The 72,089-nt window shown below is 43.8% G+C and overlaps 1 pseudogene; it reads left to right on the top strand.

Annotated features, from left to right (window-relative positions):
* Positions 1-43,154: 43,154 nt before the first annotated feature.
* Positions 43,155-54,189, top strand: LOC146829124 (protein FAM43B-like; annotated as a pseudogene).
* Positions 54,190-72,089: the final 17,900 nt, after the last annotated feature.

Below are 72,089 nucleotides of genomic sequence, written 5' to 3'. Positions count from 1 at the left end.
CATAGCCTCAAATCTATGATTGAAATATCTGCAAACATTATCGGATCCAATGAGCACAATTCTCCTGCTGTCTTGTATTGGATGTTTTCAATATTTGAATTTGCCTCTCGAAGAAAATCCAGTAAATCATCCCAAGCATACTCAGCACAGCTTAGGGTAAGGAACCATGTAGGAGTTCCTAAATTCCGTAACATACATTTCAATTCTCCGTGGCGTCGGTACCAATATTCATTAGTTCCACGCTGACAAGCCATCAGATTAATCAATTGAGATTCCAAATGATCATCTCGCTGTTGCACTTTGTTCATAAAATCCTTTGCAGACACATTATTTAGATGTACTCCAGTTTTTAAAATGTGATTTACTGCATAAGATAGTGCAGACAAGTCACTTTCAAATAAAAGATGGAACAAATAAGGAATACTTTGACGAAATCTTGGATCTTCTGCATATAATCTTGTAGTCCGATACTCAGAAGCAGGAATCTGTACTGGACGTTCATCATATCGTCCACCTTTTCCTGTAGGAAACAGCTGGGGAAAACAACGAGCTTCCAAGCTCTCCTCCCATACACTCACGGGAGTTCCTTTTGATTTTTTCATCTGAAACAGATCAATAGTGTTTCCCATAACTTCTTTAGAATGAAGAGGATGTATGCTGGATTGTTCATAAATTTCTTCTTCTTTTGACTTATCCACTTTTTCAATTTGCCCAGTTGGTATTCCTGTGTCTGCTAGTAAAACTTCTTCATCTTCATCCATATAAATTGATTCATAGTACTTATTATTTCTTTTCCAATATGAATTTGCTCTTTGTACTTTTCGTACATCTACTAGCTCCTGCCAAATGTTCTTTTCTTTGTAGGTACACCATTAACCAGAATAACTAATGGTTCAGTTTCCAAACTATCTGCATCAATTGTTTCAATATTTTTTTTCAAATCTAATTGCAAATAGACAACTCATCCTTTTAAACCTCTTTGTAAATCTGAAGGAGGTAATTTACCTGTTTTGGGCTCCATACGAACTATAGTCTGAAACGGATGGACACATTGAATGAGTATAGACTCATACGTATTTAAATCACTAAGTTCTGCAGGAATATCAACCAATTCTAAATTATTATGTACCGCTCTAGCTGGCATTTTATTTTCTTCTAACTTGTTACAACAGTATTTACAAATACGTTGATCTTCACCCAAATCAAAACAATTTTCCAGAAACAAATATGTAGCAAAATCCTTCCACTCATAATTATTTTCTTTTTCACTTTTTTTATAGAGATCAACATTCCTTGTTTGAGTTTTATAATGGCTTCTCCGGCAACAAATACAAGTAATATTTGGTCTTTCATTAGAGATGATAGTAAATTTTGTCATTTGATCTTCAAAATGTTTACTAACAGTGGGTTCTACATTCTCTTCCACATTTTCTTCAATAACTGTGTCATTTCCTGCACTTTCTTGTTCTGGACCAAAGTAACAAAACTAAATATCATCAGTAACCTTCTCTACATCTGATACAGATCAACGCAACAGAGCACTATTCAACTCATTTAACTTTAGTGCTGGACTTTTAGCAAAATACAATCTTCTCACAAACTTTCTCATTTCAGTATGATGTACTGCCAGCATCCTAAAATGGTGAAAAACACTTTGACAAACTTTCCTAGAAAGACAAGCCAGAGAATGTCCTTGCAAACCAGTATTCTTTCTCACTCTGCATGGATCTAGTCTTTGAAGCACCTTAATCTTCTGTTTAACACTTTTTTTTACTATATTCACTTAGAAAGTCACGTAATTTATCAATAGATTCTTGTCGTACAGTACAAATACTACTACAATTCCAAGTGTGCACTGGGGCTTTAGGACGTTTCCCCATAACCTCATCAGCTAACACTTCTTCCTCATTTCTTGGAACCATTTTCTCCTTTTCCATTACACAACCATCTTTAACTTCATAACTTCGACCACTGGTGTCAACTGCATGCAGCAAACTATTACTTTGAAGATAACTCTCTTCATTAAAAAGTGGTTCAGTACTTTAACTCTGCTTCCTTTCTCCTAAGAACACATTACAAAAGTTATTTTTTTTCACTACTCTTTTCCTTTTGCTTTTTGACTTCATTACATTGACTATTTTATCTAATGTACAGATCCTGTTCACAATTAAAATGAATAGTTTTCTTTTTAATTCCAAAGCCTTTGCAACAATTGATTCAATATGTTTCTTTTTCTTATAAAATATTGCTTTCTTCCTATATTTTTTCACATCCTTTAGCAAATTGAACACCACTCTTCTCTGAAACATTTTTTTACGAATGTTTTGAAATTCTGTTTTTCTTTTCAAGTCATTCTTCCTTGCTTCTGATTGTACATTAGCATTTAGTATTTTCTTTCTATTGTCTTGTTGTTTTCTTCTTGAAACACTATTTGCAGTGGATATACTTTGTACATTTTTTCTATGTTTGAGGATATTTTTTTTTAAATCCTTAGTCTGCTTACCAGAAGACTTTTTCTTTTTTCCAACATGAGGTTCTTCAACTAATTTCTGTTGTCCAGTTGTCTTCAAATATAGATGTTTTTGCTGTTCTTTTCTCTTTCTTGATTTTATAGGCATGTTTAATGTATTTCAGTGTTGTTCAGCAATACCTAAAGGAAACTAAAAAAACAAAATACCTTTATGTAATTTAAATATATTACTATATTTTTTTTGAGCTTTTCAAATCCTTTCATATGAGCTGCCCCTTTCCTACGACTGCAAGTCTTACAGAACAAGAGCAACACAAATTAAATCTCTGACAACAATTCCTGTGTGCAGACAGACTCATGGTGTGATTCTAGGCAGAAAACGATATTTGATTGGCAATTTCAAAGCACATTTACTACTGTGGTAGAGCAAGTGATAATTACTGTAACAACCTGACACATTTTCCTTATAGTTTAGAGAGGCAGAAAAGAGCACATGTACTAACAGCTACTTGAGACCATGAGCATGTGGAACCTGGGTGAGTGATTAGACAAGAGCAAAGGAAATGAGCTTTGGTGATGTTGAATGTGTTAGCGTTACAGACTGCTATCTGAAATACCACACAGTGCTGAATAGTAAGCATGGGAGTGCAGGAGAAGCAGCTGCCTGTGTGCTAAGAGTGTGTTTCTGGAGACTGTGTATTGTCAGGTGCAAGAGAGATCTGCATGAACGCTTGCACAACTGCATGAAGACTGCAGAGATGTATGTAAGATAACCTGTGGTAAGGGTTAATTGGAGTTTTGAACATGTAGGAACTACCTCACCCATTGCAGGAGTGGAAGGAAAATCTACCCTGTTGTTTTCAAATGTGTTAGCATTTGCCTCTCATCTGTAAGATAGTGGTTTGTGCTGAATGCTAACCATCACAGTTCAAGAAAACAAGCTGCCCCTTTCCTACGAGTGCAAGTCTTACAGAACAAAAGCAACACAAATTAAATCTCTGACAACAATTCCTGTGTGCAAACAGACTCATGGTGTGATTCTAGGCAGAAAACGATATTTGATTGGCAATTTCAAAGCACATTTACTACTGTGGTAGAGCAAGTGATAATTACTGTAACAGCCTGACACATTTTCCTTATAGTTTAGAGAGGCAGAAAAGAGCACATGTCCTAACAGCTACTTGAGACCATGAGCATGTGGAACCTGGGTGAGTGATTAGACTAGGGCAAAGGAAATGAGCCTTGGTGATGTTGAATGTGTTAGCGTTACACACTGCTATCTGAAATACCACACAGTGCTGAATAGTAAGCATGGGAGTGCAGGAGAAGCAGCTGCCTGTGTGCTAAGAGTGTGTTTCTGGAGACTGTGTATTGTCAGGTGCAAGAGAGATCTGCATGGACGATTGCACAACTGCATGAAGACTGCAGAGATGTATGTAAGATCACCTGTGGTAAGGGTTAATTGGAGTTTTGAACATGTAGGAACTACCTCACCCATTGCAGGAGTGGAAGGAAAATCTACCCTGCTGTTTTCAAATGTATTAGCTTTTGCCTCTCATCTGTGAGATAGTGATTTGTGCTGAATGCTAATCATCACAGTTCAAGAAAACAAGCTGCCCCTTTCCTACGAGTGCAAGTCTTACAGAAAAAGAGCAACACAAATTAAATCTCTGACAACAATTCCTGTGTGCACACAGACTCATGGTGTGATTCTAGGCAAAAAACGATATTTGATTGGCAATTTCAAAGCACATTTACTACTGTGGTAGAGCAAGTGATAATTACTGTAACAGCCTGACACATTTTCCTTATAGTTTAGAGAGGCAGAAAAGAGCACATGTCCTAACAGCTACTTGAGACCATGAGCATGTGGAACCTGGGTGAGTGATTAGACTAGAGCAAAGGAAATGAGCCTTGGTGATGTTGAATGTGTTAGCGTTACACACTGCTATCTGAAATACCACACAGTGCTGAATAGTAAGCATGGGAGTGCAGGAGAAACAGCTGCCTGTGTGCTAAGAGTGTGTTTCTGGAGACTGTGTATTGTCAGGTGCAAGAGAGATCTGCATGGACGCTTGCACAACTGCATGAAGACTGCAGAGATGTATGTAAGATCGCCTGTGGTAAGGGTTAATTGGAGTTTTGAACATGTAGGAACTACCTCACCCATTGCAGGAGTGGAAGGAAAATCTACCCTGTTGTTTTCAAATGTGATAGCATTTGCCTCTCATCTGTGAGATAGTGATTTGTGCTGAATGCTAACCATCACAGTTCAAGAAAACAAACTGCCCCTTTCCTACGAGTGCAAGTCTTACAGAACAAGAGCAACACAAATTAAATCTCTGACAACAATTCATGTGTGCACACAGACTCATGGTGTGATTCTAGGCAGAAAACGATATTTGATTGGCAATTTCAAAGCACATTTACTACTGCGGTAGAGCAAGTGATAATTACTGTAACAACCTGACACATTTTCCTTATCGTTTAGAGAGGCAGAAAAGAGCACATGTACTAACAGCTACTTGAGACCATGAGCATGTGGAACCTGGGTGAGTGATTAGACTAGAGCAAAGGAAATGAGCCTTGGTGATGTTGAATGTGTTAGCGTTACACACTGCTATCTGAAATACCACACAGTGCTGAAAAGTAAGCATGGGAGTGCAGGAGAAACAGCTGCCTGTGTGCTAAGAGTGTGTTTCTGGAGACTGTGTATTGTCAGGTGCAAGAGAGATCTGCATGGACGCTTGCACAACTGCATGAAGACTGCAAAGATATATGTAAGATCACCTGTGGTAAGGGTTAATTGGAGTTTTGAACATGTAGGAACTACCTCACCCATTGCAGGAGTGGAAGGAAAATCTACCCTGTTGTTTTCAAATGTGATAGCATTTGCCTCTCATCTGTGAGATAGTGATTTGTGCTGAATGCTAACCATCACAGTTCAAGAAAACAAGCTGCCCCTTTCCTACGAGTGCAAGTCTTACAGAACAAGAGCAACACAAATTAAATCTCTGACAACAATTCCTGTGTGCACACAGACTCATGGTGTGATTCTAGGCAGAAAACGATATTTGATTGGCAATTTCAAAGCACATTTACTACTGCAGTAGAGCAAGTGATAATTACTGTAACAGCCTGACACATTTTCCTTATAGTTTAGAGAGGCAGAAAAGAGCACATGTCCTAACAGCTACTTGAGACCATGAGCATGTGGAACCTGGGTGAGTGATTTGACTAGAGCAAAGGAAATGAGCCTTGGTGATGTTGAATGTGTTAGCGTTACACACTGCTATCTGAAATACCACACAGTGCTGAATAGTAAGCATGGGAGTGCAGGAGAAGCAGCTGGCTGTGTGCTAAGAGTGTGTTTCTGGAGACTGTGTATTGTCAGGTGCAAGAGAGATCTGCATGGACGATTGCACAACTGCAAGAAGACTGCAGAGATGTATGTAATATCACCTGTGGTAAGTGTTAATTGGAGTTTTGAACATGTAGGAACTACCTCACCCATTGCAGGAGTAGAAGGAAAATCTACCCTGTTGTTTTCAAATGTGTTAGCATTTGTCTCTCATCTGTGAGATAGTGATTTCTGCTGAATGCTCACCATCACAGTTCAAGAAAACAAGCTGCCCCTTTCCTACGAGTGCAAGTCTTACAGAACAAGAGCAACACAAATTAAATCTCTGACAACAATTCCTGTGTGCACACAGACTCATGGTGTGATTCTAGGCAGAAAACGATATTTGATTGGCAATTTCAAAGCACATTTACTACTGCAGTAGAGCAAGTGATAATTACTGTAATAGCCTGACACATTTTCCTTATAGTTTAGAGAGGCAGAAAAGAGCACATGTCCTAACAGCTACTTGAGACCATGAGCATGTGGAACCTGGGTGAGTGATTAGACTAGAGCAAAGGAAATGAGCCTTGGTGATGTTGAATGTGTTAGTGTTACACACTGCTATCTGAAATACCACACAGTGCTGAATAGTAAGCATGGGAGTGCAGGAGAAGCAGCTGGCTGTGTGCTAAGAGTGTGTTTCTGGAGACTGTGTATTGTCAGGTGCAAGAGAGATCTGCATGGACGATTGCACAACTGCAAGAAGACTGCAGAGATGTATGTAATATCACCTGTGGTAAGTGTTAATTGGAGTTTTGAACATGTAGGAACTACCTCACCCATTGCAGGAGTAGAAGGAAAATCTACCCTGTTGTTTTCAAATGTGTTAGCATTTGCCTCTCATCTGTGAGATAGTGATTTCTGCTGAATGCTCACCATCACAGTTCAAGAAAACAAGCTGCCCCTTTCCTACGAGTGCAAGTCTTACAGAACAAGAGCAACACAAATTAAATCTCTGACAACAATTCCTGTGTGCACACAGACTCATGATGTGATTCTAGGCACATAACAGTATTCCTGGGTGATACCAGTACACCTTAACTTATGGTGAAGACATACTCCATAATATCTTACAAGTTCAATGCAGTTAAATATCTTCCAAAACATAAAATGTAAAACACAACTTTAAAAGAAGAAACACATTTCTATTATTTATATCAAAATACACCACATACATCCCCTCTCAAATTCATAACTCACCTTTAAAAGTAGTTAGTTGAGAAAGAAATGCGCCACTCACACAGCAGATTATCAGAGCCAGAATCTCTGAGCTGTACTCCTCTCACCAGAACCACTAAATGGCAAAATTTACCTCTCTTTTTTCACACATATACATGTTAATTTCAAATCACATTGCTTCCCACATTTTTTTAAATGGAAACACACATTTCTATTGGTTGCAAATTTCACCCCTTTCCAAATGATTCCTACCCCCAACATGACTTCTGCCTGCTACCATAGCAACAGATCATGGAACACTGGTGTGAGCAGAGAGGTCAGAAGTTCAGCACACAATGTTTCTAATGCAAAGAGCAAGAGTGCTTGACTTTTCAAACCTAACAGCATATCCAAAGTAATCTTCTGTGGGAACCAATACAAAACATGCTTTTAAAAATTTAAACATACAGCCTAGTTTTTAGTGTTGAATGGTCTGAAACAGCCAATGAGTTCTTTTTTACAAAAAAAGTATGTAAGCCTCCATTTTACAACTATCTTTCTTTTCATATTGCCATTCTACTGAAAGACACCTTCTGAGTGCATCCAGATCTCCTTGAAAGATGTTCACAGTGTGGGTTGTAGGTCATAGCTATGTCTACTGGAGTGAAAAGTATGCGGAAAAAAGAGGTATTGTGAAAGACCTTGCTTTGCCAAATGTAGACATTAAATGGATTGGTCAGAGAGGGTTAAAGTGGCACCAATTAATGCCTTTGGTGAAATCCTTTCTACATCTCCCACAGCCTGACCTTATAATTGTGCACTGTGGTGGAAATGACCTAGGCACTTTAACTGGGGTAGGTCTGGAAATGCTTGTTAAGGACATCTTTGTGCAATTGATGTCACTTTTTCCACAAACTACTTTTGTATATTCTAATATATGCCAAAGGCAAAAGTGGAACTGGTCCAAACAATATTGTCCGCAGATTGAGAAAGCAAAAATGCACGTCAATAAGTCTGTTTCTGCTTTCCTCAGAGACTATGGTATGGGTTCTATATACCACAACAACTTGCGTTACAACATGCAAGGCATTTATAGAGGAGACGGTGTACATTTCACAGATGAAGGGAACAGAGTCTTCCTCTGAACTTTAGACTCTGCATCGGTACTTACTTGTAGGTACAAAAAAACACTCAATGAACACAACGGCTCTTTTTAGAGCCAACCAACATCTAAACACTTAAACGTGATTTTTGATTCTATTTTCTTAATGAATTTTTTGCCACCGTGCACGCACCGTGCGTGCACCGCACAATATTTAGAAAAATGGGGGTTTGTTTGGGACCTTAGGGGTCTTTCATGGTCCCCCTGAGAAGGCCTAGGGGGTCAGGGACTCTCTACCCTGCCCCCTTTTCACGTTCTCCACTTGTGTTTTTAGCTCTCTTCTGCCTCTAAAACTCAAAATGGCAGCTGGGGGATGTGCGCACGGTGCGCGCACCCCGCAATTTTTTGAAAAAATATAAAATGTTTTTTCACCCTTCGGGGTCCTTCAGGGAACCCCTGACAAGGCTAGGGGGTCAGGAACACTCTACCCTGCCCCCTTTTCACGTTTTCCACTTGTGTTTTTAGCTCTCTTCTGCCTTTAAAACTCAAAACGGCGGCTGGGGGGTGCGCGCACCGTGCACGCACCCCTCGATTTTTTGAAAAAAAATAAAATGTTTTTTCACCCTTCGGGGTCCGTCAGGGACCCCCTGACAATGGCTAGGGGGTCAGGAACTCTCTACCCTGCCCCCTTTTCACGTTCTCCACCTTTCTTTTTCACTGCCACACACAAAATGGCATCCGACACTTCCTGATTTCGACCGATTCGAATGTTGACTGACATCTAACCACCAATCAGAATTACGCTCGCGGACATTTGGTGCACGCACCGTGCGCGCACCGTGCGTGCATATAGATATTTATGTACTTTTAACTGCAATTTTCTCAGGAACTACTGAACAGATTGACACCATATATGCAAAAGGCACATGCCTGACCTGAGGACTACCTCTTTGCCAAATTTCAAGTAATTCTGTTCAGCCGTTCGGGCTGTACCTTCAACTAAAGGTCCTATGGGAAAATACATGGGGAAAACGCGTTTTGGGACCCCCCTTTTTTCTCAGCCCCCGCTTGACGAATCACCCCGAGACTTTCAGGGTAGGAGCGGAGTGCAGCGCCCCATTAGTTTTGAAAATTTCACGAAGAGAAGTCAACCGGCGCCAAAGTTATTCAAAATAGAATTTTCAGATTTCCTATGGGAACTCGGTCCTAACTATAACTATCTACTGGCGACCGCCAGTAGATAATATATATATATATATATATATATATATATATTATGGCCAGTTCTTTGCAGCACTTTAAAGTAAAATATCACCAAGCACAAAAATTCCAGAACTAGAATGTCACAGTAGCCTAAATAACTCTCAGCACCGCAGCCATATTCCTCCTTTATCTGCTGCTCCTTGACAGATAGGTATCGTGTGAATGAAATGTTGAAGTAGGCCAAAACCATATAATATGTGCTTTATGGATACGAATGCATGGTATTTCTAGATTATTTTATGGTGTAAAAATGTTTTGACGTTTTAAACTGTTTTAAAGTGGATACGTTAATTTACGGCAGGTAAGAAGCCAAATTCATGGGTTTTTATATTGGATTTTAGGAATATGTTTGCTTTAGTGGGGTTACTTACCAGTTTGGGAGATATTTATAACATTTAAAAAAAGAAAACAAAAAAGTAAGCTGTTACCTTGTGCAGGGTAACGTTAATGGTGTGTAGCTGCACAAGGCATATGTGCTTGTGCTCGATAGAACTCGTACCAGATGCATACAACAGAGCCTTGGAGAATTTTTTGTTCTTCAAAGGCTTTCATAGGGGTTGCATGAGACATCATTGACCAGTTTTGCATGACAGCGTCACATTGGTGCCCATTTTGGAAAGGGAGCATTAATATTATCTAGCATCTACAGAAGGCATAAGATGCCATTTTGGGAAAAAATAAAAAAACGTTAGTGTCGCCAACTGTCAGATCAGCTGACATGTTTATTTCACACGGCGTTTGTGAGAGTTGACAGATTTCATTCAGAAGCACCATCATTTGATAAGTTAAATAAATACAATTACATGAGGGAGAAAGTAATAGTCAGTAGTTGGGCTGATATTAATATAGGTTTGGAGAAATGAGTGAACAAGTTGAGACATCAGGAGGTAATGGGGACACATCTTTGAAGAAGATGGTTCAAGAGGAGGTAAGGTTCTCTGTTACGGAGGTATGTGTGTCGATGTTTAGAACAAGGAAAACAGTGGATTGAGGGGATGAATATTGGTCCTTGGATGAGGAAGAAGCCGTTAAGGCGAGAAGACTAGAGGAGAGGAAAATGAAAACAAAAAATGTCAAACTATGTGCTAGATTTCTATCATGTTAGGGAGGTGAGCTAAGTGCCACAGCTGATGGAGGTATCGTACAGAGCACAAAGAAGGTGTCCTTAGCGGCACAAGGGAAAAACAGATTGATCCTGATGATGATTACAGCCATGATGATGGGGACAATGAGGATGAGTTTGGCTACGACAATGATGGCTGGGATATGAATGTTGATAAGATTGATAAGGATAGAAAAGAAAGAGGGATTGCTAAGGACCGAAAAGGTGAGAATATGTTTAGTCCATAGATATTAAGACATACCAGTAGTGTTGGCTGGTGGCTGTTTTCGCATGTTGCAGATTTCTTAAAGTTGTGGGTCAAGAAACCGTACAAGAAGGTAGTTAGGGCTGTCATGAGAGCAGAGTGTTGTTGCCCAGTTGTTAAAGACAAAACTTGTGTGACACCTCATTTAGTTCCTGACCTCATCAGATGTTCATTTAAGATGGGGCACACCCATAGGAAAGCATTAGAAAGGGCAGTTAGGCAATGTCAGAATCAACTGTAGGATATATTGAGGCCATTAGGCAGAATCCTGGACATGGGTGAGGAGGCTAGGAGGATATCGGGACATGTGGATAACAAATTATTCTGTGGATGGTTTCAAAGAGCAGACAAAGAAGTCCTGTGCACACGTTTACATATAAAACTCTCGTTAGAATTGGTAGAAGAACAAAACAAGGCTTAAAGTTCGTATGGTATTGAAATGACGAAGGTCGACATCAAGAGTTTCAATGCAAAGTAATATTTATGTATGTCGGTATCTGACCAATACATAATACAAACACATCAGCCGACACGTGTTTCGTCACACCGTGTGAAGATGTGACTCTTCAGGGCTGGGAAGGACATAAAGCAGAGAAACAAATAAGTCAAAAAGTCACAAATTAAAGAATAAACCAACAAAACAAAATAACGTCCAATATGCTGAGATAGCAAGCGTTGGAAACGAATAGTAATGGAAAGTATGACCTATGCGTGCCAAAGTGGGCCAAAAGAGAAAGGAAAAACATGGAAGACAGAAATCATAGAACCGGGAAAACACCATGGAGTAAAACGATATATCATAGGCACGTTCAATGTGAAAGAAGACAAAGATAGGAGAAAGACCCGATAGGCAGAGTACGTCAATAGAGGGTGCGAAATGTGTGAAATATGAGCTGAACTAGGTATAAGTAAAGTTATAATCAACACAAATCAAACGGTGGTACACAGGTGAACACATAGGGTAAGTTAAAACAGAGAATAACGGCGGACAACAAAGCAACAAAAAAGTACTGTAAAGCGCATGAAGAGGCAATAACCAATAAAAATTGATGTAAAGCTTGAAAATTAGCACAAAAAGCAGATAGGTGGGCGCTGTAGAGAAAACATAAACCTGCAAGTTTAAAAATATGGAGAAGCCATACAGAAACAATGGCGAAAAGCAAGAGCATAATCACAAAAGCTAAAGGGATTCCGTAGGAACAAAAGTAGGCAATTGTAGAAAAATAATGATAACAAACAACAGCCAGGTGCTCAACGGACATAATATCAACTTGATGCTAAAGGAAAAAAGGGAAAAACCGGCATTGCACACTGACTGATATAAATAATGACGAAAGTAAAAGCGAAATTACAACATATCGAAATAAATGCAATGTGCACAAAACACGGAAAATCAGAATGAGGGAGCAAACGATAGCAAGAATAGAAACAAGTAAAGCAGGTGGAACGTAAGGTGAATAACAGCAAGGTAAGGGGAGCCTATCTTGAAAGGAAGAAAAACAACGAGCACGGGTGGTGCAAAAGGGCCATGTAAAGTGATAAATACACGGAATGGGATAAAATATAAGAAATACCTGGTAAGGCAGTGAAGTGAAAACATAGAAACCGATCCTGAGCGTAGGCAACAAGGGTGTAGTGAGAAGGATCGACCTCACAGCATCGAGTAGTAAGGGGCGAGAAGTACACACCATATGGGTAAGATGGCTGTACAATCTGAGGGAGCAAGGACAGAGTCAGCCTACTATTAAAAGTGGTGACTGGATAGGGTATAATAGGGAAGGGGCTTACCGGGTAAAAAGAGGATCGCACAGTGAAGTATCCACCGTTCTCCAGGTTGTGGGAACAGGGCGAAGTAGGAACCGGAAGTATAAATAGGGGGTGCGCGCGTACCGGAAAAAACAACTAGACAATGCGCTACCCACGGAACCCTGGCAAAACGGAAGTGTGGACGTAAGGGACCACGTGGTGTAGGTCGTGCGTGAAAAGGTCAGAAGGCTCGTTGTATTAAGCATATGGAAAAGAGACAACAGGAAAGAAATAAAAAGAATCAAAACTAGTTAAGAACACAATATGCTGATTAGAAGTAAAAGAGCATATCTGGACAAATGATCGAAGCACATGCAGTGTAGAGGTCATATTCATTACGTGGAGACAGTACAAATGGAGGAGCAAGAAAAAAGATGTAACAGGGTAGATAAGGGGGCAAATGTAGAAAGATACAGACAGTTCAGTGTAGAAGTCAGTATCGACACAGTAATAACATATGGTAAGTTAAAAACCGCAATAAGGAAAGGCAAGAAAAAAGGAGTATCAGGGCGAGTGAAATATGTCAAAACGTACAGACAGCAAAAATGGAGGAGCAAGAAAAAGATGTAACAGGGTGAATAAGGGAGCAAATGTAGAAAGATACAGACAGTGCAGTGTAGAAGTAAAATTCTGACACCGTAGTTACACATGGTAAGGTAAAGCTGCAATACGGAAGGGCAAGAAAAAAGGAAGTATCAGGGCGAGTAGAAAAGGGGTCAAATCAGACAAATGAAAGGCAGTATAGCGAAGGAGTTACAGGCTAGAAGATTGTAAAAAGAGAGGCAGAATATAGTAAAAACGTAGAGAAAATATATATTATTGAACAAAAAGTCAACAATGTCAGTGAGCACATGAGCGTAATCTTAACAATCAGAAAAATATGCTGTGTCTACTTAAACAAGCAAACCCACGATATATACCGGGACCAAGTCATTATGTACCTAGAAAGTAGTGCAGTTCATGGTCGATGTTAAGACCGTGTTTCACCGATTGAAGACGCATAATCCAAAATGCCTCTTGTCTCCTTAGTCTTAGTTCACGGTTGCCACCTCTTACATTGCTCTTGGTGATGTCTATTCCAAAAAAGGAGAGGCTTTTACGAGGACCCTGAGTTTTGCACATTGCAATGTGAGAAGCCATAGGGTATTTCGCATCCCCAGTGTGCATGGCACGGACATGTTCGCTGATGCGTTCCTTCAGAGATCTGATCGTGCTCCCAACGTACTGGAGTTTACATGTGCATTGTAGGATATAGACAACAAAGGAAGAGTTACAGTTGATGTTACAGGTTATTTTGTGTTTTTTGCCATTCCAGCTGCTGAATTCTTTAGTGCCATTGATGGCCCATTTACAGATACCACAACCACCACACTTGAAGAAACCTATGCTGTGAGGTTGGAGCCAAGTAGAAGAGAACGCTGTGGGGTGTGGAATCGTAGGACAGAGTCTGTTTCTTAACCTCTTCGACGCCGATGACGGAACGGTTCCGTCATGCACGTCGGTTGGGCTGTGCTTATGACGGAACCGTTCCGTCATGGCCCCGCCCGCGCTCAGAACTTTCAGCACCGCGCGGGAATCCGCGCAGCGCTGAAGAGGTTAATGTTCTTCCTTTCTTGAATGTTATTTGGGGTAGATCCGTGATAATGTCTCTGAGTGCTTGGTCAGCACGTAAGATATCCCAGTGCTTGTTGAAGCTTTTACGTATCGTAGTACTGATGGCATTGTACTCAGTGATGAGTCTGATAGGTTGTCTGTCTGCTTTTTTGCGGGTCTTGATTTGCAGTGTGGTCTCCCTTTTGATGTTATTAATTCTGTTGGTAGCTTTTAAAAGAGACTGTGGTTTGTATCCACGCTTGATAAATCTGTGCTTCATGTCATTCAAGCATAAAGTAAATTCAGTATCAACACTGCAGTTCCTTCTGGCTCTGGTGAATTCTCCAAATGGAATGGTATCTTTCTGGTGTAAGGGATGTGCGCTCTCAGCATGAAGAATCGCATAGCACGAAGTATCTTTGCGGTACAACCTGCTGTGTAGAGAATTATCTTTGACGTAGAGTTCAATGTCTAGGAAGGAGATGCTGGTCTTACTGGATTCACATGTGAATTTCATATTCATGTTGTTGGAGTTGAGGTATTCACAGAAGGAGTTAAGGTTTTCTTGCGAGCCAGACCAAAGAAGTAAGCAATCATCGATGTATCGCCCCCAGTATATTATGTAGTCCGTCCACTGGGCTGCTCTTTTGCCCCAAAGCCATTCTGTTTCTAGTGCACCCATGTACAGGTTGGCAAAAGAGGGTGAGAATTTGGAACCCATCGCCACTCCTTTGATCTGTCTGTACCAACGCTGTTCATAAATGAAAAAATTGTTGTTCAGTATGATGTCCATCATGCTGATTATCATGTTCGTGTGTTCCCATAGAGTGGCAGATCTGTGATGTAGAGATTTGGAAACCACTTCCAGTCCTAGGTCAGGATCGATGGCTGTATAGAGCGAGACAACATCAAGAGTGGCTATGATCATGTCAGGTTGCCAATGTATGTCAGCTAGAATCCCTAGAATATGTTTTGTATCCTGTATGTAGGAAGGCAGATTCCTAACCATTGGGTCAAAGAGCAGTTTGTTTCTTGGGTAACACCAATGCTGCAGAGTAAGGCAATTCTACTAGGATGCCCAAAGTGAGGGGATTTTGCAAAAACAGAACCAATGGTAGACCCTAAAGGGTATTTATTTTGAGAAGGTTTAGTGAGAGGTGTCGGTAAATATGTATCTACCATCAACTGATTGGTTAAGGCACAATCCTCATTGGGGAGAGTGTTTGGGATTGTGTTTTTGATTGGGCCGGAGCATGAGACATTATCCTGGCCAGTCATTTACCAGGTCCGACTACAAGTCACAAATGTCATAGTGCCTTAAGGGGATTCCAATCTGCTAAAGGATTTTATCCTCAAAGAGTAAGATTTGACAGAACAAGCCAGGCCAGAGGAAGGGCACAGTTTACTCAAGGATATCAGGGTAAGCATGAGGACTGATTTTGTTTTTTCCCCAGAAAAGGTAGGGAAAAGGTAAAGTTGGTATGTGAGCAACTGGAATTTTTTAACCAAGGATCTATGGGTGTTACTCATGGTACAGGGATGCATGATAGAGTTAAAAAAGAAACCAATACAGGTAAAGGAACCAAGACAGGAGGGTTTTTCGAGAAGAGTTACAAAATGTGTTAATAACAGGGATGCAATAAATGTGAAAGAAAGGAGCTATAGAGAGAGTTTCAGACGAGAGTAGTACTTTTGTGGGTACAATTTTCTTGGTCAAGAAGAAGGACAAGGACTGGCGGCCAATAATAAACTTGAGGGAACTGAATTGGTTTTTAACTTTCAGACATTTTAAGACGCTGGAAAAACGTCTATTGAGGGATATTTTGGAGAAGAAAGATTGGTTAGTAAAATTGGATTTGATAGATTCTTATCTTACAATGCCAATGGCAAAGAAGAGTCTTACATTTCTAAAGATCAGGGGCCTCATTTATGAGAAGTGACGCATCGCTGCGTGAAAGCAGTGATGCGTCACTTCTCAGTGCGCCCTCCTTGCGACATGATGGATGCGTCATATTTACTGTATGACGCATCATGTCGCAAGAAGTTACAGATACGTCAGTATTTCTGACGTATATCTGTAGGCGCAAAAATTACGCATTGCTGGAGTGTGTCACAAAAGTGACGCAACTTCAGCCATGGATCATTACACATGGGCAAGTCCCATGTGAAATATGCCTGCATCAGTCTTACGCTTGTAATGAGGCAGGCGTAAGATATTGACGCATTTGCGTCCTAGAAGTGGCACAGTGAAATCTTATAGATTTCACTGCATCACTTTTACGACCCTTTCTTGCATCAGAACACCCCCTCCTGCATACATTATACCTGGCGCAGGTATAATGTGGCACAGGGGTTTACAAAGTGACGCATCTACCTAGATGCGTCGCTTTGTAAATATGGTGCAACAAGGCAATTTTTTTACGCTGCTGGTGCGTCACAAAAAGTGACGCACCGGCGGCGCAAAAGTGATGCAAGGGCCCATAAATAAGCCCCCAGATGTTTAGGAGTCCTGTATCAGTTTACCTATCTCCTTTTGGACTGGCTTTGGCACCATGGTGTTTTATAAAGGGTTTGAAACTGGTGGCAATGTTTCTCAGGGAATAGAGGAATATGAATGATAATGTTTCTGGGCAACTTTTTTATAATGTCAGAGAATCAGAAGGAGTTGAGAGAGCAACTACATTTGGCAGTAGTTCTGTTGGAATCCGAGGGAAGTCAGTATTAGAACCAAGCCAGTGTTTAGAATTTTTAGGTTTCAAGGTGAACTTGGTGGAGGCGTCCATGAGTTTACCAGAGAAGGTAGTAAAGATAAAGACTGTAGTATGGAGCATTGTGAAAAAACTGACTATAACTTTGAGCGCTTTGGCAAGAGTAATTGGGGAATTTTCATCCTCAATTCAAGGGTTTTTTCAAGGACCACTGCATTACAGAGCCTTGCAGAGATTAAAAGCAGTAGGATTGAGGAAAGGTTTGTGGTACTGAGATCAGATTTTTCTTTCAGAGAAGGCACAGGAGGAATTGATTTGGTGGTTAGACAATATGGAGGCCTGGAATTGCCACTGAAACATGTATCCTCTGTGTATTTTTTTAACAGCTTTAAACATGCACAATACTAGCTCCGTTCTTGACATGATAAGTAGATTCTCCAAGTTTGTGAAGAGAGCATCTGGATTTCATTAAAGACACAGAGGCTAGCATTATCCTACCCTGGTGAATAAATCTGGAGGATGAAGGAAGTGTACAGTCCAGCTGCGGTCGGTAGTAGGAGTAACTGCAGGGCGGTGACGTGGGGAGGGGGAGGGGCAGGGTGGGGGGTAGTAAACTATGGATTACGGAGATTTACAGGTAAGTTAACATATAAATTAATAAAACGAATTTCGTTGCGTGCACTGCATCCCCAAATGCGATGCAGTGCACGCAACGAAATTCGTTTTATTAATTTATATGTTAATTTACCTGTAAACCTCCGTAATCCATAGTTTACTACCCCCACCCTGCCCCTCCTCCTCCCCACGTCACCGCCCTGCAGTTACTCCTATTACCGACCGCGGCTGGTACAGTCTTCTATTTGTCTAAAAGAAGTGGAAAATGCTGTGATTGGATTTTGAAGAACAGTATATATATTTGCAATATGTTGTTTTTCAGATGCGCAATCAAGGAAAAGAGGAAGATGAGGCGACTGATTTGATTGTTAGCTTTCTAGACGCTACAAGTTAGGGGAACGGAGCAGCTTAAAAGAGGAAGATGGCTGCAGTATTGAGAGTTCCATAAGCTACAGTGACATTCTAGTTCTGGAATTATTATGTTTGATGATGTTTTACCTTAAAGTGCTGCAAGAAGCTGGCAATAAACGATATAAGCATAATGCTAGCCTCTGTGTTTTTATTGAAATCCAGATTCTCTCTTCAGAAACTTGGAGAATCTACATTGTCCATCAACATGCCTGTTAAATGTAAACAAAACATTAAAATCTCTGCTCCTGCAATACAGAACATTCTAGAAGCCTAAAAGCCCGAACTACATTCTAAGTATTTATGATTTGGAATGGTTTAACTGGCTATATTGTAAGGCTAACAGCTTCAAAAAATAATGGAAGTTTAAGCCTTTCAAAACTAAAGCTTTCAAAAGGTCATGAGGTCAAATAGATTTATCGCTGTCTCAACATTTTCAAAACAATTCAGAAAGTGGTGCTTATTAACTCGAGAAAATAAGATAGAAATATGAAATTCACTGGGAGTACTTTTAATGCGCACAATATACGTTTTCTGAAGGACTCAGAAACCGCAATTACTGAGAAAGGATCAGACAGTACATCTTCAAATATTGATTGAAAACAAAGAGACGATTCTATGCAAGTCTCTTGAACAAAACGATGGCTTTTATTGCATAGTTCTGTTCATACCATGAGCAACATTGGATAAATAAAATAAAAAAAGACACACACAAGTCTCTAAGAATTATTAGACGCCCATGGACCAGGAACTAAACAAATGCGCACTTTAATAACAGTCACATTTGAAGCATTGTAATGTTTGCATAGAACAACCACATCAACGGTCTGTCTCATGTGCACTTTGTATGTCTAGTAAGTAGGCAGCTTCCGCAATCATACATGCATTTTAAAAGGCACAACATATATATTAAGCGTTAAAAAGAATATGTAAAACACTCTACAACATAAATGTGAGGAAACTGTCACCCTTTTCATCTGCTGGTTCCAAGGTGACAGTCATATTATCTTGGAAGACGCAGTAAGGGTCCAGTTGCATGCTCAAAAGCGATGAGCTGTCAGCTTGTCTATAAGAAGCACTTCCATGGGCAAAATTTCCAAATTGTCGGACAGCTTTCTGTGCTGCGTTGTGTGACAGTGAGAGGGCAGGAATGCACCATATTTAACATTATATGGCTCATTCCTGTCCGCTCCTTGCACTGGCGCCTCGCTGTCTAGTGCTAATCCAAACATCTTTGCACCATGGTGCATGTGTTTCAGGGAGATTGTTTTTTGCAGGAAGGGGCATCTGTCTGCCCAACAACAGTCATTTGAGTCTTTTTCCTTTTTCTATGTGTGCGGCAGAATGCAGTACATGTAAAAAGAGAAACAAAGAGGAGGAAGAAAGATATTTCTTCTTGCTACGCTTCCCATGGGTAGGGATAGCATTTTTACACATTCCCAGGTCTACTACTCATGGTAAATATGGGAATGCATGAAAATCCATGGATGGATGCATTGGAACACCTATGCTCCAGCCATAGAATGCCTCCCTGGACCAGAGTAACAAAAGGCAATGACTTGCTCTACCATGTGTTACTCCAGATTTACCAACCACCTCAGGGCCACGCAAGATGGCCTTGTGTGGCTTGGTAAATCTCATCTATGTTTTGCGTCACCTTTGAGTTACTTTGCATGTTTATATTTATGTTTACGAGTTTTATATAGCACATAGCTGCCCGAAGGCTTCCTAGTGCTGCAGAGCAGCAGATCAAAGTTAGCATTAACTCATTCAGGAAACAACCATGTCTTCAGTTTTTTCTAGAGCTAGGCTCATCCGTAAGAAGCCTTAATTGCTTTGGCATGAAGTGCCAGAGTTTAGGTACCAGGTGCGAGAATGATCTTCCTCCCCATCTGGCTCATCTTATCCTGGTGGTTTTGGCCAGGCGATCTGAGGCAGAACTTAGGGCTCTTTTCGGTGCATATGATGTGATGAGTGCCCTGAGGGGAGTCGGCCCTTTGCCATTTAAGACCCTGTGTGCTATGCATAATGTTTTAAATTTGACCCTGGCCTGTACTGGCAGCCAGTGAAGTAGTCTCAGGGCCTCTTTAGCTGACTTATACCGGGGTATGTTTCTAAGTACCCTGGTGGCTGTATTCTGTAGCACCTGTAGCCTGTTCAATACATATTCAGGTGACCCCAAGAAGAGAATGTTTCCGTAATCCAGGCACGAAATCACCTGGGACTGTATCACTGTCTTTTGGGTCTCCTCTATGATAAGGCCAAGAATTTTACGGAGCATTCACAGGATTCCAAAACATATGGCGTTACTTTTCTAGCTTGTGTTTCCATCATCAGGTTAATGTCTAGACACATTCCTAAGTTCTTTATGGAGTTTTTGTGACCCGGCGGACAGTCCTGTCCTTTTGGCCACTCAATGGTGATTTGTGATGGAAGATTATTTCCTAGGACAATAATTTCTGTTTTGTCTCCATTTAATTTAAATCTACAGTTTGTCATCCAGCTAGCTACCTTTTCCATACAGGGAGCCACTTAGTTGTGTTTCGATTTGGGGCCTTCTGAAACTGCAACTACCAGTTGGGTGTCGCCCGCTTAGGATACAATTGACAACCCAAATTCCTGAACAATCTCGGCCATAGGTTGCATGTCTTGGTTAAATAGAGTGGGGCTAAGTGCAGAGCCCTGTGGCACTCCACATGTTGCTTCTAGGAAGTCTGAGTAGTATCCGCCTTCTGTGATCTGAAAGGATCTATCCCTCAGGAATGACCCTAGCCATCGAAGAGCGCTGTCTTGTGTACCTGTTTTCTCAAGCCCAAGGATGAGAGTTTTGTGGTCCACCGTATCAAAGGCTGTGCTTAGGTCTAGCAGCAGGATGGCAGTGGTGCCCCCTTGATAGAGGATTTCCTTAAGTTCCTCTGCGACCAATAGTAAGGCAGATTCGGTGCTATGTGATGGTCTAAAACCCATTTGAGTCTGGTGAAGCACCTCGTTATCCTCCAGGAAGTGTGATAGTGTATTGTTGACGTGTTTTACAGCTATCTTTCCTAGGTTGGGTCAGAGGGAAATGGGTCGGTAGTTTCCTAGATCTCTTGGATCTAGTTGTGGTTTTTTCAGCAATGGCTGGACTATGACATGTTTCCAGGCCTTCAGCACTTTTCCTTGCAAGCGGGATAGTGTGATTAATTCTGTGGCGGTGGTCAATATAGTATCTCCCTCTTGAATCAAAATGTGTTGGGGGGATCGGATCGTTAGGAGAACCTGATTTGATACTTTGTAAGATCTTATTTGTGATGTCTTTGTTCATCACTGGAAGTTCCTTTAGGGTGGGTCTTGCCATGTGCCCTGTGGAGGCCTTGGTACTATGAGGGTCTAGGTCATCGCTGGTCCCTTGCATGGAGTTATAGATATTTTCAACTTTAGTTTTGAAAAAGACTGCAAGTTCATTGCATCTCTCCTTAGAAGAGGGTTTCCTGCCTAAATTAAATACATTGCTTTCTGTATTTTGTGCCTGTGTACTGTTCAGTGACAGAGGGATGTAGTAGTGGTCTGACCAAGGCACCGGTATAGGGATAGCTATTTTCAGTTAAGGCTCGTCAGTAAATATAGCATCTCAAACATGCTCTTTTTCATGTGTTGCTGTTTGCACCAGTTGTATGGCATCCATGTCTTGGGTAAATCTGTAGGTAGTGGGGTCATTTTGTTTATCTAGATGGATTTTGAAATCGCCTAGTATGGTCATCATCTTTTTTTGTGGTGATACTCTCTGCTATGAGATCTGGAAAAAAGCTCCAAGAAAGTATTACAGGGTCCAGGTGGTCGATAGACAAGCATTCCTGAGAAGGTATGGGTGGGGGATAGCCAAGCTAAACCGCGTGGTGTCGTAGTTGAGCAGGGGCTTAGGTGAGACATTGCATCTATAGATATCTTTCTATATGATAGCTACACCCCACCCCACTTTTTCCTCTCTGTCCTGTCTTCTGATGTGGGGTCCTTTGGGGAGGGACAGTGTTAAGTCAGGGGTGGACCTTTCTTTAAGCCATTTCTCGGTAACAAATAGGACATCTAGTTGTTCTTCCTCAATAAGAAGACTGATCTCTATCTGTGCTGAAATAGACCCACAGTTTATTAGTCCCATTTTCCAGCTTAGTTTCCTCTTTGTTTCTGTTGGGGTCCCCATTGGACGAGAGATCTCCTCATTCACCGTGCCCTTACATTGGATGCACGTGATCTTAATGCTCTGGGATGTGACTGAGAGGGCAGATTGTTTTGTGACATCAGGTACATTTTATAAGTTCTTTTGCACTATATCTGATCACTTCTTCTATGTCCGAGTTGTAACTGGCAGGGTTCCTGGCCCCTGGTTGGACACGGACGGGCGTGTGTCCATGCTTCCATGCGGTATAAGTATCAGCCTCCAGAAGGGCAATTACAAGGCTCCGCCCCTTCACCTCTGCTCCCTCCACGCAATCGGGAAAACCGTGGTGGAGCGGGGAGCAGAGCGAGGGCGATAGCGAGGCGAGGCTGAGGGGTGAGTTAGTTCATGTATTTCCATGCTAAAATCATTAAAATCCTGATTAAACTTTTTTTAAATTGCCATATAGTTAAAAAACAGAGGGAGAGAAATCTCCGCACTAATGAATGCCAAGGAGGGACCCCCTGTCAACCGCTGCGCATCCGCGCTTCCATGCGGTATAAGTATCAGCCCCCGGAAGTGTAATTAAAATCAGAAAATCCGTGGTGGACTGGGGAGCCGAGCAAGGGAGATAGCGAGGCGAGGCTGAGGGGTGAGTTAGTTCAAGTATTTCCACGCTGAAATCGATAAAATCCTGAATAAACGTTTTTAAAATTGTCAGATAGTTAAAAAAACAGAGGGAGACAGTTCTCCACACTTACGAATGCCAAGGAGAGACCCCCTGTCAAATACATATACTGTCAATCTATGTCTCGAACATCCTATCTACTTTGCCTACATATTTCAGTCTCAGTAAGATCTCCCATAGGAGGGTCTAGGGCCTTTGTGAGGGAAGTCAAAGGTACCCCTACTAGCTTGTCCTTGAGTACTAATTTGTAAATGCAGGTAAGAGTAGGGCCTACCTGCCCATCCAACTGTTCTTCACCTGTAAACAAATGAAAAGGTTATCAATTGAAAATCGAAAATAACTCTCCTGTTCATCAACAGTGTCAGTTTATTTCATTAACTCCTTTTTTCTTCCATGAAATTATCTGCTACACTTATCATTGCACTTTTGGTAGCACACTCATGGTACCTCTACACACTGAGCACACGTGAACAGTTCACTAATGGGCATGTATTGCTAGTGCACTTATGTACCCTAATATTTTGGGTTCAAACCTAGCAGACACACCAGGAGGGACCCCTCCTGCAGTCACTCACTTGTGTAGGATAAAAATAAAAAATAAATGTAAGTGGTACAAAAAAAACCACTTACTTATGGGGCAAGTCTCCAATTCATTATCACTTTGTCTGAAATTATGTTACAAAACAAATAGAGGGGAACTACTCTTTTGTTCTGCTCACAAATGCTTTTTATGTATTTAATATATTGGGCAAACAGCATCTTATATATTGATCATCTTAGCCATTACCTAAACTAGGATAAACTAATGTCATAATTCTAGCAACACTCTCAAGTGCTGTTTCAATTCATTGCATTCCTCATGGTAGTGAAAAAGGATGTTTACAATTCAAATGCTTTATCACAGGGATTTTCTGTAACATTAATGAATTGTACTATACTCCTTCTTATACCTCATGCGTATACGTTATTCTGCATGACTTCAATTAGCCACTCTTAATCAAGCACACAGGTGTTGTCACACTGGTCTAGGGAGTATGAGTGCTCCTCTACTCATCAGCTTGTATACGTGTGCCTCACAGAACATATTATACTACATATCCTTAGTAAATGAAAAACACTGTTAATGTATGGCAGCATCATTAAGGCTAGTGCGTATTTCAACACCAAACTATCTTAAAGTAATTTTTTTATATACATACACATACCTTTTTGCACAGCTTTTTTGTCTATCTATCTCAAGATCGCCTGCATACACTCATGCTCCACCCCAGTGTGTTATCCATGCTCCATTAGATTGAAATTCCAGAGAGAAATCTCCCTTTTTAAGGATAGTGATCAACGTAAAAATATGAACAGCACCCATGCCCCCACACCTTACATCGTCAAGGCTCAGGTCTCCTCAGTTGACCTAAACGCTGTCCTCCTTTGACAAGTTCCATGCCTGGCAGTTACTGTGGTTATAAACAATTGAGGCCACATAATGAAAGTTGACAACATCTCCATACAAGGTTATGAGGCCATTTTCACCAAATGCAACCGTACACCTTCTTCCTGCTCCTTTACTGACCCCCATCTAGCAATGCAACATTTCTAGACTCACTTCTAGACACAATTTTAAATTTCATAACACTACACTCCAACCAATGCAGTTTGGGTGACCTAAACATTTGGTTTGAAAAACACAATATTCCCCATCCAAAAACAATCATCACTGGCCTAGATGCCCATAACCTACATCAGATCATCCACAAACCCACACATATCCCTTGACGCATCCTAGATGTCATTTTTGCAAATACAGGACTAGTTATCCTTCAAACAATGAATCCAGTCACCTGGTCAGACTGCTAATTGCTTGCTTTCAAACATAAAACAACACAAAGCAACACACCTAAAACCACCTTACGTGCATCCACCTTTTGACCATGGACCAAAATCCGTTTTGTACACTTAGAAACACAGCAAACATCCAGTACAGATCTAGACATAAAAACGTCATTTTAACAGCTATATGAGTGGCTACAGGAAGCTTTTATATCCTAATACCACTAAGAACAACTCAACCGAAAAAAGAAAACAGGCACCTTGGAGAAATACAGAGCTAAAAGAGATAAAACTGCAAATTAGAAAGTTACAACACTAATCAAGACAAATTTCACCTATAGAAACATAACAGATTATACAAGTCAGCAATCAAAAACGTTAAAAAAAGATATTATTCAGGCAGAATTCTGAATACTAAATGTGTAAATAAATAATTCTATAAATTCTCATCGAATTTCATAAACCAAATTGCATAGAAGGAGCTCACCCCGTTACTCAAGAATTCACAGACAAACTGGCAAATCATTACACTATTAAAGAAGATGCGTTGGACTCCTATTTAAAACAAAGAAAAACCACCAGCACCAAACCTTTTCCAAAACAGCAATCCAAGAGTACCCCAACCCAGCTTCTCCATTCTTTTCAACAAATTTCACACAATGGATTTATGGACCTGGTCAATGCAAGCAGGCCTGCCAGCAGCCTTTCTGACCCATGTCCACCACAAGTAAGGAAATAAATTGATTGTTTCGTTAAAAAAAATGGTTACTAAAGGCCGTGCATGGTGTGTCCTTCCATGCACCTTCTTTAGTCATTAATAAAAATAACATCGTATAATTTCATTTAGTACATTTCGAACAGTTACACAGGGCATAAAAATTGAAATCCATAAAATGTGATATATGCTCACTAATTTGGGCCAGTGGTCTCCTTTTAGACAAAGGCTCGTTCTTACTGACCCCAACGGCACTTTGGCATTACAGAAGGGGCATTACAGATGCCCTGGTCCTACACGTGCACCAGGGCAATCTTCTACAGAGCATGAGCTCATTTGCATATTGGTTTGGCTTCATGTAAATGAGTGATGTTTGTAGAGGAAGGACAGAGGCAAAGAAGCTCTCAGGGATGCACTGATTGTGCCCACTTATGATATTGCAAGAGATAAAAAGGGCCCCATGTAACACAGATATTCCCCTGTAGTCAGTTGCCGGCACTCACTGAACCCTCCTGCAGGGGCGCCTCTGGCCCCCTTTGAAAGGTAGAATGCATTGTTGGCTGCAAATTGAAAGATGGGATGGCTGGTTTAAACAGCTGGTCCACATTTTACAAGTGTTCTGCCCCCAGGGAAGGCTTGAGTTTGTTGTTGTCTTGGAGCAGGGTATTAATTGCAATAGGACACACTGAACAGGTCTGCACTATATTGAAGATCAGGGCAATACCCCCATAACATATTACATCCACAGGTTTTATTTTATTCCACTTACTGATACTCAATTTACCAACATGAAGCAGAAAATCAGACTGATTTGGAACTGCCTGGATTCCTAATTTTCACCGCTAGATAAGCTGTAGTAGTAAAGCTACTGCTCACCAGGGAGCAGTAGCTTTACAACAGTGATCTAATGAGCAACTAGAGTGCTAACATTCAGAATTTATAGCAAATGTGTGACACATCTGAATGCCTTCTTGATGGAACCAAAGTAAAAAACTGAAAGTATTTCCTACTGAGGAGACTGCAGTAAATGAGGAAATTAGGAAACTTCATAACAAATAAATCTCCCAAGATAGCCACCAGAGACAAAAGAGCCCAAATGTAGCACAAATATCACCCAGATGTAGCCCAAGTATAGCCAAATGACAGAATGTCCCAGAGTGTTCTTAAGAACAACTAGAGCGCTTACTGTCTTACTTATGACAAAAGTATGGCACACCTGAAGCCATCTTGATTGGAATAAACCGGTAACACTTAAAACATTTAATTTAAAAAGGAACACAATGAGGGGGTTCATTTTGCCATAGAAATTATGATTAGTGCTGAAGAAAGAAAAATTAGGGCACATTTTGAGTGACTTCTCAAATCCTCTTCTATTTCATTAAAAAATTCTGACATGCAGACTGAAACATGCACTTTGAATACCAGCAGCAGACTTCTGTGGTGCGCAATAGCTTTGCTACAGTGATCTAATGAGCAAATAGAGTGCTAACATTCAGAATTTATGGCAAATGTATGACATATCTGAATACCTTCTTGATGGAATCAAAGTAAAAAACTGAAATCATTTCCTACTGAGGAGACTGCAGTAAATGAGGAAATTAGGAAACTTCCTAACAAATAAATCTCCCAAGATGGCCACCAGAGACAAAAGAGCCGAAAAGCAGCACAAATATCACCCAGATGTAGCCCATATGTAGCCCAATGACAGAAGTGTGCAAAACACTTTATTTTTTGTGTTTTTGCAGTTTTGTATAGTGCAGACTTGTCAGGTATTGGAGTGCTTTACATGAGCATTGGTTACATCACACAAGAACAAATTCATTTTGGTTGTAGACATGGGAATTTAAGTGATTTGACCAGATTCACAGAATGTCGAGCTGAAGCAGAAACTCCAACCTGGTTCCCCAGTTGCAAAGTCTGCAGCTCTGGAAGTAACACCACATCCTCTCCCCTATGTGCAACATTTAATCAAGTGGTCAACTGGATAAAAAAACATAAAGATAACAAATAATTTAAAAGTATGTTGTCGCTATTTGAAAACTCAGAAAATATGTCCTCATTTTAGTTTTTTAGAGCACTAACCATAATTTTTATGCAAATAAGACCCTCTCATATATGTAATTTCTAAAGGAAATGCTCTAGGTATTACAGTTTTGATTACATCAAGATGACGTCAGGCGTTCCACACTTTTGTAATAAATATAGAGTGTTAGCAATCTAGTTGTTCATTAGGATACTGTTGAGAGGCAGAGGCCAGGGGCACGAACTCTGAAAATTGAAGGCAGGTAAGAGGGTGCAGAGGCAACAATTTGACCACACTGGGCAGGCAGGAAGGGCAGTGGCAGCACAACAGACTATGGAGGGCAGTGGAAAGGGGGGCAGAGGCAACAAACCAACAATACAGGACTGGCAAGAGAGGCTGTGGCAATATAATAGACCATTGTGGGCAGAAGGAAGAGGCAGTGGTAGTACAACCATACATGCCAACAGACCCGATTCAGCCAGGAAACGTCCAATGTTTTTAAGCTCAAATGGGCTTTATTTGATCTGTCTCCTGTCTACAACCTCCTCTTTTTCAATGTAACTCAAAGGGGAAAATCAATACCCCAGTTTTTTTCAAAATCTCCCTCTTACCAAGTTCAAAATGTTCGCAAGTATGGTACATTGGATCATGGAAGGCAGAAGGAATTGGGGTAAGGACATGGACTCGGATAACAGAGGACAGGAGGGACATGGAGAGGTGCACCAAACTGACCCTACAGGGCAGGCATCAGGGTTTACAGCAGCACAATACACCACACAGGGCATGCGGGACGGGAGTGCAGCACAACAATCCATAGAAAGCAATAGGGAGGGGACAGGACCGTGCACATGGACAACAGAGAACAGAGGGGAAAGAGACAATGGTAGCTAGCTGACCATAATGGACAGACAGGAAAGAAAGCTGCAGCATAACAGACCATAAAGGGCAGGAGGGACGGATCAGGGGCATTACGATGGAACATACAAGCCAGGAGGGAGGGAATAGGACCATGGAGGGAAGGTGGAAGGGGGTCAGGGGCAGCTAGCTGACCACACAGGGAAGGTGGGAGGGGCCGTGGCAGCACAAAAGACCATGCATGTCAAGCGTGAGGGTTAGTGGCAACACAATGGCTATGATGGGCAAGAAGGAGGGTGCAGGGGCATGCACAAAGGACTATGGAGGATAGAAGGGAGGGTCAGGACCTGGGCACAGACAAGAGAGTTCAGGGGAAGGGGCCTCACAACAGACCATGCGGGGCAGGCAGGAGAAGCATTTGCAGCACAACAGACCAGTGAGGGCAGAAGGGTGTGGCAGTAAAATGGACCATGGAGGACAGGAGGAAGGGGATAGGGGCATGGAATGCGGACAGGCAGGGTGGAGGTGGCAGGGACAGGTTACAGTCATCTGACAATGCTAGGCAGGTGGGAGGGGAGTGGCAGCTCAACAGAACACTCAGAGTAGATAGGAGTGGCAGGTCCATGGAACATGGTGGGCAAAAAGGATGGAGCAGGGGCATGCAGAAAGACATCGGAGGGCAGGTGGAAGGAGAATAGTGGCAGCAATCTAAGCACAGAGGCTAAGCAGGAGGTCAATGATGGGGCACAGAATTGGGCAATGGAGGGCCGGAGGAGTGGACTGGTACATCATGCTAAATGGAGGGCAGTGGCAGCACATCAGACCATGCATGGCAGGAGGGAGGAGGCTAGTCCATGGATTCAGACAACAGAGGCTTAGGAGGAGGTGGATGGGGCAGCAAGCTAACTGTTCAGAGAAGGCGGGTATTAAGAACGTTATTGTTTTTAAAATGTGTGTCTGTGTGAACTACTTAAAATATGAACAAGTATGCAGCATAATCTCACTTTTATTCAGGAAGAGGACGTTTGTGACTGTGACTCCGGGCTCACTCGGCAGAAACACCCCCTGACCCTCCACCCCCATCGCAAAATGTAATGCTAATATAGAATATAGTCCTGAGAGCAAGATTGAAAATGAAAACTAGATATAGTGTATGGGATAAACTATGCACCAATAAGTGTTATATAAGATGAACTGGGGCGTGAAATATAATATGCAATGAAACACCAGCAAAAAGTGAGGGAACCCATGTGAAGCAGATCCTACTCTCCTACACCCGTGAAAAGGATAGGTGAACGCAGTGTTATAAAGAACATAGTCCTGCGAGCACGATTGAAAATGAAAACTAGATATAGTGTATGTTATAAACTATGCACCAAAAAGTGTGATATAAGATGAACCGGGTGTGAAATATAGTATGCAATACATTGTGCACAATGACAGATTCATTGGAGAGCGTGAGATAGCACAGGCACTGGCGTGTGCTAAGTGATATGCACCTTGGAGTGTAATATGCACAGGGTAGTGTTGTGTAACCTAGCTAGTCTCTAAAGTTGTAATATAAAATATGTGCTGGGGAGTGTAACGTTGCATATGCACTGTGACAAAGATATGGATCCCAGATTGTAATATGCATGGCATAGCGCTGTGCGCTATAACATAGGCATCGAGGAAGGCACGTTAGATGGGGCAATATAACCCGTGCGAAGGCAAGTGTGGCATGACATATTCACGGGGTGGTGTTACAGTGCACATGGGCTAGAGAGTGTCATAGCATACGCACTAACTGGTGGAATACAACACAGAGGTGTGTGGCACTTGGCGGGCACTGGTGGGTGTAACACCGCATTGGGCTCAGATAGGAGCGCTCTGTGACTCTCAAGTGAGGTTCGTCTCCTTTCCAGAGAGTAAAATAAAAAGTATTACACATCCGGCGGTGGATGTGTGTTTTATTAACCGTGAGGGGGGTTTCTTGCATAGTTTCTGTTGGATTTTTGTCGAATCCCCTTTGAATGACTTGGTGTGCGTGTGTATTAAATGTGCACGTCAATAGCTACCCATGTTTGTATAAATAAAGGACAAGGGTGTCTACTTGGAGAGTACCCACCGGCGGGGCCGCCTGGATTAGGCACGGTAGGGCGTCAGACACGTCAGAGCTTCACTAGCTGTGTAAATACATTCTACGTGGATTCATTGTATGCATAGTCACCTTTTAATGAATATCACGCAAATCGTCATGGTGATAGGTACGTACGGTTTGTCCAACATGTCCTAGGTGTTTATATAAATATATATAACAAATTTTTTATAAAAAACAAAGGCCTGACCCGGGGGATGGGGTCCTCGGGGCAATAAGTGGCCTGAGGAGGGGGGGGCAACGCAGCCCCCCTCCTAAAGAATTTAAAAAAAAAAAAGGCCATGCCCCGGGGTTGGGGTCCCCAGGGCCGATTAAGGCCTCGGGAGGAGGGCCACGCGGCCCCCTTCCAAAAAAACAATGTTCAAATTTTTTTTAGGGGGCAGGCCCTGGGGGATGGGGTCCCCAGGGACAATAAATTAGAAAAAGAAGGGGGGCCACACAGCCCCCCTTCTTTAAAAAAATAAATAATCAATAGACCAGCATTGTGCCGGCCTTTTATTGCAGCACTCCTTGCAGCACTCTGCAATCACGCCCCCAGGCAAGTTGCAAGTTGGGGGAATTAATTCCCCTTCAATACTGAGGGTCCCTGAGGGCCAACTAGCCCAACAGGTATCTCCAGTATGCACCGCGGAGCTGCGTTGCAGACAGGTGTTCTGAGGCCACGCCCCTTTTTACACCTCTCTACAACACAGCTCTGTGGTGCTTACTGTAGGTACCTAGTGGGCTAGTTTGACCCTAGGGACCCTTTGGATTCAAGGGGACTTAATCTCTCAACCTAGAACAGCCACAGGGCGCGTTTACACAGTGGTGAAGGGAGGGGACGGGGCCGGAGGTGAGGTGTGCAAACACGCCCTGTGGCACATTTTAAGTTGGGGAAATAATTCCCTTTCAATCCTGAGGGACCCTGGGGGCCAACTAGCCCACCAGGTGATTCCAGTAAGCACCACTACGCTGCGTTGCAGAGAGGTGGTGCAGGCCGTGCCTCTTTTTACAGCTCTCTGCAATGGAGCTTACTGGACGTACCTAGTGGGCTATTCTGCCCCTAGGGACCCTCAGGATTCAAGGGAACTTAATCTCCCAACTTAAAATGGCCACAGGGCGTGTTTACACAGTGGGGAAGGGAGGGGACGGGGCCTGAGGTGACGTGTGTAAACACGCCCTATGGGGCGTTTTAAGTTGGGGAAATAATTCCCCTTCAATCCTGAGGGCCCCTGGGGGCTAACTAGCCCACCAGGTGCTTCCAGTAAGCGCCACTGCGCTGCGTTGCAGCGAGGTGGTCCAGGCTGTGCCTTTTATTACACCTCTCTGCAAAGCAGCTCTGTGGCACTTACTGGAGGTACCTAGTGGGCTAGTTGGACCCTAGGGACCCTCTTGATTCAAATGAGCTTAATCTCCCAACTAAAAATGGCCACAGGGCGTGTTTACACAGTGGTGAAGGGAGGGGACGGGGCCTGAGGTGACGTGTGCAAACAAGCCCTGTGGCGTGTTTTAAGAGGTAGTTTTAATCCCCCTGCCTATTATATACTAGGGTCTTACAGAGGAGGTCATACTAATCACAGAGGGACCCCAACGCATAGTGTTCCCTAGTGTATGTAGGTGTTTTCACTGTATTCTAAGTGTCTTTTAACATAGCACTGGCTCTAGTACTGGTTAGTCAGACTCAGTTACCACCAGTATCCGTCTGAAAAAGTTGAGGGTACAGGATGATTTTGCAACAAGGCTTCTTTTTGCTCTTCTGTTTGTTCTTTCTGCACGTTATCCTTCTTCCTGCACTTTTCTTCGTCTTTGAGGACTTCTGTTGCTTCTTTCTGCATTTCTTTTTTTTCTTTCTGTGCGTTTTTTCTTCTTTCTTCACATGTCCTATCTCTGTAGGCATAGTTAGAAATTAGCATTTAAAAAATCTTAGGAATTCACTAAAAAACCATAGGTTTCAGAGGCGTTATAGTTAGCTGGACTTTTCACTCATACAAAACCATTGAAATTCCCCCGTTATAGTTAGTTCAGCTAACTATAACTCGAGCGCCCGCAATGGACTGCTAATGACGTCACATATTACATCACTCATGACATGGTCAGTGACATCACTCATGACATCACTGATGACATCTCAAATGACATCACTGATGACATCATCCTTGTGATAGAGTGGCAGGCCCCCTCTCACCCTAATAGAACCTTTGATACACACATTCAAAAATAGAAACTAAAATTTTCAAAACAATGGACATACCAATACCAGTTACAACAACCTATTCAGTAATTCTAAGATCCACATAGACATCCACTCATCCACTAACAGTCCTATACAGTCACTCATACACGTACTCACTCATCATATGTACTTATACACCTATACATCCTGTTACACAACACCACTCATCCATAGAGTTACTCACAAACATAGTCACTCATGCTAATAAGGAATCAAACATCCATTTACTTGCATATACAGTTATACACACACCACCACACTTACTTCTACAGAAACTTACACATACTTAGTCTTTTAAACAATCACTTATAGAAACACATACTTATTCATACAGGAACTCTTCCAATCTCTCACTCTCACATATACTCACTTATATACACCAATAGTCACATATACTAGTTTAAAACATATGTAGTTACTCATAAAGACACTATTGAGACAGTCATTCACTCACTAACACAACTATGCACACACTCATCCACCCATACAGTCCTGCACACATGCTGTCTTCAACACATACAAAGAGCGAGTCACTCATTCATGCATCTATGCACTACGTAATATCCCCCACCAAACCATACAGACACTCATACTGATACTCAAAAAAACAACTAATAATCTATATAGACACTCATGTAGCTACTCACCAACCCATGCAGCCACTTATACACAAAGTGAGAGACTGATACAGATATTTACATATTTAAACATTACTCACTAAGCCATGTATTCACTAAGATACACTTAATCAGTCAGTTATACAATCAATTTTTCCCAAAAAAATCATCCATTTAGACACTTATTACCCATTTATTCTTCCATCGACCTTGAGATATACATATTTAAAACATATTTAATTTTAAGAAAAACACACATTCACTGGATGATGTCATCAGTGATGTCATTTGAGATGTCATGAGTGATGTCACTGACCATGTCATGAGTGATGTAATATGTGACGTCATCAGCAGTGCATTGCGGGCGCGCGAGTTATAGTTAGCTGAACTAACTATAACGGGGGAATTTCAATGGTTTTGTATGAGTGAAAAGTCCAGCTAACTATAACGCCCCTGAAACCTATGGTTTTTTCAGTGAATTTCTAAGGTTTTTTAAATGCTAATTACCAACTATAATGTGCCTGAAACCTATAGTTATTTCAGTGAATATATATATATATATATATATATATATATATATATATATATATTATCTACTGGCGGTCGCCAGTAGATAGTTATAGTTAGGACCTATTTTCCATAGGAAATCTGCAACATTCTATTCCCAATAAGTCTGGCGCCGGTTGACGAATCCTCGCGAAATTTTCCAAACTTTTGGCCAGCTCCGCTCCGACCCTCAAAGTTTCGTGGTGATTCGTCAAGCGGGGGCTGAAAAAAAAGGGGGGTCCCAAAACGTGTTTTGCCCATGCAATTTCCCATGGGATCTGTTGTCGCAGCTACAGCCCGAACCGCTCAACAGAATGACACCAAATTTGGCAAAGAGGTAGTCCTCAGTTCAGAGTCCTGCCTTTTGCATAAATGGTGTGAATCCGTTTAGTAGTTCCTGAGAAATTTAGAGTTAAAAGTACATAAATATCTATGGCCGGCTAGGATCCGCGGACCCTACACGGACCGTAAGCACACCCTCCCCGAACCGAGCGCGCACCCTCCCGATCGCGCGCTGAATGCTAATTGGCTGTCGAGTGTCTGTCTACATTCGAAACCAGGAACTGTTGGCGGCCATTTTCTGCCTCGGTAGAAGCGAGGCTGAAGAAGCAAAGGGAATAAGTGTGGAAAACATATAATGGGGGCAAAGTAGAAATACTCTGACCCTCTAGAGGTGCTTAGGGGGTCCCAGAAGGACCCCCTGGGGACCCCTTATTTAAGAAAAAAACTGCGAAATGCACGCACGGTGCACGCATCCTATCGCGTTGGGTGCGCGGATCCACGGATTTTTTTTTTTTAAAAAGTCAAGAAATCATTGGTTGTATGACTACTTTGTACACTGAAAGGTAGGGTGTATATTTCTGTTTTTTAAAGGTATGATTCTTATTGGTTAACAAAAACAGATTGTAAGGAGCATTAGATATGAGAAGCTGATATGTTGAAAAAAGAAGCACACTCCCTCTCTTGTTTAGCAACATTGTGTGCTGAACTTCTGACCTGTCTGCTCAGTGCAGTGTTCCATGACCTGTTTCTATGGTAACAGGCAGAAGGCAGATTGGGGGAAGGGGAAAGGGTTGAAATGATTAACCAATAGAAATGTGTGTTTGCTTTTGAGTTTATGTGTGAAGGATTGTGATTTGATGTTTACATGTATATAACTTTTCCAGTCTTTGTTTTTGCTGAGAGGTGCACAGTGCAGAGATTCTGTAAAAGAAAATATGGTGAGTGACTGATATACTTCTTAATCTACAAAACAACTTGAAAGATGAGTTATTTAATTGTGAGGGGATGTATGTAGACTATTTCGATTTTAATCAGACTAATGTTTTTCTCCTGCTAAAGTGTAGGGAGTACTTTTTTTCTCTACAATCTTATTGACAGTGTGTGTGCATGTAGAAACCATTCTGTGATAAGCATTTGTGTTTTTCATGTGTTTGCAGACAGATAACTGTGCAGTTTTTATATTTTGGTAGAATTAGAAACCAGTCATTGTTTATGAATTTGTGAAATGAGTTATGTTATGTTTCTATACTAACATGTAGTACTTCTTCTAGATGAAGAAATGTGTTTTGGTATAGTGCAAGGGATAGTGTTGTTTGTCTAGAATCACACAGTGAGTATGTGTGCATTTGGGAACCACAGTGAGAGAAGCATTTGGTAACATTGTGTATTTGCTGACAGATAAATGTTTTAAAACCTGTCTTGTTGTCAAGTTTTAGTGGCATTAGAAGGTAGTTTTTGCTTATGCTTTGATTAAATAAGTCAGGCTTTGACACAAAAGTGCAGTACTGAAATATGTAGATTGTGTGCAGTTCCCTTACCACTTAAACTGTAGTGAATGAGTTTTGGTAAACTCCTAGGGATAGTGGTGCTTGTCTAGAATCACACTGTGAGTTAGTGTGTATTTGGGATCACTGTGAGAGAAGCATTTGGTAACATCGTGTATTTTCTGACAGATAACTTTTTTAAAACCTGTCATGTTGTCAAGTTTTAGTAGAATTAGAAGCCAGTTTTTGCTTATGCTTTTATTAAATGAGTCAGGCTTTGACAGAAAAGTGCAGTCCTGAAATATGTAGATTGTGTGCAGTTCCCTTATCAGTTCCACAGTAGTGAATGCTTTTTGGTAAAGTCCTAGGTATAGTGGTTATTGTCTAGAATCACACTGTGAGTCTGTGTGCATTTGGGAACCACTGTGAGAGAAGCATTTGGTAACATTGTGTATTTTCTAGCAGATAACTCTTTTAAAACCTGTCATGTTGTCCAGTTTTAGTAGCATTAGAAGCCAGTCTTTGGTTATGCATTGATAAAATGATTCTCGCTTTGACACTAAAGTGCAGTACTGAAATATGTAGATTGTGTGCAGTACCATTAACTCTTCTAGACTAGCGAATGAGTTTTGGTAAACTGCTAGGGATAGTGTTGCTTGTCTAAAATCACACTGTGAGTCTATGTACATTTGGGTAAGGATTGTGAGAGAAGCATTTGGTAACATAGTGTATTTGATGACAGATAACTGTTTTAAAATCGGTCATGTTGTCAAGTTTTAGTAGCTTTAGAAGCTATGCTTTGCTTATGCATTGATAAAATGATTCAGGGTTTGACACTAAAGTGCAGTACCATGTACTATTCTATTCACTGTGCCAGAACTGAAAATTTAAAAGTTTTACCCCGGCACTAACCTAGTAGTAGTCTGATGATTTAGTCAGTTTCCAAGTCCTCATGTTGTGAACCATACATTATCACATAGATTGTTTCAAATGTCTATGCAGTATGCATGCAGTCTTCTAACATACTATACACTTGTCTTTCACATTTTCAATTCGCTAGTCAGTATCCATACACTTCCAGGAAACACCCTGTAACTCCCTTTGCAGTCCTCTAGTGACCCATTCAGCATCATGTACTAATCCATTCACTGTGCGAAAACACAAACACTTATAAATTCACCAAGACACTATCTTTGCAGTACTCTAATCATTCAATCAGTGCCTAAGTATTCATGCACTGAGCCAGGCCTTAGCACATGGACTGCTTCAAACCCCTATCCACTATGTATGCAGTCTTCTACCCACCTAGACACTTGTCTTTCACACTTTCAATTCCCTAGTCAGTGTCCATACAGTCCAGCAAACATCCTGTCACTGCCTTTGCACTCCTCTAGTGAGCCATTCAGTACCAAGTACTAATCCATTCCCTGTGCGAAAAGCCTACCAGTTATAAATTCACCTAGGCACTCTCCTTGCTGTACTCTAATCATTCAGTCAGTACCCAAGTAGTCATACAGTGATCCAGGCCTTACCACATGGACTGCTTTAAATGCCTATGCAGTATGGATGCAGTCCTCTAATCACCTACACAGTTGTGTTTCACACCTTCAATCCCCTAGTTAGTATTCATACACTTCTAGCAAACACCCTGTCACTCACCCAGTGTGTCTCCTTATAGTACTGTAATCATTTAGTCAGTTAGCATGTAGTGTTTTAGTGAGGTAGACTTTAGGGCATGAACTGCTTCAAAGTAGTATGCACTATGCATGTAGTGTTTTAACCATCGTCACACTTGTGGTTCAGGGCTATAGTTACTTAGTCAGTATTTATATAAAATGTGTTTGTACAGTAATGGAATAGTATAAATTTGAAAGTTATTAATATACATTTATTTGTGATTCTTTTTTACAGATACAGAACAGGAGTGTTTCCCATCTGTTTGCACTCTTCTCGTGCAAGATTGTTTGGATGAAGGGTCCTTAGGTGTTCCATCATACTTGCTGTGCCGCACGAGTATTTTTTGTTAGGATCCCCTCGTAACAGAAATCTTTTGAAAATCTTGCGCGTGACAAAGGTGGCATTGGTCTTTGTTTGCCCCTCGAGAAAAGTAGAAAATTTCCACATCACTTAAGGAAAACGTTGTGGGCGTGGTGCATCCTCCAGAAATTCATCTTTAGATTCGGTGAATATTTTAAAGCGACATCATTTACAGTTTTTGTAAGTTAAAGTAAAAAAAAATGTGTTAGCTGTGTGCATTTTATATATCTGCGATTTGTATCTTGTTTTTTTTTTTGACAATAGCATGTTGTTTTTTTTTTAACAATCTTTGAGATTGTGTTTTTTTTGCCCGCTGTTAAGTTATGAGTACGATTGAAATCACTATTATTAGTGAAATTTAATATATTCTGAGAACAGCAAAAAAGGCAAAAAAATTACTTTGTGGAAATTATGCTGTGTTGTAAAAAATGTATTATTACATGTTATATATTTTTTTCCTTTTCTTTCAAAGATCCAAATTTTAAAATAAGCAATTTTTAAGAATTTAGAATGAAAATGTGAAAAAAATGTGTACCATTTTTTATTCCTATTACTGTGAAGGTAAGTTTAACTAAGTCTCAATATGCTGAATGAGGAGGTCTACAAGAAGCTACAAAGTGGAAACATGTTTCTAAAAACACTCTGTTTATACCTATGTAGTTTTGAAATCTGACCATAATCAGATATCATGTGACCTGCAAAAAAAGAGATTTAAGGGGTTCATAGTATTTCCTATTTTAGCTATTGAAGGACCGCAATTATTTCAATCATTCTTCTTTGAACATCTTTGCAGACAAAACTCTGTGCTTACCTTTTATCATTCGCAAGGAATTTTAAAAACGGAAATATGTCACTTTTTGTAACATAGTTATTGTGTAAGATACTCTTTCATATTTACAAAGAGAGGAAAAGGCACTCTGTGCACTTTTTATACTCCATGTAAATACAACCTCATCATGCAGACCACTTTGTCTTGAAAGGGTGATCTATATGTGTTGTTGTGCATGATTGCACTGAATACTCATAGAACAAGACACATGTCTAGATTTATCAGAAATCATAAATCTCGATATGTGTGTGAATGGTGCACCATTCTAAAATTGGTGTAGGAAAGCACAACAAGGAGAATTGTTTTAATTTCTCCACATTTTTATATCTTCAATGCATGCTGAAATGTTCAGCATACATTTAAGGAGAAAAATGCATTTCTCATTGTTTTTGTGCAGGAAGGTGTGTCTTCCTGCAGAAAAACAAACAGCACATGACACAGATATCCTTGCACTATGGTGCAAGGGTGCCTGTGTCACCACATGGCTGCAGTTTAAGCAGCCGTGCAGACAGAAGCATAGATTTGCAACATATTTATGTACATATGTTGCATCCCTGTGCTTCGGAAGTACTACAGCACACTGCAGTTAAAGAGGTTACTGTGTGATGCTGCAGCACTTCCTCATACTTCTGCACTTATACATTCACCATACGTTACTAATGCATTCATTCAGTCAATTACGTACTACACATACATTCATCTAAACTAACACTAACAAAGAAATTTAGCTCTTTTTTTAAACCAGGAAAGTTAGTTCTTACAAGAACTTTTTCTTTTCTTCTTTCTTCTTTTATAATTTTTTTGGGGTTTTCTGAACAATTTTTAATTTTTTTTTGTTTTTCTGCAAAAAAAAACAAAAAACAAAACAAGAGAAACCAAACAATGAACTTCAGGGAACAATAATAAAAAAAAAAAAAACTAGCAAATGTGACTTTCTTGGCAGTGGCAGATCAGATCGATCGACTGCTCACCATAGCACAAAGTCGCATTGCACTAGTGCAGTGCCCTTTTAAAAATTGAAATTGAGGATGGATGTCCAAGGTTTGGGCTGATGGATGCACTCTTGATGTGCTCGGCTGCGATGAGGTGGATGGCGCAGGAGCAGGAGTGTTTCTCATCCGTCTGCACTCTTTTCGTGCAAGATTGTTTGGATGAAGGGTCCTCATGTGCTTCATCATACTTGCCGTGCCGCAAGAGTATTTCTTGTTAGGATCCCCTCGTGACAGGACTCTTTTGCAAATCTTGCACGTGACCAAGGTGGCATTGGTCTTATTCTGCCCCTCGGGAAAAGTAAAAAATGTCCACACAACTGAAGAAAAACGTTCTTTGGGTGGTGCCTCCGCCAAAAATGTATCCTCAGAAGTATCAGGTGATGCAGTTGATGCCTGCTGCCCTCAAGCCATTTTTGGTTGAAAATAGTTAGAGCTAAGTGTAAACTTAGTCTAAAAAATCTTCTACTCTCCAAAGAGATGGTGCTCTAAAGAAGGTCAAAGAAGAATGATTGAAATGGGTGGGGTCTTTCAATAGTTAGAAGAGGAAGTGTAATGAACCAATCAAATCTCTTTTTTTGCAGGTCACATGGGATCCGCGCACCCTGCGCTTACGCAGCACGCACCCAGCGTGCATCCGCGATATTGAATTACATTTTTTTATAGGATTAGATGTCAAAATATATTAGTTTTAAGACTAGTTTAGAGTTTGTCTTCAATTATTATTCACATGAAATACATATATGTATATGTGTTTTAAATGTTAAATATTTTGCGGGATCCGCGCACCTACCGTGTCATAGACGCAGATGACGCATCGTGGAAGCGCGTAAACGTCGCGTTACGTACATCGAACGTGTCGCGTATACGCTGGGAGTCGCGTACCGGTCGCATTGCGACTGCGCACTAAACACGTACCCAACGCATACCATACGCGGATGTCATCGCTTAGGGATCGGGAACGGTGCGCTTAGGGTGCGCGGATCCAAAAACATTGAAAAAAATATATAAAATAAAGTTTTGCACATATAGCTAAAAAAATATTTTGAAAAATATAAAAAAATAAGTTTGAAAACCCATTAAGTTCAAATAATATTTTTTAATTTTTCAAAGAATTAATTGAGCTGAACTAACTATAACAGGGGAATTTCTAGGGATTTGTATGAGGGAAATGTCCAGCTAACTATAACACCCCTGAAACCTATGGTTTTTTCAGTGAATTTCTAAGGTTTTTTAAATGCCAATTCCTAACTAAAACGCCCCTGAAACCTTTGGTTTTTTCAGTGAATATATATATATACATACATTTATAGATATATATATTTTTTGTTTTTACAAAAAAACAAAGGTTACAGGGACGTTATAGTTGGGTTTAGATTTTACATACAAAAATTCAGTATTTTCAAGTAACTATAACCGTACCCTAAGGTAACTATAATTCAAGCCCTTGCTGTGCACAGTTTTCTTATCAATGTTTTACTGCAAATGTTACAGTGATATTATTAATGATGTGATAGAAGAGGTCATACGTGATGTAACAACTGGGGTAATTAGCAGTGCATGGTGAGGGCACTTCATTCATGATGCGATTGCGGACGCACCGGACCTTAGGTACCACCAACAATACAGATGCACGCCTGCACTCACTTTACATATATATATATATATATATTATCTACTGGCGGTCGCCAGTAGATAGTTATAGTTAGGACCGTGTTTCCATAGGAAATCTGAAAATTCTATTTTGAATAACTTTGGCGCCGGTTGACGAATCTTCGCGAAATTTTCAAAACTAATGGGGCGCTCCGCTCAGCTCCTACCCTGAAAGTCTCGGGGCGATTCGTCAAGCGGGGGCCGAGAAAAAAGGGGGGTCCAAAAACGCGTTTTCCCCATGCATTTTCCCATGGGACCTTTAGTCGAAGGTACAGCCCGAACGGCTGAACAGAATTACTTGAAATTTGGCAGAGAGGTAGTCCTCAGGTCAGGGATGTGCCTTTTGCATATATGGAGTCAATCTGTTCAGTAGTTCCTGAGAAAATTGCAGTTAAAAGCACATACATATCTATAGCCGCGCACCGTGCGAGCACCCTAACGTGTGCGAGCGTAATTCTGATTGGTGTTTACATGTTAATCAACGTTTGAATCGGTCAAAATCAGGAAGTGTCGGCCGCCATTTTGTTTGTTTTCAGTGCGAGAGTGAAAAAGGAAGGTGTTGAATGTGAAAAGGGGGCAGGGTATAGAGTTCCTGACCCCCTAGCCTTTGTCAGGGGGTCCCTGAAGGACCCCGAAGGCAGAATTTTTTTTTTACATTTTTTTTTTAAATCGCGGGGGTGCACGGTGAAAAACCAAAAAAAAATTAAAAAAAACATTTTTAATACGTGAATATATATATATATACATTACCTACTGGCGATCTCCAGTAGGTAGTTAAAGTTAGGACCTAGTTTCCATAGGAAAAGCGTTTTTTGTTTTCCCAATAACTTTGACGTTGCTTGACGAATATTTGTGAATTTTTCAAAACTAGTGGGGCGCTCCGGTCAGTTCCTGTTTTGGAAGCTTCGGGATGATTCGTCAAGCGGAGGCCGAGAAAAAAGGGGATCCCAAAATGCTTTTTCCCATGTTCTTTTCCATAGGAAACTTTAGACAAAGCTACAGCCCAAACTGCTGTACGGAATTACACCAAATTTGGCAAAAAGGTAGATCTTGGTTCAGAAAGATCCTTTTTTTTATGATGTAAGTCTGTTCAGTAGTTGCTGAGAAATTAGAAAAAGAAAAAGTTTTGATATCTGGGGCAGCGGTGGGTTCGCAAACCCTCCCAAGCACGAGCTTCACTGTGATTGGCTGCCAACACTCCAAACCAGGAAGTATTGGCAGCCATCTTGTGACTTGGTAGAACCGAGTCACAAGAAAACAGTTGAAAAAACATTACAAAGCAAGAAAAGGCGGCAGGGTAGAAACACCCTGACCCTCTAAGCCTGCTCAGGGGGTCCCACGAGGACCCCCAGGACCCAAAAAAGCATTTTTTTAAAATAATTTCGCCGGAAATCGCGATGGGATTGTGAATCCCGCTGAAATTATGAAAAAAAACCAAAGCGCCGTCTCCCGCACTCCGTTTACAAAAAAAGCCCCCGAGTGCCTGGGGCACTAGCAATTCATTAGTGGGGGCCCGTGGGGGGCCGCGCAGCCCCGGGGACCGCCACCTCCCCGGGGCGCTGAAAAAAATGATACATACTTCGGTTTTAATATTCATGTTGCGTGATCTTGCTGTTACTGCTTGAACAAAAATTATAGCTCCCGTGAAAGGTATTCATTGAATGCCCCAGTAAGGAGGAAGTTTCAAGCGGTGGTCTCCATAGCCCTCCTTCTCATCAATCCAAATGGGAGGAGCAGCGCAGGCTGCAGCAGCTGCCTTACCTCATGATGTTCAACCGTCAGAATATCCAGTGGTGAGATGCAGAATCTCTGCCTTTCTGGAACTCATCCTATGTCTTACCGCAGCACTAGCAACAAGAGCCCATCCGGACCCCTTTTACCCAGGAGCAGCTGCCTCCGCCTTTCGGGGCTCTGCCTGAGGCGGCTCTATGCAGGAGCTGCTGCACTGCGCGCGGGATTCTTCTCCCCAGAAGCCTAACCTGCAAGCTTCTGCCCTTTAGACTCATCTGCGCTCCTCTGCCCGGAAGCTGCAGAGCCACTTACATGAGGGCAGGCTGCAGGAACCGGGAGTTGAGTTGCCTGCTGTACAGCCCGGCTGCCCAGGAGCTAGGAGAGAGACAAGGCATGTGTGTGGAGCACCACTCCGACACAACATCTAAAGGGAGCCGCGTCCACACCCTGCGACTGCTCACAACTATAAAGACACAATAGAACTGCGTTATTTATCAGAAAGCAGGGATGCTGCCTTGGAGGAGAAGCAAGTTTGCCCTGGTGGAAGAGGAACCCAAGTCAAAGGAGAAGAGCCCTACAGTCACCTACATGTCCATTCTGTCCTCCTTCATGCACTCCTGCAGGTTTCTGCCCGAATGTCGCCTGGAGCAGCTGGGCAGCGTCTTCAAGACCAAGCATCAAAAGGTGTAACTCAACAAGGAGGACCCGACCTGCAGCGTCTGTTACATGGCCAACGCCATCACTCTCCAGGCCATGGGTGAAGGATGCACCCAGTAGCGTGGAGAAAATCTGGGCAAAGAGCGATTTTGGCTGCAGCAGCACTATAATGAGACTTACTCTGGGGCTTCATGGCATCCGAATGATGCAGAGTGATAAAGGGATCAATCAACTTAGCCATGCCTACCAACTGCACCGCATCACCTATTGTGCCACCAATCAGGTGCAAAATGGCCATTGGGATCAAAAGGCTTCAGCTCCCCCCCATCGTGTGTGGCAGCTTAGGCTGAGACAGCTTCTCGGGCACACACACAGCCACACCCAAGTACTTCACAGGTCTTTAAAAGACCATTTGCATGTTAATGAGGTTTTGTCGTTTTTTCACCCCTTCCTGGAGCCACTGCATCTCAACACTTCCTACTGCTGGAAGAATTAGCCCCCGCAAAATTTTGTCTTACCTCCCCAAAAATGTGGCTCTAGTTTTGCCTCTGACACCAATGCCAGGCATCCCAAAGTTTTTGCCTAGATTTACCAGTACCAGGCCAAGAACAAGGCCGTAGTGCTGAGGTGCCACGCTGTGCCGGTCTCCAGGGAAGAGAAGGCCCGTACAATGGCACAACTCCTGGCGGAGGCTGCCATCATGGCCTTCAGTGACTTCAAGAGGCTGAAGAGGCAGAGTGACGCCCGCCACACCCAGCAACAACTTGTGGGGGACATGGTCGTGCCCCGGCAGCCACTGAAAAGGGTCCTGAATGGAAAGAACACCTATCACCCCACTGCATGCAGGAGCACACAGCAGCTCACCTCCCTTCTGGAGGAGGAAGAGGAGGATGGGAAGGAGGCAAGCCCTGATGGAGGCATTCCAGGATCCACCTTCCTACTGAGCATCTCAGGGCAAATGCAAGTGGGGCATGTGCATCAGGCACCTGCAGGAGACAGGCACATGTTCCAGCCACAGGTCTGTGGTAGGACTGTGGTAGATCAACAGGTGCAGAACAAGAAAGCCACCCAGCTTCTGATATGGAACAGGGGCGTGCTCCATCCGCAGATGGGAGTCAGGTGCCTGCTGCCAGGGCAGCCAAGGGGCAGGCTCCAAAGGCAGGCAGGTGACTGGGCCCTGGAGCGCAGGTAGCTGCCACCATCATTGGCAAGATATCCCTCACTTGAAAATCTCTAGGTTGAAAATCTTTAGGGGGGGCTCAGGAAATCGCGTGTTAGCAGGGTGTGTGCTTAACAGGCATCATCTGTTACTTCTGGCCTCCTTGTTTTTTAGGCTCTTCAACAGTCTCTCTGCCTGTCCCATGTGGAAAGTGAGGCAGTTTCTGACAGTCTGGTGTATTTGAAATGGCTGTGTTGCTGGGATGTCATTCACAAGCGGGACACAGCATCTGGCGCGGCCTTTCCAGATGCTCAGCCCGTCGGAAAATCTTCCATTTTCTCTGGGTGCTATTCCTCTACCATCAAGTGGGATATCACCCCCCCCCCACAGACCCTTTACTCCTTTCTTGTGCTCTCATAAGGGTGATTCGCTGGCACTCTAGAAGCAGAGAGAAGTTGTGATAGACAGGGTGCCTGGGCGCAGGGAGTGCAAGGCCACAGGCAGACAGTGGGATGTCCCTCCGAATAAATGGTGCATCGCATAGTATGCAAGACGGCATAGGACATGTATACCACACAAGGATCCATGTTGGAGGTGGGAGAGGGCTTTGCCATATTTTAAAAGTCTATATACATTAAATAAATTTCTGAGTATTCCATTCAAACAGGAATAATTTGAATTGTAAGTGGTTAGCCTGGAAATAAGGAAGTCTCACGTTACCTAGGCTTGGTGAAGTGTACCAATTGTACCTACCTCTTTTTTGGCACACATGTTAGCTTCAATTCCTTTCCATGGGTCCAGGAGTAACTCCCCTTCCCCCAGAGGTGGCTGCCTGTGTGGTCATTGCAAAAAAAGGTTGTGCTAGAAAATTTGGCATCAGTCTAGCCCTCGTGGACACAAACTGGACAGTCCTGAGAAAAGCAAGAGTAGCAGTGATACGAGCACGCTTTCTTTAACAGTGCACTGTGGGATGTGACACTTCTAGGCACTTTATAAATGTATAGTATGGATGTCATGCCCGGGTATGGTGGCTTTGGCACATAACATAAAATTACATAACATACCGTGTATTTGTATAAGTTCACTCAAGGGCGTCTTGGTGCTGAATAACAGGTGTTAATTGTACAGCATCAGATTTTAAAGCAGTGGGGGTTACCAGTGCTCCCAGCCAGTGGTCTCAATCTCAATATCTCTGTTTGGGAGTGAGTGTGCAGTTGAGGGTCCATGCACCCACACACATTGCCATCTCAGCTGTGACTGCAATAGTGGTAACCCTCTTGAAGAAAGTCCATGAGGATGCAAAAGAAAAGGCAATGAATGCAGCACGTGGACAGGGTCAATAAGGAGGTTTGTAAAGATAGATGGGGAGGTGGTCGGGGGAATAGCTAGGGTATGAGGAAAGAGAAAAAATTGGTGAGAAAAGAAGAAACCGTCACTTGAGGCGAACGTAAAAGGAGAGAGTAAAATGTAAAGGTGGTCGCCATTTGGACTGAAGGTGGGAAGAGATGCGGAAAGAAAGGGGAAAGGGATGAGAAGGGTGGGGGGTTAAAGTGATGTATAGGAAGGGGTGTGAAGGAAGCGAGGGCTGAAAGACGGCTCTCAAATAGTAAGAAAGACAAGGGTGGTGAAGCAAGGAGGTGTGATAGAAAGGACAGCGGAGGGAAGCGAGTAATGGAGGAAGAAGGGGAGGGAAGAATGGAAAGGGGGAGACACTGTAGCCTAACAGCCAGTGAGGTTGACCTCAGAGCGGGGAACCGGGTTTGTGCCTCAGCAGGGATTCTCAACATTCTTGATTCTTGACAAATCACTTAATCTTCCCATGCCTAACAAAAAAAATGAATGTGTCCTCTGTAACCTAACTGGTGCTAAAGTGAAGCACTCTGATACCTTTGGGTCGAGTTTGCGCTATATAAAACTCCACCAATAAAGAGGGAAAGATGAGGAAATAGATGGGATAGATGGTTAATGTTCTAGAAGCAAAAAGGCTGCAAGCCAAGGAGAGAGTTGCAGAAAGAGCGGTTCTAAGCAGGGAGGGTGAAAGGGAGAGAGAAAGATTGAGACAGTGCAACAGTGAGAGTAGGAAGTGTTATTGTGGTGAGAGAGAAGTGAAGGAGCAGTTGATGCAGGGCACCTCTTTTGTGCTGTAAGCAAAGTGATTTAAGGTGTGCATGCCAAGCACATTTCATCTCCTTTGCGCTCATTCACCCCTCCTCCACCCACTGAACTCTGCATAGCTCTCGTCAGACATGTAAAGGGGTTCCTCTGCTCCACCGTTGCACAGGTGCTGCGATGCATTAGGATGGATGAATAGCGCCGAGTGTTGGGCTTTCTGTGTGTTACACTTGTCTTGAGAGACAGGGGTGGACCCGGATTAACCAAGTGTGGGAAGGGATCCATTCATTCATGGTGAGTGAGGGCATCGCCATGTATACTCTTTGCCTCCCACAGCACCCCGGGACAGTCTCCCAAAACCCACTTCTCTCACAGCGAGCACCATTCACTCCAAGGCTCCAACCCCCACAGATACGCAGACTCCATGCGTCCCACACTCAGGGCACCCCTCACTGAACTGCTCTTCACAGTCATTCCACCCATCATATCTGACACTCTCCACCCACATTCTCTACCCATCACCTCCCCAGAAATTATTTCCCCCCTGGGTCCGCTTTGCAGGGATCATACACTCACTTTGTAATCTAATCACCTGTTCCTCCTCCCGACTCCAGCGGCCTCCACTCCACTGATCTGTCCTCTAACCCAGGGATCCCAAACACCACTGCTCACCCTCCTTTCCAGCTTGAGCTTTTCCTTAAAACTCACTCTCTTCATAACTGCTAGTCCCAGAATGCACTAATGGAGTCAATGAATGATTAGGACTGGAGAAAAGTTATCCATGAGTATAGAGTCATATTGAATCCTGTATGCTACGCAGCCCTATGCCTAGAGAGCTGGCATTCTATACACCTGGTATTCATACAATCCACTGACCCCAGGAAGTTTGACTCTATGGCACCCAGTGCTCTATTGTACCATCCACCCCACCAGGATCCCTACATTTACTTCCCCCTCCAGTGAGCCCAGACTCCACAGCACCCAATGCTTCTATGATTTCACACTCTTCTGCCCCATCATGCAGCTATCACAACATTCATGGTCTCCCTCCCTTCAGGGACCTCACACGTCCATATTCCTGAGGGCCTCACATTCCACAGCCCCACCTATCATGCACCCCTCCTACCTTTTTCCGCACTCTTCTTGCCTCTTTTTGCCCCTCTGTTGGTTCTTTCTGCACTTTTCTTGCTTCTTTCTACACCTCTGTCGCTTTTTTCAGCAATTCTCTTGCCTCTTTCTGCACTTCTCTTGCTTCTTTCTGCATCCATGTTGCATCATTCTGCACTTTCCATGATTCTTTCTGTACCTGTCTTGCGTCTTTCTGCACATTTGTTGTCTCCTTATGTACCTCTTTTGCCTTTTTCTGTAAATTTCTTGCCTTTTTCTGCACCTCTCTTCTCTCTTTGTGCACATCTGTTGGCTCTTTCTGCACCTCATGTGCTTCTTTCTGCACCCCTGTTGCCTCTTTACTCACTCGTCTTCCCTTTTTCTGTCCCTTTCCTGCCTGTTTTTGCATCTCACTTGCCTCTTTCTGCACTTTTCTTGCTTCTTTCTACACTTCTGTTGCTTCTTTCAGCAATTCTCTTGCCTCTTTCTTTCTTTTTTCTGCACCTCCCTTCCCTCTTTCTGCACATCTGGCATAGTTAGAAATTAGCATTTAAAAAACCTTTGAAATTCACTGAAAAAAACACAGGTGTCAGGGACGTTATAGTTAGAAATTAACATTTTAAAAATCTTAGAAATTCACTGAAAAAACCACAGGTTTCAGGGACGTTATAGTTAGTTGGACATTTCACTTGTACAAAACCAGAGAAATTCAGCCGTTATAGTTAGTTCAGCTAACTATAACTCGCGCCCCCGCAATGCACTGCTGATGAGGTCACATATTACATCACTCAGGGTCAGTGACATCACTGATGACATCACTAAGGACATCTCAAATGACATCACTGATGACATTATCCACGTGATAATCTGATGTACCTATTCACACCCTAATATAACCTTTGATAGACCCACTCTAAATTACAGATTGCCATTCTTGAAACCATAGACACACCAATACCAGTTACTCAGTTTTGTGTTAACTATATCGGAGCACCAATCCATTGCGGGCATCCTGGTGTATAGGCCACCAGGTCCGGTGGGCGCGTTCACTGAGTCGCTCACCTATGTCAATGAAATATAAGCATTGCCTCCTATTATGAGACTTTAATGTTCATATGGATGTGCCATCCGACCCTGATGCGAGTCGGCTGCTGGAATCTCTAGCGATCCTTGGCCTGTCCCCGTATAACCACCATCCTACCCATGTAAAGGGTCATATATTAGACCAAGTATTCTCCAACGCGAGTATGGAAATAGAGGCTTCCTTACCACTGATATGGTCGGATCACTACCTCCTGAGCTTCAAAGTTCAAAAGTTGGCAGCGCACGTCCAACAGAGGGGGATGCTGCACCCTGTTATTTTTAGATCCTTTAATAAGGTTACATGTGACAGCATAGAGAATGCCCTTTGGAAGCACCCGATTCCAGTTAGCGGAGATCCAGAAATCGACACTCCTGGTCTAGAGCAATGGCTGGAGGATCAGGTGAGGGTATTGGCTCCTCATAAAAGGCGGAATGGCACAAGCAATCGTGCCTCCGCACCATGGTTCACAACGACACTTAGGGAAAGCAGAAGCGCTTGTAAGTGCCTAGAAAGAGTCTGGCGTACCAAATATAATCACACTGACCGAATGATTTACAAACTAGCCTTGAAAGCTTATTACACCGATGTCCGGGTGGAAAAAAAAACATTTTTTTACCTTAAAAATAACAGAGGCGGAGAATAAAAGTAAAGACATTTTCAAAGTTAGAAACAATCGCAATGGACCGCACTCCGCTAGCCCCTCCTCCGGGTCGCCCCAAGGGAAGCTGGTACATGAAGTTCTTGGGTGGTTCACCCCAGTGGGTGAAAGTAAGTACTTGTTGAACTGAGGATCTCTAGAACCGTAAAAGGCCTCAGAGCTGACGAGCTCCTGGACGACACACCTGCGTGCCTGTGCGGGCATTGAGGCCTTTGACGGTTGTTTGGCGGCCCTCTCTTCCACCCCTAACTATTTTCTCTACTGATGAGGGAAGTTATCCCGAAACGCGAGCCATGTCTCGGGCGATATTCTAAAACCCGGGACATGTATCGGGTCTAGAGATAATCAGTCTAACAAGTACTTACTTGCACCCACTGGGGTGAACCACTCAAGAACTCCATGTACCAGATTCCCCAGGGGCGACCCGGAGGAGGGGCTAGCGGAGTGCGGTCCATTGCGATTGTTTCTAAAAATTGGCTCCCTCGAGCTTTGAGCTGACGAGCTCCTGGACGACGCACCTGCGTGCCTGTGCGGGCATTGAGGCCTTTGACGGTTGTTTGGCGGCCCTCTCTTCCACCCCTAACTATTTTCTCTACTGATGAGGGAAGTTATCCCGAAACCCGAGCCATGTCTCGGGCGATATTCTAAAACCCGGGACATGTATCGGGTCTAGAGATCATCAGTCTAACAAGTACTTACTTGCACCCACTGGGGTGAACCACTCAAGAACTCCATGTACCAGATTCCCCAGGGGCGACCCGGAGGAGGGGCTAGCGGAGTGCGGTCCATTGCGATTGTTTCTAAAAATTGGCTCCCTCGAGCTTTGAGCTGACGAGCTCCTGGACGACGCACCTGCGTGCCTGTGCGGGCATTGAGGCCTTTGACGGTTGTTTGGCGGCCCTCTCTTCCACCCCTAACTATTTTCTCTACTGATGAGGGAAGTTATCCCGAAACCCGAGCCATGTCTCGGGCGATATTCTAAAACCCGGGACATGTATCGGGTCTAGAGATCATCAGTCTAACAAGTACTTACTTGCACCCACTGGGGTGAACCACTCAAGAACTCCATGTACCAGATTCCCCAGGGGCGACCCGGAGGAGGGGCTAGCAGAGTGCGGTCCATTGCGATTGTTTCTAAACATTGGCTCACTCGAGCTTTGAGGTGACGAGCTCCTGGACAACGCACCTGCGTGCCTGTGCGGGCATTGAGGCCTTTGACGGTTGTTTGGCGGCCCTCTCTTCCACCCCTAACTATTTTCTCTACTGATGAGGGAAGTTATCCCGAAACCCGAGCCATGTCTCGGGCGATATTCTAAAACCCGGGACATGTATCGGGTCTACAGATCATCAGTCTAACAAGTACTTACTTGCACCCACTGGGGTGAACCACTCAAGAACTCCATGTACCAGATTCCCCAGGGGCGACCTGGAGGAGGGGCTAGCGGAGTGCGGTCCATTGCGATTGTTTCTAAAAATTGGCTCCCTCGAGCTTTGAGCTGACGAGCTCCTGGACGACGCACCTGCGTGCCTGTGCGGGCATTGAGGCCTTTGACGGTTGTTTGGCGGCCCTCTCTGCCACCCCTAACTATTTTCTCTACTGATGAGGGAAGTTATCCCGAAACCCGAGCCATGTCTCGGGCGATATTCTAAAACCCGGGACATAAATCGGGTCTAGAGATCATCAGTCTAACAAGTACTTACTTGCACCCACTGGGGTGAACCACTCAAGAACTCCATGTACCAGATTCCCCAGGGGCGACCCGGAGAAGGGGCTAGCGGAGTGCGGTCCATTGCGATTGTTTCTAAAAATTGGCTCCCTCGAGCTTTGAGCTGACGAGCTCCTGGACGACGCACCTGCGTGCCTGTGCGGGCATTGAGGCCTTTGACGGTTGTTTGGCGGCCCTCTCTTCTACCCCTAACTATTTTCTCTACTGATGAGGGAAGTTATCCCGAAACCCGAGCCATGTCTCGCGCGATATTCTAAAACCCGGGACATGTATCGGGTCTAGAGATCATCAGTCTAACAAGTACTTACTTGCACCCACTGGGGTGAACCACTCAAGAACTCCATGTACCAGATTTCCCAGGGGCGACCCGGAGGAGGGGCTAGCGGAGTGCGGTCCATTGCGATTGTTTCTAAAAATTGGCTCCCTCGAGCTTTGAGCTGACGAGCTCCTGGACGACGCACATGCGTGCCTGTGCGGGCATTGAGGCCTTTGACGGTTGTTTGGCGGCCCTCTCTTCCACCCCTAACTATTTTCTCTACTGATGAGGGAAGTTATCCCGAAACCCGAGCCATGTCTCGGGCGATATTCTAAAACCTGGGACATGTATCGGGTCTAGAGATCATCAGTCTAACAAGTACTTACTTGCACCCACTGGGGTGAACCACTCAAGAACTCCATGTACCAGATTCCCCAGGGGCGACCCGGAGGAGGGGCTAGCAGAGTGCGGTCCATTGCGATTGTTTCTAAACATTGGCTCACTCGAGCTTTGAGGTGACGAGCTCCTGGACAACGCACCTGCGTGCCTGTGCGGGCATTGAGGCCCTTGACGGTTGTTTGGCGGCCCTCTATTCCACCCCTAACTATTTTCTCTACTGATGAGGGAAGTTATCCCGAAACCCGAGCCATGTCTCGGGCGATATTCTAAAACACGGGACATGTATCGGGTCTAGAGATCATCAGTCTAACAAGTACTTACTTGCACCCACTGGGGTGAACCACTCAAGAACTCCATGTACCAGATTCCCCAGGGGCGACCCGGAGGAGGGGCTAGCGGAGTGCGGTCCATTGCGATTGTTTCTAAAAATTGGCTCCCTCGAGCTTTGAGCTGACGAGCTCCTGGACGACGCACCTGCGTGCCTGTGCGGGCATTGAGGCCTTTGACGGTTGTTTGGCGGCCCTCTCTTCCACCCCTAACTATTTTCTCTACTGATGAGGGAAGTTATCCCGAAACCCGAGCCATGTCTCGGGCGATATTCTAAAACCCGGGACATGTATCGGGTCTACAGATCATCAGTCTAACAAGTACTTACTTGCACCCACTGGGGTGAACCACTCAAGAACTCCATGTACCAGATTCCCCAGGGGCGACCCGGAGGAGGGGCTAGCGGAGTGCGGTCCATTGCGATTGTTTCTAAAAATTGGCTCCCTCGAGCTTTGAGCTGACGAGCTCCTGGACGACGCACCTGCGTGCCTGTGCGGGCATTGAGGCCTTTGACGGTTGTTTGGCGGCCCTCTCTGCCACCCCTAACTATTTTCTCTACTGATGAGGGAAGTTATCCCGAAACCCGAGCCATGTCTCGGGCGATATTCTAAAACCCGGGACATGTATCGGGTCTAGAGATCATCAGTCTAACAAGTACTTACTTGCACCCACTGGGGTGAACCACTCAAGAACTCCATGTACCAGATTCCCCAGGGGCGACCCGGAGAAGGGGCTAGCGGAGTGCGGTCCATTGCGATTGTTTCTAAAAATTGGCTCCCTTGAGCTTTGAGCTGACGAGCTCCTGGACGACGCACCTGCGTGCCTGTGCGGGCATTGAGGCCTTTGACGGTTGTTTGGCAGCCCTCTCTTCCACCCCTAACTATTTTCTCTACTGATGAGGGAAGTTATCCCGAAACCCGAGCCATGTCTCGGGCGATATTCTAAAACCCGGGACATGTATCGGGTCTACAGATCATCAGTCTAACAAGTACTTACTTGCACCCACTGGGGTGAACCACTCAAGAACTCCATGTACCAGATTTCCCAGGGGTGACCCGGAGGAGGGGCTAGCGGAGTGCGGTCCATTGCGATTGTTTCTAAAAATTGGCTCCCTCGAGCTTTGAGCTGACGAGCTCCTGGACGACGCACATGCGTGCCTGTGCGGGCATTGAGGCCTTTGACGGTTGTTTGGCGGCCCTCTCTTCCACCCCTAACTATTTTCTCTACTGATGAGGGAAGTTATCCCGAAACCCGAGCCATGTCTCGGGCGATATTCTAAAACCCGGGACATGTATCGGGTCTAGAGATCATCAGTCTAACAAGTACTTACTTGCACCCACTGGGGTGAACCACTCAAGAACTCCATGTACCAGATTCCCCAGGGGCGACCCGGAGGAGGGGCTAACGGAGTGCGGTCCATTGCGATTGTTTATAAACATTTTCAAAGTTGTTAAAGATTTTACATCGACTGGTGCTGGACGCAAGACCTTTACCCCTATCCTTAGTTGGGTCCATCAGATGGCAGGTTTTTTCACGACAAGATCCATCTGATCCAACAATTTTTTGCCCCAACTGGTTCTTCTGAAGTGGATTTGCCGCTCGGTGTTCGGCCATTGAGGTTGTGCGGTGCACTCTCCCTTTTCCCTCCCATCTCCCTAGAAAAATCTCTCGACATTGTGTCCTCTCTGAAGTCGGGTGCTCCATCCAACCCTTGTCTGAAGAAGTTTGCGGAACCCCTAAACCGGCAATCAATTCAATCCTCTTCCCTTGGATGTGGAATAGAACCTAGTTGCTGGAAGAGGGCTAAAATTATTCCGCTAAGCCTTCAGCCGATCCTATGATCGCATCTAACTACAGGCCTATCTCCCTGCTGCCTTTTTATTCAAAGGCCTTGGAGAAGTACGTTAACTTCATACTAACAGACTTCATTGAAGGTAACCATGTTCTGCATGAGAGTCAGTCGGGCTTCAGAGCCTCTCTAAGTACAGAAACAGCCTTACTGGAGGTTTCTGAAACTATCAAAGCTCAACTGGATGAGGGGGAAGCGCGGTCTTGATAATGCGGGATCTGTCTGCGGCCTTTGACACCGTGCCCCATGACTGGCTTCTGCGTAGGTTGGCAGAGTGTGGGGTCGAGGGTACGGTGTACAAATGGTTTGCTCTTTCCTCTCGGAGTGGCAACAGGAAATCTGGTCTCCGCCATTTTCAGCGAATATCACCTCAATGCAAGTAGGGTTCCAGCAGGGCTCCATTCTGAGCCCTACCCTCTTTAATATATATATGGCCCCTCTTGCTCTTTTAGCTGAGCGTCATCGAGCAAAGATTATCTCCTATGCCGATGATACGCAGCTTCTGTTCACTTGTGATAAAGGAGCGTGCTTTCGCGGACAGGAGATAAAAGAATGTCTCACTGAGGTTTTCGCGTGGCTACGAATGAACCAACTGAAATGTAACTCGGAAAAATCGGAAATAATTTTTTTCGATTGCCCCCTGAACGAGGACTGGACTGAATGGTGGCCCAGTGATATGTCTCCTCCTTCGGCCCCAGTTAGCATGGTCAAAAATCTAGGAGTTATGCTGGACTCGAGCCTTACGATGAAAGCCCAAATTCAGTTGGTCGCCGGCACCTGTTTCGGCTTGATAAGAATGGTGAAGAACTTCCTTCCTCTCCTACCGTTAGAATCCCGCAAGATCATGGTGCAAGCCCTGATTACATCAAGGCTGGACTATGTTTACATCCTGTATCTGGGGCTGCCGGAGTACTTGCTCAATCGGCTGCAGGTTGTGCAGAACGCTGCGGCCAGAGCTATTCTCAGGGTAAGCACCAGAACCCGCATGTCACCCCTCCTGGAAACCCTTCATTGGCTCCCGGTGAGGGAAAGGGCTCAGTTTAAGGCCTTAGTTCTTGCCTATCGGGCTTTTCACGATACGGGTGCGGTGTACCTGAGGAACAGGATCCAATGTTACCAGCCACGACGGGCCCTTAGATCCTGTAAGCAATCGTTCATGGTGATCCCCAAGTTCATAAAATCTCGGGTTGGAGGAAGGTCGTTTCAGGTGCATGCTGCGCATTTATGGAATGAATTACCCCTTTATTTGAGGCAAGCACAGGACCTGCTGTCTTTTAGGAAACAACTGAAAACGTGGTTGTTCCAACAGTAACTAAAGGCGGGGTTAGTATGTGCTGAGGTTTCTGCTACGAGATTAGCGTCGGGTCACTCTGTGTGAGTATCCGCACGCTTTATAAATATCTAATTTCATTTCATTTCATTTCACTACATACCCACTCACTGATTCCTGAGTCTACACACAGATTCACTCACTCTCCCATACAGTCACTTACATATGCAACCACTCATCAATACAGCCACTATCATATACACTCATACACACATACAAACACTCACACACTGCCACTCACCTATAGAGTTACTCACACAGCTACTCAGTCATGCAAAGAATCAATAACACTCACATTTACTCACCTATGCAGTTATACACCCACCATATCGCTTATTCATACAGATACTAAGACATACTTACTCTCTTACAAGATTACTGACACAAGCACACACTCATCCATACAACCACTCTCACAATTGCTTACTCTCACATACAGTCACTTATATACTCCAATACCCACATATAGTGCCTTACACATATGCAGTTACTTACCCATATACCCCTGAGACATCCATTCACCCACAGACACAGCCATACGCACACTCACTCATCCATAGAGTCCCTCACAGATGTACTCATAAACCCATATACCCAGGGATTCACCCACTCATACATCCATGCAGAGAGTCACACACCCCATCACCCACCCAAACAGACACTCAGGCACCTATACAGGTACTCAGGCTAGTAATCAATAACCCAAATAGACAATCATGTACCTACTCACCAACCCATGCAACGACTTGCACACCAACTGCCAGACTGATACAAACATTAACACAGATTAGTAATTCACCCATGAATTCACTAAGACACGTTCAATCACCCACTTATACAGTCAGTCACACACTCACTAAATCATCCATTTAGACACTCATACACACACTCATTCTTCAATACACCTTGGCGTATATCTATATATAACATTATTAAACTTTTTAGAAACACTCAGTCCCTGGATGATGTCATCAGTGATGGCATCAGTGATGTCATATGAGATGTCATCAGTGAGTGCCCATGGGGATGCGACCAACTTTGGAAGCACAATTAAGCATTCTTTACTGAGACGTCTCAAGGACGGAAGATGCCACCCAGGGAGCACCCAAAAAATTCAAAGAGTGATACACAAAAATTCAAAAACCACAGAGGTAGTGTGCAAGCTACGATTTCATTAAAGTATATCTATATATAATATTATTGAACTTTTTAGAAACACTCAGTCACTGGATGATGTCATCAGTGATGTCATCAGTGATGTCATATGAGATGGCATCAGTGATGTCATCAGTGATGTCACTGACCATGTCATGAGTGATGTAATATGTGATGTCATCAGAAGTGCATTGTTGGGGCGCGAGTTATAGTTAGCTCAACTAACTTGTACGAGTGAAATGTCCAACTAACTATAATGTCCCCGAAACCTCAGTTTCTTTAAGTGAATTTCTAAGGTTTTTTAAATGCTAAATTCTAACTATAATGTCCCTGAAACCTATGTTTTTTTCAGTGACTTTCAAAGGTTTTTTAAATGTTAATTTCTAACTATAATGTCCCTGATACCTATGGTTTGTTTCCGTGAATTTCTAAGGTTTTTTAAATGCTAATTTCTAACTATGACTACAGAGCTAGGACATGTGCAGAAAGAGAAATGCAGAAAGAGGCAACAGAAGTCCAGAAAGAGGAAGAAAGATGCAGAAAGACACAAGAGATATGCACAAAGAACCAACAGAAGTGCAGAAAGAGGCCTTGTTGCAAAGTGATCCTGTGCCCTGGGCACACCCAACTTTTTTCTGACTGGTACTATTGGAAACTGACTCTGACTGACCCTGGGCTGTGCCTAACCAGGCCCGGAGCCAGTTTTATTCTGAAAAACACTTAGAATACAGTGAAAACACCTACATACACTAGGGTACACTATGGGTTGGTGTACCCCTGTGATTGGCATGACCTCCTCTGTTGGGCCCTAGTACATAATAGGGCAGTGGGATTAAAGCTACCTCTAAGTCCCTAGCATATAATAGGGCATGGCATTTTAGAGGCCAGCAGCCCTTTTCTGCACTTGCATGTGTGCACTCCTGAGCCTGAGGTCATTTTAAAAGTAGCCCTGTGTGTGCAGAAAGAGACAAGAGAGGTGTAGAAAGAGGCAAGAGAGTGGCAGGAAGAGGGAAGAAGGGTTCAGAAAGAGGCAAGATAGGTGCAGAAAGAAGCAAGAGATGTGCAAAAAGAAGCAAGAGAAGTACAGAAAGAAGCAACAGAGGTGCAGAAAGAGGCAAGCGAAGTTCAGAAAGAGGCAGCAGAGGTGCAGAAACAGGCAGAAGAGGTGCAGAAAGAGGGAACAGGGGTGCAGAAATAGAGAACAGGGGTGCCAAAAGAGGCAAGTGGGGTGCAGAAATTTGCTTTTTTTTTAAATATATATATATATATATTTTATTGTTAGCAAGGGAGCAACATTACAAATTATCTTTCAAATAACTTATCAACTATGCAATAAAGAGCTCACATTACATTAAGAGTACATCACAGCACAAACACAATTATTCCTTGGATAGTACAGTACCATAAATAATATTATAATGAACTGATATCTGTATCCACATTACAAAGGATTTTCCCTTCAGTGTACATATTTACCCCTTCCCTTGATCTAATTTCTTTGGTTTATGCATCTAATGCCATTTGTCCCCAAATAGCCTCTAATTTTATCAAAGAGCAAGTTCCTCTTGCCCTAGCTAGAGCTTTTTCCATTTCAAGAGTCTCCCTTACCATGACCCACCATTCACCTACGGAGAGAGGTTTAGGGGAGATCCAAGCCCTAGCAATGGTAAGCCAAGCAGTCCCTAGTAGGATTGCGATAATCTTCTTCAACCCTTGACTTTCTTCTCTGTAACCCAGCATAATTTCTATAGCTTTACGGGGAGAATCTACCCCTAATCGTTCTTTCATCACCTGAGCTACTTTATGCCCAAAATATTCCAACTCTGGGAAGGTAGCAAATGTGTTATATTTATCCCCAAGATCTTAGTCCATCCTGCAGCAAGTTTTTCACACCCATTTTGTCTAATTTTGCTAAGATATAAATACATAACGCTAATTATTGGCTTGGGTTTTTCTGCATGTAAGCAATCCCATATCTCTGACCTAGACACTACCTTTAATGCTAGATGTTTCACAAAGTAAACCCTAATTTGAAAGTACTTAAACAACATTTGGGCAGGGAGATTGTACAAAAGCTGCAGATTCTCAAATGTGTTAAAGCCATTATTATCATACAAATCCCCCAGGTGTTGAATCCAATGCCTAGCCCAACTCCTACCAACAGTATTGTGACATGCAGCCGGTAGCCTGTGGTTACCCCATAGCGGAAGTTTATCATGAAACAGCGCGAGAGAACATTTAGCAGTCATAGCACGCCATATAATACACACTATCTCTAATAGTCTTAAACCTAACCCTTTTGAAATAGTTGGGGTCATTAGTTTTATATAGAAAGATTCCAACAATAGCCGGTGAAATGTTTTTTGATTTTCAGGATCTAGAAGTCTACGGAGACGTCCCCCAAATGCTGCCCAAAAAAAAGTTTTAAAATCCGGAAAGCCAAGCCCCCCCTGACTATATGGAGCTTTCAGTAAGTCTATTGCCTGTTGAGCTCTTTTATACCCCCAGATAAAGCTACCTAACATACCTTCTAGCTTCCTAAGAAAAGCATTAGAAACAAGGAGAGGGATTGAGCAGAATAAATATAAAAACTTAGGAACTATCTTCATTTTTATGATGTTGCACCTAGCTACGATTCCGATTGGGAGCTTGTGCCAAGTCTTAAATCGCTTATCTGTAGCTTCTAACAAGGGCTCATAGTTCAATGTCGGTATCCGCTCAATCTCAAGCCGAGATATGCGGCCACTAAACACACTCCTGTTACAGGTCTGTCAGTCTGAAAATTAAGAATTATTTGTGGCTTTTGAACATTCAGTTTATAGCCTGATAGACAATCACATTTACTTGCCACTTTTTCAATAAAACGTATTGCTGTCACTGGATCAGTAGTAAAAACAGCAATATTGTCTGCATAACCAGTTTCCTTAAGTTTGCTTGCCCCAGATATCAATGGTGCGATTTGCATATTAAATTGTAGCACCCGAATAAATGACTCAATATATAAAGTGAACAGCAGGCGAGAAAGAGGACACCCCTAGTACTACTTAATATAGGAAAGGATGATGATCGCAAATCTGCATCAAGCAATTTGACCTGAGTTTCACAGTATAGAGCCCGTACCCATTGATTAAATTTCCCTCTAAACCCAAAAGCTGCCAATGTAGCCCATAAGTAATCCCAAACCACCCTGTCGAAGGCCTTCTCGGCGACTAAAAGAACCATAACAAGGTTTGTTGTTGTCTTTTTAGCAAGATCAAAGGCCCCCACTGCAGTATTAATATGCATAGTAGTATCCCTTCCCTGTATAAAAGCATGCTGTTGGTTGGATACTAGCCTGGGCATTATCGCGGCAAGGCGGGTTGCAAAAATGTTAGCAAAAATGTTCTCATCTGCATTGATGAGAGAAATTGGCCGATAAGAGCCACATTCCTCTAGGGGTTTATCTTTTTTTTTTTTAAAAGACTATGTTTGTCATATTCCAAGTTTCTGGAATCCTGCCACTAGCTCCAATATGTTGTATAACCGCCTCCATAGGCAAAACTATTAGACTCTTAAAGGTTTTATAAAATTCAGCAGGTTTTGAATCCTCCCCTGCAGCCTTCCCAGGGGAAAGAGAAGAAATTGCCTCCTTTATTTTATTATGCAAAATTTCCTCCTCCAGTTAAGCAAATTCTCCCTCACTCAAGCCTGATAAACCAGAACCTTGCAGACACTGCTGCAGGTCATTCTGCTCTGGTACTATGGGTTGTGCATAGAGTTTCTGGTAAAACTTATCGAGTTGCTCCAAAATTGCCTGCGGAGATGTCTGTAGAACATCATTTGTCCCTTTTATGGCTTTTATCCGGGTTTTAGCCCTTTTGTCTGTGACCTGATAGGCAAGTACCTTTTCAATTTGCTCCCATACTCATACTGTGAGGCCCTATATTTATTGTATTTTACGGCAGTCTTCTCCTTTAATGAACAACTTATAGGTGCCCTAGCATCTACCACCAAAACATACAATTGCTCTTGGTCAGTGGCCTTACGTTGAATCGCATCAGTATGTTGGATTTCCATAGCAAGAAAAGTTTGAATAGCTACTCTGACCAAAGTTTCCTGCTCCTTATTCTGCTGCCGAATGTATCATGGAGTGACCCCTCTTACAAAGGCCTTCATAGTATCCCACATGACTAAAGGAGAAGCTGTCCTCCCATTATCCCTAAATAAATCTTCTAATTGTTTGTTAATGATAGTCACATATCTGCTATCTGTAAGCAAATAGCGTGGGAATGAGAAAGATCTCACTGTCCTACAGTCAACCTCAGCCTTTAAAGGCAATAATATAGGATTATGGTCGGAGGTGATCCTTGGACAAACGTCAATGGCTGCAGATTCCAATATATTCTCCGAGTTCCATGCCATGTCAATTCGTGAATAGTGCCTATGTGGGGCAGAGTAGTATGTATAGCCTGGGACAGTTGGGTGGAGATGGCACCAAGTATCCTTTATATCCTGCAGCCTCCCCATTTCTAATATTGCAGACCTCACTTTCCCCATTCTAGAAGTAGCAGTTCTGTTTGTTGATCAAATAATCAATTACGCAGTTGAAATCCCCCATAATCAAACCTTTGCCCTGTCAATCTAACAGCTCAGTATTTAAAAAATAAAAAATAGTAGAATCATCAGTATTAGGACCATATACAGCACAAAAAGTATATTTATTTCCCCTTATCTCGGGATGCGTGAGTGTCCACCTCCCCCTCTGGTCAGCCAAAGTTTTAATAATTCTATATTCAAATTTTAAATCCGCTAGTATAGCTATGCCCCTTATGGAGACGTTCTGAGTTGTACATACAACTATCTGATACCCCATATGTATAAAAAGGCCTCTGTTTTTGTAAGCTACATGTGTATTTGAAAGCAAAACAATCTAAGGTCTATACATTTTCAATTCCTCCCGGACCAGTTCTTTCTTGACTCCGCTATATAGGCCTGAGACATTCCAGGCCATACACCTAATCTGCGACATAGTAAATGGTACTCATATCTTTAGATAATCCAGCCCCCCACCTCACATCCTGTAATGACTATTTACTCTATTTCGAAACCTGTACCCCCTATTGCTATCAGTCACTTCTTTCCCCCAGTGTTTCTGTGCCCTCTGCTGACATTTTCATTTAACCCCTCCATCCTACTCAAACCCCCCTCAACCCCCACTCCACCGCCCGTCTCGTGCAGGAAGAATCTTCCCCTTTACTATGCTGCCGTTGACTGGGCAGCTATGAGAGAGCAGTGCATCCCAGGTGGCTCTTGCAGCCTTCGTAACCCAGTGTATCTATTAAAAAGAGAGAAAAGAAGACAAAATAAAAAGGGAGGGACAAGGGAATAGAAGAAGTGCCAACCGAAGTCATGGCAGTGGAACAAGAAAAAAGAATAGCAGAAGAAAAATTTAAAGAAGGAATATCCAAGGTAAGATTTTCAAAGATTAGTGACACTCATCATTCCCCAGCAGAGAAATCCAGTCTCTTATGTCTTTGCCCCGGTTGTCTCCAGTCGCAATTTACTTAATGCTTGCTTAGCCTCCTGATCAGAAAAGAAAAATTGTGAGTGTCCTCCTTTAATGGCTTTTAGCCGTGCAGGCTCTTGTAAGAAAACTTGCGCCCCATCAGCCTTCATCGGGTCTATAAGATGCCTCAATTTCCAGTGCCTATCCATAGTTGCTCTGCCCAGGTCTGAACTCACAAAAATGGATAGATAATCAATAGTTACTGGAGAGCTAGGGCATGCTTTCAAAGATATTGCTTGCCTGAACAAAAAGATACCAAAAAAAAATCAGCAGAGGTCTGGATAACGAGATCACAGCTTATGTGCTCCCAACTGTAGGGGTGCAGACATTTGCAAGAGAGTTGCAGAAAGAAGCAAGAGCAGTGCAGAAACTAGCAAAAGAGATGCAGAAAGAGGTTAGAGGGGTGCAGAAAGAGGCAAGAAAGGTGCAGAAAGAGGCAAGAGAGGTACACAAAGAGGGAATAAGGGTACAGAAAGAGGCAAGTGGGGTACAGAAATTTGCAAGAGAGTTGCAGAAAGGAGCAAGAGCAGTGCAGAAACTAGCAAAAGAGATGCAGAAAGAGGCTAGAGGGGTGTAGAAAGAGACAAGAAAGGTGCAAAAGGAGGCAAGAGAGGTGCACAAATAGGGAAGAAGGGTGCAGAAAGAGGCAAGTGAGGTACAGAAATAAGCAAGAGAGGTGTAGAAAGAAGCAAGAGAAGGGCAGAAAGAAACAACAGAGGTACCGAAAGAAGCAAGAGAAGTGCAGAAAGAAGCAAACGAGGTGCAGAAAGAGGCAAGAGCGGTGCATAAAGAGGCAAGAGCAGTGCAGAAATACCCAAGAGACGTGCAGGAAAAGGGGTGAAGGGCGCAGAAAGAAGCATGAGAAGTGCTGAAAGTATGCAATAGAGGTGCAGAAAGAGGCAAGAGGGGTACAGAAAGAGGCAAGAGAAGTGCAGAAGGAAGCAGCAGAGGTGCATAAAGAGGCAGAAAGTCGCAGAAACAGACAAGTGAGGTGCACAAAGAGGGAACAGGCGTGCACACAGAAGCAAGAGAGGTACAGAAAGAACCAACAGAGGTGCAGAAAGAGGGAAGAGGAGTGAAGAAATGTGCAAGAGAGAAGCAGATAGAAGCAAGAATAGTGCAGAAAGAACCAACAGAGGTGCAGAAAGAGGCAAGAGGGATGCAGAAAGAGGCAAAGGAAGTGCAGAAAAAGCAAAAGGGGCACAGAAAGAGACAAGAGGGGTACAGAAAGAGGCAAGAGAGGAGCAGAAAGAGGCAAGAGAGGTACACACAGAGGCACAAGGGGTGCAGAGATTTGCAAGAGAGGTGCAGAAAGAAGCAACAGAGGTGCGGAAAGAGGCAAGAGGGATGCAGAAAGAAGCAAGAGAAGTACAGAAATAAGGAACAGAGGTGGAGAAAGAGACAAGAGAACTGGAAAAAGAGGCGAGAGTGTTGCAGAAACAGGCAAGAGATGTGCAGGATGAGGGAACATGGGTACAGAAAGAGTCAAGAGGGGTGCAGACAGGGGCAAGAGAGGTACAGAAAGAGGGGTGCAGAAAAAGGCAAGATGGGGAACAGAAAGCGCAAGAAGGGTACAGAAATTTGCACGGCAGGTACAGAAAGAAACAAGAGCAGTAAAAAAACAACCAAGAGAGGTGCAGAAAGAGGCAAGAGGGGTGCAGAAAGAGGCAAGAAAAGTACAGAAAGAAGCAACAGAGGTGCAGAAAGAGACAAGAGGACTGTAAAAACAGGCTAGAGTGTTGCAGAAACAGGCAAGAGTTGTGAAGAAAGAGGGAACAGGGGTGCAGAAAGAGGCAAGAGTGGTGCAGAAAGAGGGAAGAGAGGTGTAGAAAGAAGAAAGAAGTGTGCAGAAAAAGGCAGGAGGGATGCAGAAAGAAGCAACAGAAGTGCAGAAATGAGCAAGATAAGTACAGAAATAAGCAACAGAGGTGCTGAAAGAGGCAAGAGGGGTGCGGAAAGAGGCAAGATGGGTACAGAAAGAGGCAAGAGAGGAGCAGAAAGAAGCAAGAGCTGTGCAGTAAGAAACAACAGGAGGGAAAGGGGGTTCAGAAAGAGGCAAGAGCAGTGCAAAAAGAACCAAGAGACATGCAGGAAAAGGGAAAAACAGTGCAGAAAGAGGCACAAGGGGTGCACACAGAAGGAAGAGAAGTGCAGAAAGATGCAACCAAGGTGCTGAAAGAAGCACAAAGGGTTGCCGAAATAGGCAAGAGAAGTGCAGAAAGAAGCAACAGAGGTACAGAAAGAGGCAAGAGTGGTGCAGAAAAAGCGAAGAGAGGTATAGAGAGAGGCAAGAGAGTTGCACAAAGAGAGAAGAGAAGAGGGTTGCAGAAAGAGGCAAGAGGGGTGAAGAAAGAAGCAAGTGATTTACAGAAAGTGGCAAGGGAGGTAAAGAAAGAGGCAAGAGAGGTGCAGAAACAGGCAAGAGAAGTACAAGAAGAGGGAAGAGAATTGCTGAAATAAGCAACAGAGGTGTAAAAAGAAGCAAGAGAAGTGCAGAACGAGGCAAGTGAGATGCAGAAAGAGGCAAGAGAGGTGCAGAAAAGGGAATACGAGTGCAGAAAGAGACAACAGGGTTGCAGAAAGAAGCAAGACAGGTACAGAAAGAAGCATGGGATGTGCAGAATAAAGCAACAGGGGTACAGACATAGGCAAGAGAAGTGCAGAAAGAAACAACAGAGGTGCAGAAGGAAGCACGAGAACTGCAGAAAGAAGCAAGAGAGTTGCAGAAACAGGCAAAAGTGGTATGGCAAAAGGGGACAGGGGTGCAGACAGAGGCAAGAGAGGTGCAGGAACTGGTATGAGGGGTGTAGAAAGACACAAGAGGGGTGCAGAAATTTGCAAGAGAGGTGCAGAAAGAAGCAAGAACAGTGCAAAAGAACCACCAGAGGTGCAAAAAGAGGCAAGTGAGGTGCAGAAGGAGGTAAGAAGAGAGTTACAGAAACAGGCAAAAGGGGTCAGAAAGGGGGAACAGGTAGGCAGACTGAGGCAAGAGAGGTGCAGAAAGAGGGAAGAGGGTTGCAGAAAAAGGCAAGAGGGATGCAGAAATTTGGAACAGAGGTACAGAAAGAAGCAAGAGAAGTGCAGAAAGAGGCAAGAGGGGTGCAGAAAGGGTTAGGAGAGGTACACAAAGAGGCAAGAGGCGCACAGAAAGAGGCATGAGGGGTGCAGAAAGAAGGAGGAGAGCTGCAGAAAGAAGCAACAGAGGTGTTGAAAGAGGCACGAAGGGTGAAGAAAGAGAAAAGGCAGGTGCAGAAAGAAGCAACAGAGGTACAGAAAGAGGCAAGAGTGGTACAGAAAGAGGGAAGAGAGGTGTAGAAAGAAGCAAGAGAGTTGCACAAAGAGGGAAGAGGGGTGCAGAAACAGACAAAAGGGTTGCAGAAAGAAGCAAGTGAGGTGCAGAAAGAGGCAAGAGAGGTGCAGAAAGACGCAAGAGAGGTGGAGATACAGGCAAGAGAAGTATTGAAAGAGACAAACGAGGTGCAGAATGAGGCAAGATAACTGCAGAAAGGGGCAAGACGTTGCAGAAAGAGGCAAGTGAGGTGCAGAAGAAAGCAAGAGAACTACAGAAAGAGGCACGATAGTTGCAAAAACAGGCAAAAGGGTTGCAGAAAGAGGCAAGAGGGGTGCAGAAAGAAGCAACAGAGGTGCAGAAAGAAGGAAGAGAAATACAGAAAGAAGCAACAGAGGTGCAAAAAGAGGCAAGAGGGGTGCAGAAAGAGGCATGATAGGTGCAGAAAGAGGCAGGAGAGGTACAGAAAGAGGGAACAATGGTGCAGAAAGAGGCAAGAGAGGTACAGGTGGAAGCAAGTGAGGTACAGAAAGAGACAACAGAGGTGCAATAAGAGGCAAGACATGCAGAAAGAGGCAAGAGAGGTGCAGAAAGTGGAAGAGATGAGCAGAAAGAGGCAAAAGAAGTACAGAAAAAAGAAAATTGCAGAAAGAAGCGACATAAATGCAGAAAGTGGCAAGAGAGACATTTGAGCCATGTGAGCTAGAAACAAGTTTTTTTCAGTTAATTTCTACGGCTTTTATAATGCTAATTCCGAACTATACTGTACATGAAACCTGTGTTTTTTTCAGTGAAATTCTAAGGACTTTCAAATGCTAATTTCTAGCTATAACGTAGTAGTCACGTTTGCAGAGTGGTGCAGAAAGGGGGCGGGGTCTCCGGCCAGCTCTCAGGAATTACACTGTGTAGGACTTACAGGAGGTACCAGGAATGCTTCTTGGCCCTCAGAGTCCCTCAGGAGTAAAGTGAACTTCATCCCCCAACCCTTAGGGTACCCGAAGGTGCATTTGCAGAGTGGTGGATAAAGGGGGTTGTGGCCCTATAGACCTCTTAGCAGTCCCACTGTGTGGGACTTACTGGAGGTAAAAGGAGGGGTAGTTTGCCCCCAAGGTCAACCTTGGGGGCCAATTACCCCTCCTATTACCTACAGTAAGTTCCAGACAGCAGGATTGCTAACTTCTCATAGTAGGCCTTGCTCCCTTTCCCCACCACTCTGTAAATGCGCTCCCTGGCGTGCTCTTGGATGGGGATTAAAGTCCACTTCATTGCTGGGGGCCCTTAGGGGCCAACTAGCCTACCTGATACCTCCAGTATGCCCCAGACAGTGGGATTGCTGACAGGTGGACACAGGCCATGCCCCCTTTCCCCACCACTCTGCAAATGCACCTCCTGGTGCACTGCTGCTTGGGGGATGAAGTCCACTTGTGTCCTGAGGTCTTCAGGGCTCAAGAGCACCTCATAGCCCCACCAGCAGTGCACCAAGAGGCGTAAAAAGTGGCGTGGACTCGGACTACCTCTCAGCAATCCCACTGTGTGGGGCATACTTGAGATACCTGGTGGGCTAGTTGGCCTTAAGGATATAGAGGACCTAATCCCTAACCCACAATGTGCCAGGAGGCATGTTTGCAGTGTGCTGCAGGGAGGATACAGGCCCTCCAGCGTGATGCTGTTTCCCCCCCCTTTTTGGGGGAGTTGGAAGGGGGGCTGTGTGGCCCCCTTCACTCAATATTTTCTAGTCTCTGGGGACCCCATCCCCGGGGCATGGCCAAATATTTAATTTTTTTAATCTTATTTTTAAGGAGGGGGGATTCCCCATCCCCCAGGGCATTGCCTCGTAGAATTGTTTTTTTTTAACAATCCGGGAGGGGGCCACGTGGCCTACCTTCCCAGGCCCACTTCTGGCCCCGGGGCCTGGCCTCAGCGTTGGAGACTGTGGGGGGAGCCCCAATGCCCCCAAGGTCCCTGCCTGCTCCCCGCCTCCTGTGGGAGGCAGCATTGCTTTTGGACAAGGGGAACTGCTAACATGCAGCTCCCATCGTCCAAAAGCAATTCTGCTTTGCTTTATGGAAGCAGAAGTTTGCTATGAGAGGGCAGGAGCAGTGCTCCCGCCCTGTCATAGCAAACTGCAATGCCCCAGGGGTGGGCACCCCGGGACATTCCTGGAGACGGCCCTGGATGTGGCGGTACCCAGGGCCATAGAGGCCCCCCTCCCTTCGTATGAATTGCCCCAGGGAGGTGGTGGTCCCCGGGGCCAGGGGTCCGCAACGGAACCCCACCTGTAATTAAAGTTTGCCCGGGGAGGTGGTGGTCCCTGAGGCAGTGTGGGGAGGGTCAGGAGCCCCCCACACTTTCTTTATTAATATTTAAGCCCCAGGAGGTGGCAGTTGCTGAGGCTTGGGGGGCATGCGAGGCACCCCACACATAATTACGGATGCCCTGGGAAGTGGCAGTCCCCAGGGCAGCATGGGGGCAAGAGCCACCCATACCTTTTATTTAAAAGCCCCGGGGAGGTGGTGGTCCCGGGGACTGTGGGGGGGTTGTATGCCCTGCACAAATTATGAACAAAGCCCCAGGGAAGTGGTGGTCCCCGGGGCTGTGGGGGACCCCACAGGCCCCCACACAATAATTATGAATTGCCCCCAGGAACTGGCCCACCCAGGGGCTTAAAACAAACGAAGCACGGGAGCCTACGCTCCCTTTAAAAAAATGTTTTGCCCGGATTTGCACACCCAGCTCAAATTCGGCCGACAATGGGGCATATCATCAACGGCCGGAGTTAAAATTATCGTCGCTTTTGCGTCCGTATTCGGGAGAAAAGCGGCGATAATTTTAATGCCCTATCAGCATGGGCACGCTAACGCGTAAATTCATGCTGTAGGGCCCATTATCCTTTCACCTCGCCTCGCATCGCTAATGAGATGCGAGGTAGGCGTTCCGGTGTGAAAGACACACGAAATACAGAGAAAATATTTGCTGACAGAGGATCTCTCTATCAGCAAGGAAATCGCTAGCCGGCCTAGCGATATTTAAACCAGCGCTATTAGGCATTATCGCAGGTTCCTTACGCCTGCTATTTTTCCTACTTGGCTATGTTCATAATGGGAGGTGGATTCATATGCTGAGTCCACATCTCCCTATTAGCAATGTTTTTGTGTAACTTTCTTTTTTATCACAGGTAATCCTGCAATATTGCCCCTCTAAGCCGATATTGCCTGGATTTCTATCGCCTCGGCGAAGCGCGTTGCTGATAGTGCACTCGCTGGGTGATAGAATCCGGCGATAGGCGGCGTTAATTTTCTGCACACTAAACAGGGCCAGCGATAATTATCGCTTGCCGTTGATGATATGCTCCAATATTTTTAAAGCAATGCTTTTTTTGGCCTTGTGGGACACCCTGAGCAGACCTAGGGGATCAGAATGTTTCTACCCTGTCCCCTTTTCCTGTTGTTAATGCTTTTTTTACTGTCTTGTAACTCGGTTTTACCGAGTCATAAGATGGCTGCCAACATTTCCTGGTTTGGAGTGTTGGCAGCCAATATCAAGGAGGCTCGTGCTCGGGAGGGTTCGCAAACCCTCCTCTGCCCTCAGATATTGATATATTTTTTTTATTATTTCTCAGGAACTACTGAACCGATTTACATCATTTTAAAAAAAGGACGCTTTCTGATCCAAGAGCTACCTTTTTGCCAAATTTGGTGTAATTCCGTTCAGCAGTTCGGGCTGTAGCTGTGTCTAAAGTTCCTATTGAAATTAACATGGAGAGAATGCGTTTTGGGACCCCCGTTTTTTCTCTACTTGCTGAATCACCCCGAAACTTTCAAGACAGTAGCTGACCTGAGTAAACCATTAGTTTTGACAATGTTGCGAAGATTCGTCAACTGGCGCCAAAGAAATGGTGTCAAATTGGATGAGAGAGGAGGGAATCGGGAGAAAAAGTTGCGATATTGGAATCGAGGTACATACTGGCATTTGATAGGAAGTAAAAGAGATGCCTTAATCTGAATGAAGAAATGTATGTGCATCTATAAAATAAGTTGTGTTGCTGAAATGAGAGAGTAAGAGTGAAACCATGATATTGAATTCTGTAGTGGTGTGACAAGTGATTGCAAGCAGCAGTAAGAGCCATTTTTTAATAGAAATTTGTTGGAAATGGGGGTCGCTAGTTGGCAGAGGTAGGTACCTTTGTCCAAGTAGGCACCCTTCTTCCTAGTCAGGGTAAGGGGGATACACTTCTGTAATAACCCCTGCTCACCCCTTGGTAGCTTGGCACGAGCAGGCAGGCTTATCTCAGAGGCAGTGTGTAAAACATTTGTGAACACATACAGTAATACAGTGAAAACACTACAAATGCACACCACACCAGTTTAGAAAAATAAGTAATCTTTATCTAAACCAAAAAAAGACCAAAAACGACAAAAATCTACAATACAGTAATAAAAATATGACTTTCAAATGGTAGAAATAGTTCAGTACAAAGCAAATTGCAGTTGCAACACTTTTCGCACAAGGTACCTTGGATGCATCGCACATACAAACTATATGGGCCGCGGGGAAGGTGATACATCAGTTCCTTACACTGGAGCAGTGATGCGTCGGTACCTTACTGCTGTGAAAGTAGGTGACACGTCGGTTCCTTACCGGAGAGGTGGTGATGTGTCAGTTAATAACTACAAAGGGTGGGGATGCATTGGTTTCTTACTGCATCCCCAAACGATGCAACAGACCTGGTGCCTCGATGCGATGTGACGATCCGGGACGATGCAGCCACACAGTAGGGCTTGCATCAGAATCAGTGCAGTGATCCTGGATTACGGAGACCGGTGCACTCGATGTGGCGTGCGGCGATTTCTCGAGCAACGGGCAGGCGCTGCATTGGTTTCTTCAGCAATGCGTCAAAACACAGGTATGGTACGCGCTTCTCGTTGTTGCATTGCTTTTGTCAGCTCCCACAGCCAGAACAACCTCTAGAGGCCCAGAACAGCTACATGCACCTCTTGGCAGGTCAGAGCTCCCAGCAGGGAAGTTCAGGGGAGCTGGGGGTGAAGTCTTTGTGTCCTTGAGACTTCAGAACAGAAGGCAAGCTCTTCTTCAAGCCCTTGGGGATCTTCCTCAAGCAGGGGACACAGCACACAGCAACGTTCTTTTCCCTTTCCTTGGCAGACAGTAGCCACTGCAGGCCATCCCCAGACAGCAAACAGCAAAGAGGCAGTATTCCTCCTCAGTTTTTCCAGCTCTTCTACTTGGCAAAGGTTCCTCTTGATTTCCCAGAAGTGATCTAAAAGGAGGTGGAGACAGCATTGTCCTTGGCAGACCAGGCCCATTTAAATGTGAAAGAAATCTCCTCCCACTACTCTGAAGGCAGCCCAGGTCAATTCAGCCCAGCACTGACTCACCCTGGAAAGGCAGGACAAACCTAACCACCCCCCCCCCCAGTGGCTGTCTGAAAAGAATGCTCATCCCCATCCCCGGTCACTCCAAAGCCCAAACCAGTTCTGTCCTCTCTGGTGCAGCTTCCTGGCAGGAGGTGGAGACAACATTGTCCTTGGCAGACCAGGCCCATTCATGTGTGAAATAAATCTCCTCCCCCTATTCTGAATGCAGCCCAGGTCTATTCAGCCCAGCCCTGACTTACCCATGAAAGGCAGAACACACCTAACCCCCCGAAGTTGCTGTCTGAACAGAATGCACACCCCAGGCCATCACTCCAAAGCCACACAGTCAATACACAACCTAAAAGAGGCACAGTGGATGGTTAGGCAAGAAAATACCTACTTTATAAAAGGGGTATGTTCAAACCCAGGATGGAAAAATCACCCTCAGTAAAAGATGCATCTTAACATTCTGAATTCAGGCATATCAAACTTTATTTTCCTATCCTGTACCCATGGGCAGTAAGGCTCATAAGATGTTATGAGCAAACTCCCCATTCTATCCTACGGGGACGGAGAGCCTTACAATAGTGAAAAATGAATTTGGCAGTATTTCACTATCAGGACATGCCCCACACATCAGGGCATGTCTTACCTTTCAAATATACTTCACTCAGGATTACCTTGGCCCTACCTTAGGGGCCTACCTTAGGGGTGACTAGCATGTAAGAATAGGGAAGGTTAGGGCCTAGCAAGTGACTGCACTTGCCAAGTCGACTTGGGAGTATCAGACTGCACACAGGCTCTGCGATGGCAGGCCTGAGTTACATTTACAGGATGCTGATGTGGGTGGCACAATCAGTGCTGCAGGCTCACTAGCAGTATTTGATTTACAGGCCCATGGCACACACAGTGCACTGTACTAGGGACTGACTAGTAAATCAAATATGGCACTCATGGAATCACTAATCCATGACAACAATTGACAAAGAGAGCACTTGCACTTTGGCACCGAACAGCAGTGGGAAAGTGCCCAGTCATCTACACCAGCAAACCGAAGTCCAACACACAGCAAAACACAGGAGGCAAAGGCAAAAATACAGGGAAAATACATGCCAATGATGCCATGTCTAACAGTATCTATTGGAGTTTCTGCCCCTTTGGGGAAGGCGGAATGGGGGTCAGACAGACATTGATGGATTGGAGGAGCAAGTGCCTATGCCTGCAAGGCCTCTCCTGTCCTTTCAATTCTCTGGTGTCAATTAATTAGACCTTTGCATGTGCATTACCCTCCTGTGGCAATCGCTTAGTAGGGATCTACTAGCAATAAGTACCATTGGCAAAGGGACATTCTTCCCATTCCAATGGATCTCTTCTGTTGTGATTGGTGATCGGAGGGGACTAGGCTTTGCCACAAAG

This window comes from Triturus cristatus, chromosome 5_2 (assembly GCF_964204655.1).
Source record: "Triturus cristatus chromosome 5_2, aTriCri1.1, whole genome shotgun sequence".
Classification (NCBI taxonomy): domain Eukaryota; kingdom Metazoa; phylum Chordata; class Amphibia; order Caudata; family Salamandridae; genus Triturus; species Triturus cristatus.
The sequence above is the reverse complement of the archived record's forward strand: the minus strand, read 5'-3'. Positions and strand labels throughout refer to the sequence as shown.